The sequence below is a fragment of the Panicum virgatum genome, chromosome 9K, assembly GCF_016808335.1.
Source record: "Panicum virgatum strain AP13 chromosome 9K, P.virgatum_v5, whole genome shotgun sequence".
Classification (NCBI taxonomy): domain Eukaryota; kingdom Viridiplantae; phylum Streptophyta; class Magnoliopsida; order Poales; family Poaceae; genus Panicum; species Panicum virgatum.
The window spans coordinates 63,021,253-63,081,536 of NC_053144.1; the positions used below are offsets into that span (position 1 = coordinate 63,021,253).

The 60,284-nt window shown below is 45.2% G+C and overlaps 3 protein-coding genes and 2 long non-coding RNA genes across 8 annotated transcripts; 4 read left to right on the top strand and 1 right to left on the bottom strand.

The window, feature by feature from the left end:
- The first annotated feature begins 425 nt into the window (after positions 1 to 425).
- On the top strand, positions 426 to 6,956 carry LOC120646854 (probable methionine--tRNA ligase). The gene is made up of 17 exons (XM_039923351.1): positions 426 to 591; positions 687 to 831; positions 1,598 to 1,751; positions 1,830 to 1,982; positions 2,083 to 2,313; positions 2,392 to 2,535; positions 3,211 to 3,301; positions 4,419 to 4,525; positions 4,611 to 4,725; positions 4,820 to 4,938; positions 5,053 to 5,118; positions 5,210 to 5,338; positions 5,425 to 5,568; positions 5,640 to 5,766; positions 5,994 to 6,223; positions 6,315 to 6,416; positions 6,541 to 6,956. Exons 1-17 carry the CDS (start codon positions 474 to 476, stop codon positions 6,769 to 6,771), a joined length of 2,406 nt encoding a protein of 801 aa, XP_039779285.1. The 5' UTR covers positions 426 to 473; the 3' UTR covers positions 6,772 to 6,956.
- Positions 6,957 to 8,031: 1,075 nt separating this feature from the next.
- On the top strand, positions 8,032 to 9,842 carry LOC120646859. Its single transcript, XR_005664628.1, has 3 exons — positions 8,032 to 8,836; positions 8,920 to 9,590; positions 9,705 to 9,842. It is a non-coding gene; the product is annotated as an uncharacterized LOC120646859 (long non-coding RNA).
- Positions 9,843 to 9,854: 12 nt separating this feature from the next.
- On the top strand, positions 9,855 to 10,562 carry LOC120646860. Its single transcript, XR_005664629.1, has 2 exons — positions 9,855 to 9,964; positions 10,081 to 10,562. It is a non-coding gene; the product is annotated as an uncharacterized LOC120646860 (long non-coding RNA).
- A 3,054-nt stretch (positions 10,563 to 13,616) lies between these two features.
- Positions 13,617 to 21,566, top strand: LOC120646861 (MADS-box transcription factor 1-like). The gene is made up of 8 exons (XM_039923356.1): positions 13,617 to 13,932; positions 18,766 to 18,841; positions 20,092 to 20,153; positions 20,224 to 20,323; positions 20,405 to 20,446; positions 20,532 to 20,573; positions 20,791 to 20,909; positions 21,177 to 21,566. Exons 1-8 carry the CDS (start codon positions 13,748 to 13,750, stop codon positions 21,259 to 21,261), a joined length of 711 nt encoding a protein of 236 aa, XP_039779290.1. The 5' UTR covers positions 13,617 to 13,747; the 3' UTR covers positions 21,262 to 21,566.
- A 5,531-nt stretch (positions 21,567 to 27,097) lies between these two features.
- LOC120646862 (protein DROOPING LEAF) lies at positions 27,098 to 31,444 on the bottom strand. Of its 4 annotated transcripts, none has more exons than XM_039923360.1 (7): positions 31,133 to 31,444; positions 30,313 to 30,450; positions 29,580 to 29,673; positions 29,338 to 29,386; positions 27,774 to 27,849; positions 27,551 to 27,640; positions 27,098 to 27,421 (listed from the first exon to the last, which is right to left on the bottom strand). In XM_039923360.1, the coding sequence occupies exons 1-7, from the start codon at positions 31,199 to 31,201 to the stop codon at positions 27,356 to 27,358; spliced, it is 582 nt and encodes a 193-aa protein (XP_039779294.1). In that variant the 5' UTR covers positions 31,202 to 31,444; the 3' UTR covers positions 27,098 to 27,355. The 4 variants fall into 4 exon arrangements, with proteins under 4 accessions (XP_039779294.1, XP_039779293.1, XP_039779291.1 ...); XM_039923359.1 differs by having other exon boundaries at positions 30,313 to 30,456; XM_039923357.1 differs by having other exon boundaries at positions 29,580 to 29,679; positions 30,313 to 30,456.
- Between the last annotated feature and the right edge of the window lie 28,840 nt (positions 31,445 to 60,284).

Consider the following 60,284-nt stretch of genomic DNA (forward strand, 5'->3'; position numbering starts at 1 on the left):
TCTTCACGTCCTGAAATGCCCAATCTATTGGATGACAAACACGAAATCCAAGAACCAAAAGCCATGAGTTGGGCCAAACGAAGCGAATTCATCGAAGCACACGAGTTGGCAGCTTATTCCCAACGAAACCTAAACTAATTGTTCCTGATTCCTTAGTTCTTCTGAAGCGGTGTTGTCATGATTGGCGGAGACATGGGATCCATGGATTACGGGCTTACTGCGAGGCGTCGGAGCCGTGGAAGGCGGCGGCGAGCAGGGGAAGACGATCAACGCCGGTGGCGCCGGCGCGGCAGAGCATCAGAGGAACGCTTTACGATTCCAACTCCCGTCGAACAAGCCGTGCTTTACGATTCGAGCTGTTTCTGACAGGCGGGTCCCGCAGCCAGAGGGCCAGAGCGTTTAACGGGTGTGGACTTGAGAGAAGTGACCCACTCACGCTAAGCCGCCTCCTAGCCCTAAACCCTTCCGTTCCGATGGCTTCCTCCCCGCCGCCGCCGCCGAAGTTGCCGATCCCCGGCCGCCGCAACATACTCATCACCAGCGCGCTTCCGTATGTCAATAATGTCCCCCACCTCGGGAACATCATCGGCTGTGAGCATCCGCCTCCTCCCCAAATTTCTTCTCCGCTTCTCTCCCTTTGCTGTTTTCGGTCCGATGGGGATTCGATTCGATGGTCGTGTGCGCAGGTGTGCTCAGCGCCGATGTGTTCGCGCGGTACTGCCGGCTCCGGGGTTACAACGCCATCTACATATGCGGTACTGATGAGTACGGGACGGCCACCGAGACGAAGGCCATGGAGGAGAAGTGCACGCCCAAGGAGATCTGCGACAAGTGAGTATGCTTCCATTTCACATCAACCTTTTTTTTTCTTCCTAGTTGCTGTAGAGGAATCGGTTTGGATATGGTTGTGCCTGAGCTGTCTGATTTGTGGTTTTTAGGTTCAGGATGACATGATGAAGTGAGTAAATTTCCTAGGATATCAGATTCTTGCTGTATGTGACATGAATTCGTTAGAATCCTCATGCGCCGGTTTTGAATTTTGGTGGTATGAAAGACCAGGGTTTTCGATTATTAAGAACCAAGTTCAGTTAATGCAGTTTAGAGAACTGATAACTTGACCACGCAGGGAATTATGGCCAAATCGTTAAATTGGTTCTTGTATCAGTTTATTTGCTTGCTCAACTGATTCTATTGATGAATTTGGTTTCCTAAATCACTAACGAGAGGATTAGTGATGTAGTAGTTAGTGGATACTTTGATTTTTGCATGAGTTGATTGGTGATTTCATTTTGTGATTGTGAAATAGTTAGCTTATATCATAATCATTGATCATATGATTCTTTTCCATTTTTTGCGAGTTCAATGCGCATATGTTGAATAAATCTAAATCTGCAAATTTGTTGCTTCGAAAAATTATAATGTTTACAAAGGTTGGGCTCTAGGATACCACAGTATTTTACGTGCTGCTGTAACTTGCACATGAAAGTTTATCAACCTGTGATTTGCTATATGCATTTCTTGAAAACCTGCATATATCATATTAATGAAGGAAAGAATCACTTTCTTCATAGGAACCTTTTCCTGCTGAAAAATGTAGGTACCATGCTATTCATAGTGAAGTTTACAAGTGGTTTAACATAAAATTTGACAAGTTTGGACGCACATCCTCTCCTGAGCAAACAGAAATCTGCCATGTAATTTTCCATAAATTAATGGAAAACAATTGGCTCACAGAAAATACTATGCAGCAGGTATAGCTTATTCTTGGTGTTGTACTTGTATATTCATCTTCACATGTTGTCTATATTACAAAATTTATCCATTTGCAGCTTTACTGTGATACATGTCAAAGATTTTTGGCTGATCGGCTTGTTGAAGGAACATGCCCAAACAAAGTCTGTAATGCAGCAGCACGTGGAGATCAGTGTGAAACATGCAGCACCTTGTTGAATCCAACCGAACTGATTGACCCGAAGTGTAAAGTAAGCCTGTACATTACTTGCTGTGCGCTGCCATTAATTGATTTAAGCATTATAATTGTGAATCATGACCTGCCTTCTTGTCTTCTGACTTTGTATCTAGGTTTGTAAGAATACTCCACGTGTTCGTGACACAGATCACTTATTCTTGGAGCTTCCTCTGTTAAAAGGCAAGTTGGTAAACTACATAAATGAAACTTCAGTAGCTGGTATGTGGAGTCAAAATGCTATTCAAGCAACAAACGCATGGCTGAAGGAAGGGCTAAAGCCGCGCTGCATCACCAGAGATCTTAAATGGGGTGTTCCTGTACCTCACGAGAAGTATAAAGACAAGGTTTGGGCATAGATATTCTACGTTTATGAATTTTCTTCACTGTTCGGTTTCCTCATTTTCATTAATGATCATTTTCAGGTGTTCTATGTTTGGTTTGATGCACCTATTGGTTATGTGTCTATTACGGCATCATATACACCTGACTGGGAGAAGTGGTGGAAGGATCCTGATAATGTAGAATTGTTCCAGTTTATGGGCAAAGATAATGTGCCATTTCACACGGTAAGAGGACTATAATGTTGCAGCATTTTTTTTTCCAACTTTCAGATAGTTTTGGAATGACATGATGTCCGACTCTCATAATGCTACTATAATAGCTTCATTATTTATCAGCTTATCATCTATCAGCTCATTTCTCACTAGGGATACAGTTTGCTTGGTTTTCATCATACAACATAACATGCATTTTGAACTCTAATTTCTAGCTGAATTAGAATGATTGGCCAGTCTTTTTTTCAATTTTGTTCTATAATTGACCACATTTAATTCTCTTTACTGTTTAGGGTGTTTTATAGATTCCAGCACCCTACTCAGTTTCATTATGTTTGTCCATGGCCTTGAGAGAACTCGAATCAATGTTTGTCCATTGAGGATACCAAGAATGTAGCTATTGCAATTCTTGATGCCCCTAATTTTTTTTTTTGAAGAAGAAGAGAAGTGGTTGCATTGCATCATGTTATTTGATAGGGGTATGGATGGTTATTTCAGAATGGCTGTTTCTTGGATCTATTACTTCCTTGGTTAGTGCGCATGGTTAGTGAAAGGGAGGGAGTCTTAAGGTCTTAAGGATTTTAACAAAAAAATGCTCTTGAGTGTATAGATTATAGATTTGGCACTTACGACAATGCATGTTCTCCTTTTGTGTCAAGTTTTCATTTGATGAAATACAATTTCCAGATCATGTTCCCTTCAACACTACTTGGAACTGGGGAAAAGTGGACAATGATGAAGACAATAAGTGTTACTGAATATCTAAATTATGAAGCAGGTACATGACACAGCTGTTACATATTGCTTTACCTAATGCTAATTCATGCACAGTTCATGTGGGTTATCAGTATTTGCTAAATGCTTGCTTACTGGAACAGAAAACGTCTAAATTACTCCCCTGAAATATGGCCAAAGTCTGTATAACCCCCTTAACCATCTCTTGGTTCAATTTGGCCCCTAAACTATATCATTTGGTTCAAATTACCTCCTAATACAATTTATCTTTTTTATTTCTCCATGTAAAAGTGGAATCTTAATTTAAGATTTTGCAGGGTTATAGTGATATTATGAATTTTTTGCCATTATTTTTTCCGTAATTTTTGTTACAAGGGTTAATTTATTTATTAAATGTCATACCCTATCAAAATAATGTTGAAAAATTCTTGACATATTTTTCTAAAATGTGTTATGATGTCCGCTACCATCTTGCAAAATTTTAACTTAATACTTCGCTTGTGCATGGATAAATAAAAAAGATTAATCTTACTAAGGGGTAAACTGGATCAAATGACATAGTTTAGGGGGTAAATTGAACCAAAAAAATAGTTTAGTGGGTTATCCGGACTTCGATAATACTTGAGGGGAGTAATATGGACTTTTTTCCTACTTGAATTGGGTCCTCTGGTCTTCGGAGAGATGTTTGTTCTTTTGATAATAAAAATAAATCAAATTTCCATTGTTTGGCATGTTTGCACCAAATACTGAGCACTTTGCCGTTTGGCTGGTTACCTGTTGACCTTGTGCTGCAAGATAATAGTGGCATGGAACTTTTCTTGTGCTCATACGACAAGATTGCTTATCAGTATTCATTATCCTATTCTGGCTTTTGTCTTCAGACATGCTTCTCTTAGTCTTTGTTTGTTGCATACTTGTACTGAGCTACCAATTTAAACATTATTTCTGATAAAATATAATTGAAGTGGTTTCTATTGGATGGCCTAGGTATGTCATTCACATCCTATTATATAGGAGAATGGCTAATATATTATGATCCAATTTGCTTTTGAATTTTTCCTGTGCTTCTTTGCATGGGAATTTCACATAAGAGAAATGCATATGTTGTAACTTGTAAGCACTTAATATTCACATCTACTGCATGGAAATTATTGTAACAGGAAAATTCTCCAAGAGTAAAGGTATAGGAGTCTTTGGTAATGATGCAAAGGATACAAATATTCCTCCTGAAGTATGGCGATACTACCTGCTTATGAATCGCCCTGAGGTCAGTTAAATTTTTTGTTATATCAGTTCAAATTTGTGATAGCACTGGTTACTTTTTTTTGACATGTTTAATCTGATATATTCAGGCATCAGATACACTCTTTACTTGGGCTGATTTGCAAGCCAAATTGAACAGCGAGTTGCTGAACAACTTGGGGAACTTCATCAATCGTGTGCTAAGTTTTGTTGCAAAACCAGCTGGTTAGTCAGTCTGAACCAAGCATTTTTGTGTGTACGGGGATTATCAATTGATAGTTTAATCATATGCTCATCAATGTTCTTTTTTTTTTGGTAGGAGCTGGATATGATTCCATTGTACCTGATGCTCCTAATGCGGAATCACATCCATTGACAAAGGCATATGCAGAAAAAACCAGTAAATGGGTTGAGCAATATCTCGATGCAATGGAAAAGGTAACTTATTTCGAACTATTCACATAACAATTCCAGCACTGCATGTTTAGCATTCTGTTGTCATGTCAGTCGTCAGGTAGGTTTCACAACACCGTGTTGATCTTTTTATGGCAGGTTAAACTGAAACAAGGACTGAAGTGTGCAATGGCCGTTTCTAGTGATGGAAATGCGTATCTGCAAGTAAATCTTCTTCAGTGTTTGTTTCTGCTAAGGATTTTCCCCTGCGACTGCAATAACACCGAGTTTTCATTGCTTTGCTAAATTTATATAGGAGAGCCAGTTTTGGAAACTTTACAAGGAAGATTCAGCAGCATGTGCGATTGTGATGAAAACTTCACTTGGTCTTGTTTACCTCCTTGCCTGTCTGCTGGAGCCTTTCATGCCCTCCTTCTCTGAAGAAGTATGATCCTAGTTGTCACTGTATCTTGTCAGACTTTCTTTGAATAGCATTCTCCCTGAATCTCATTATGTGATCCTTATTGTAAGGTGTTACGTCAATTAAACTTGTCCCCTGAAGAAAACCTGTCATTCAGTGAAGAAAAAGGAGAAATCGCAAAGGCAAAATCTCCTTGGGATTTTGTACCAGCAGGGCACAAAATTGGAAAGCCTGTTCCTCTATTCAAGGAATTGGTGCGTCTTTTTCAGAAATTTGTTTACTGCTTGGCTATAGTTATACATGTTTTAACTTGTTGTGAATGCAGAAAGATGAAGAAGTAGCTCTCCATAGAGAAAAATATGCGGGTAGCCAAGCTGAGAGAAGCTCGAAAGCAGCAGCTGATGCTGAGGCCAGCAAAGTTGCTAACCAGCTCAAGGGCTCGAAATTATCTGGTAATAATTTGAGTTCTTATTTGTTTTTCTTTTTGGCTAGAATCATTAGGGGGAAGAGTTTTTTTGTTGCAAATTTGGAGATAAACAGAAAAAAGCTCTGATTTGAGCGTCTTCCATAGCAGATTGCAACCTTTCTCTTTGATGTGCTTTGAATCAGGTGTTTTGTGCCAAGCTGTTTTCAAGTTCCAGCAAGTAATTGGCTAGTCTTCCTTTCACGTCTCTTGCAGATGGAGGTCCAAAGAAGGAACAAAAGAAACAATCTGGTGGTTCAAAATCAAAGACAGCAGAGGCAGATATTACCGTTGCAAAATTGGATATTCGAGTGGGGCTTATCAGAAAAGCAGAGAAGCATCCAGATGCTGATTCCCTTTACGTAGAGGAGATCGATGTTGGGGAGGGCACGCCAAGAACAGTGGTCAGCGGTCTCGTGAAATTCATACCTCTTGAAGAAATGCAGGTTGCTCTTTCTAAGCATCTCTTTGGTCTTTCTAGATATTTTTGTGATGCAATGCGTCACTGGTTTTTTAACACCTGTTATGAATTAGCAGAATCGGAAAGTCTGTGTTCTCTGCAACCTGAAACCGGTGGCAATGCGTGGTATAAAATCACACGCCATGGTTTTGGCTGCATCAAATGAGGACCACACGAAGGTGAAGCATCTGTCTAATTACCTTCAAATCTGATGAACTCTATCTAGCCCTCAAATTGGACACTACCACTCTATGGGGGCATCAGTGACTTCGATTTCTGATTGTGATTACTCTCACTGTGAAGGTTGAGTTGGTGGAGCCACCAGAATCTGCTGCCGTGGGGGAGCGTGTCACCTTCGCTGGGTTCTCGGGGGAGCCCGAGGCTTCCCTCAGCGGCAAGAGCAAGACGTGGGAGAAGCTGGCCGCCGAGCTGCACAGCAACGGCGAGCTGGTGGCGTGCTACAAAGACGTGCCCTTCACCACCTCGGCCGGAGTCTGCAAGGTCAAGACAATAGCCAACGGGGAGATTCGCTAGGCACATGGCCGGACCACAACCCAGCTGACCGAATCTCTGTCTGGTTTCGTTGGAAGTGATGGTTCCTGATTTTTATTTTCGAAAATTTTGGCATTTCCATTTGAAAAAAAATTGTACTTGAGTAAAACCGGTACAGATGCTCCAAAGCGACCATGATTTGAAAATTGAAAGTGTTTTCTAATGCCCTTGTACCTCTTTTTTTTTCTCTTTATAATCATCGTTTCACTCCTAGGCTCCTTGCACCGTGCTCTGCTTCCCTCCCTGATCGATTCGCTGCCCCCCCCCCCCCCCCCCCCCTCCATGTAGCCCTGCCTGTTGCTCTGGATTGCTGCGTAGCTGCTGCCTCCCTGTCGATGCGTGGAAACGGGGAAGCAAGCAAGCTTGAACTGAATGCAGCGAGGGCCTGCTGTGTAAACGGAGCTTGCCTGAGGCTTGTGCTTGTCCAGTACAGCGGCAGCAGGGCCCTACTGCTACTGGGTGGTGCCGTCACGGATTCACGAGCGGCCATGATTGCCGGGTAGTTGCATGGCGTACAAATGTCATTTGTTGCGCGCCCCGCCGAAGCGGGCGCGCAGGGCATGCCCGCATGGGCGCCCAGTCCAGTGCTGCGCACTGTTCACGTATGGTCGCCAGCCGGCAGGGTCCTCCCGCGCGCTTGGTTTTTCTTTTTTACTTCTTGCCCCTCCCTCTCTTTGCTCTCCGCCTCTGCGACGGCCGGGCTGGCGCACACCATTTCTATATGCCAATGCCCCGAAGGTCTGCGGCTTGCTACGGTATCCACGTCGATAAAAAAATCGTCGCCGTAATTTCCACATCCAACGGTAAAAAAAATCTCCCGAAGAATCGATCCATCAGTCAAACCCGAGCTCCCCTCCACCCCGGCGGCGGCGCACCCTCCCCAGCCAAATCCGGCCGGCCGCCGCTCCTCCACTCCTCCCCGCTGCCGGATCCGGCGGCGGCGCCCGCAGGTCGGTCGGTGGAGTCGCAGATCGAGCGACGGCGGGCGCGACTGGGGCTGAGCGGGCGTGCGAGCACGCGGGAGGCGAGCAGCGCGGAGCAAGGCGCCCGTCGCGAGGCCGAGGCGCGCGCGTGCAGGCCAGGCCGCGACTGGAGGCAGGGCAGCACGGCTGCGCGCGACGCGGGGGACCATGGGCCCCGCGGCGGCGGCGGCGGCTCGGGTGTGCACGGGCAGGCGCGGGCGGCGCACGAGCAGGAGGCCGGAAGACGCGGCGGCGGCCACACGAAGGAGGTGCCAGCGGCGTGCAGGACGGGTTCCGCAGTCCGCACACCTCCCTATGGCCCCCCTGCTCCATTGCCCCCGTTTGCCATTTCCTCTGTAGTTGTTCCACGAACCACACGCCGCCGGCTGCCGCGCGCCGGAGTTAGAACCGCGAGCGCAGCCGCATCCGCAGCCGCGAGCGCCGCCGCCGCAGTCACGGCCGGCGCCGCCACAGCCGTCGCTCCCCGCCCTTCCCGCGCGGTCCGCCATCCGCCGCCCACCTACGCACCCCTGCTACTACTAACGCTAGCTTGCCAATGCGTGCGAGGGAGAGGATTAGCCTGCAGGGGCATCTCCGCTTCATGTCGAAAGGCCCAGCAACGGCGGCAGAGCCTAGCTCTGCTTCATATGGCTCACGTATCTCTTGTGTATTCTCTACTTTTACGTGCTGCAAGCCTTCAACTCCATGATTTACAAAATAGAGATTCCTAAATCTTCTAAACTCTACAGTCTTAGCTTGCAACTGTATTCATTAGATCTAGATTTAATTTAGTACTCTTACTATTTGAATCTTGCTAGATGTTCCTTTCATTCTTCCACTGTTTCTACCCTTCTGGCCTGCAGCGTTATGTTACTGTTATTTGTTCCTCTTTTACAATCTATAGCTTTGCAGAATAAAATTTCTATTTCTTTGTAGTGCCTTTTTCCCAATACTGAGACTTACAGTCCCCTTACTACTGGATTTAATCTTGATCTCACAAACTGATGCATTCAAATTTTTTATTCCCATAGATTCTATGCAGCCTGTCAGCTTTCATTTGTATTGATCCTTCTTCACTACACATGGTAAACAATTTTACATACATTTTTTTACTTCCTCAAATATTTATTATTACTAGGTAATTAGCTACAATGTTCCCTTTTAACAGGCAGCCCCTAGATACTTACCCATCGCACACATCGGGGCAACAGAACTAATTACAAAGGATAGGCAGAGCTTCAGAATGCCCTTGTGACCACACCAGTACCTCCTCCTGCGTCTAAACCACTGATAAAAGGCATCTATATTGCTATCCAAAATACATGTGGTTCACAACTCTAGCCAAAAAACATTTCATGCTTCCCACCAGATTTCATCCTTGAGTTCGCAATGCCGAACCAACGAGACATGGTTCTTTCTTACAGAACCATGGAACTTCAAACTTAACCTCTCACCTTGGACAAATCAATATCGATCCCAGATAATTCCATGGAATACCCCTGTGACAATTAACATGGAAGGTATTCCCCCCACATGCCTTCAGTAATGAATCTTCAGGGCCTCTGCTATTACCTTATTGTGACATACAAGCTTCTGCATTTGATCACAGCACTGGCATATGCACTGCAATTACCTTTGCACATAGCACAGACTTCATTCCTACTGCCCAACAGCTAGGCATATCATATAACCATCAGCACAGCACAACTGCACATGCATTTCCAGTAGCATTGCAAACCAGCGCCTACTATCAATCCGAGCACAGCAATGGTGCAAAGTAGGCTCCAGACCCTTCCATATGCACTGATGTACATGATTCTTCAACAAATTACGACCCAAGTAATAGCAAGCATACCTTTTGAATTTGTATTCATTTATCTTCTTTTATGTAACACATATGCTACATAATAACTATTCTTATTATGCCTTCTTATTAAAAAAACAAACAAACAGAGATCTATGAGGACCCAGACATGGTTAGAGAAGCTTTCAAGCGTATCGTTGAAGGTATGTTTCTAACTATATAAATCATTTGTTCATCAATTCTACTAATTATAACCTCTGAAATATATTATTACCTCCTACTTATTCCTTTTTATTATAGTTGAAAAAAGAGGATGAAGCTTCATTGAATCCCGCTCAGTACAACAACAGCGAATACTACAGCAACAGCTCGGATGACATCAACCCTAACGACGACTACTATATCATAGGTATAAACAAAGAACAAGCCATATTACACTTTCTTTTTTCCTTTCATTCTATTTCTACCTTAAACTAATCAAATATACAAATGCCAATTTAAATCCATTTATCTGTCCACTTGCAGATTCAGACCGTGAACCAACAGAATGAAAGCATAAATACTAGGTAACCACACCAAAAAAAAAAGCCTTTCTTCTTACATGTAAACCAATAATATACTTTTGTAGACCAAATACTCTTATGATTAATTACAGGAAGTAACTGTATCTGCCAGCAGGCGAACGACGTCTCCAAGCACATCAAATAAAGTAGAAAGAACCTCTCTGTTCCATTATGAGTAAATATATTATCAGCCGGCTCTCTTAACTAAATTTATTTAATGCAAATTAAAAAATATTGCCAAACGAAATCGATCAAACACTTTACGCGCGCGGTGGTGTGCGCAAGGAGCAATATTTAGCAGCTTCAACTGTGCAAGCTTTTCTCTTATTTTTTTTTCCAAAACACTGTGCAAGTTTTTACCTCCCTCATCCTTTTTCTACACCCCAAGTATAATATATGTACATCTCTATGTATATTAATATGTATGCACTATCTTTCCTTATATATACTATACTCTTTAAATACATTGGCTCTACCTAAATTTAGACAAATGCAAACAAAAAAATATTGCCAAACGGAATCACAGGAAAATTGCACTCGTCTGCTACTAGCCGCAGCGCAGGTAGGCCTGGGACGCTGTGATGGCTGCCTGGTGTGATGTGTGCCGCACCAGCACCACGGCACCAGTGACACCGCCACTTCACGAGCTGGTGCGTAGCTGTTGCTCGGGGATCTAGGAGGGAGGACTCAGCTGGTCTGTGGGTGACGGAGACCGATGCAACAGCAAATGCGTCCAACCGAGTAGTACTTCCCCCGCCAACGCAAAGGAAAATAAGAGAAGCAGAGGCAGAGGGATGATGATGCATGAATACTCACCCCTTTCAGTCTTTTGCCTATCGCAACCTTTTTTTCTCCACGGATTAATGAGCTCCTCCGGGGCCCGGCCGGCCGCATGCGGTGTACCGCATGCCAAATTTATCGTAGTGAGAAAACTCGATTGATTACTTGGAGAGAAGGCCTGCAGTTTTTTTCTTTGAAGACAAAGAAGGCCTCCAGTGCATGCACGGGCGTATCTTGATTGAGAGAGAGATGACCGGTATACTGGTACGCAAGGGCTAGTGGATAACCATGTTTTTTTTAAAGAAAAAAACAATAGTTGAGTAGTAACAGTATACAGGAAGGTACGTATATATTTTGCAAAAGATTAGTCGTGGGATGGTGTTCTGGATTAAGGTTCGACTTCAAATAATGCATGGATCTAAAAGAACATGTACATGTGTCACCCGAAATATGATCATGCTACTCCAGAATTTGTTTCGCTACGTATGGTTGCACTAGCTAATTTACAAGCCTGATGCCTAGCTAAGTAGTGATTACCCCAAAAGAAAATTATACTTGCTTCTTCCCCGATTTATGAAATATAGAAATCGATGTAAATGCTAAGCTTTTCGATTATGTAAAAAGAGTTGAATAAACTTTTCTTGTAAAAATTGTTGCCCAGAAAGGAAAGAGGCGTGGGAGCGAGGACATTGTATATAAAAATATAAATTGACCACTATACTTAAGCCAAGTAGTGGTGCACCACCAAATAGTGAATTGCAGCTAATCGGGGATGTATGTTCCTTAATTACTTATATTGTCTACTATGTTTTAGATTACTAAGTACATGGGTCAAACGGTACTGATATATATGATGGCACATAATTTTTGTATTCCATGAACATCCATGGGCAAAATTTGGTGCGCGACTGTGAATCGATCGGTTTACAGTGACATACTCGGTGAATACTCATGTGTCCATACTCGGTGAATGCCACAAAGGCTGATTTAGTAATGTGACAAACAAGTTGTAGGTTTGCATTGTTTGATGAGCACAAGAGAGGTTGTAATTTTCCACAACATATTCCAAAACACTTGTGCGTTTTTGGAATTTACTCAAAAGAAATCCAGCATTGAACCTTTGGCTAGAACAAACGTTTACAGGATCCAAAAGCTGACATTACATTCTACCAAAGTTGCCAAGAAGAAAATGTCATCCCACGAATCAAGCTGTTGCACGCGAACTCAAGGACTCAAACTTGAAACTCCACCAGCATTTTGAACTCGCGAGATGCCGTCCAAACCGGCGAGCGAGCTCCAATTCTTTTCCTAGATAAAACCAAGGGAAGGCACTGTAGCAGAGAGCAGCCAAAAGAAAGCCCCTGACAGGAAGGGAAGCCGAAGTCCTACGAGCCCTAGTGCCGAACACCTACGGCGCTAGGCCAGCAGGGCATGGGGTCAGGCGGTCAGTCCTGCCGGTTCCGACTCTCCAGCCGCACGCGCATCGACACGCGTCGCCCACTTCCTGACATGCTCTGCTCGGCTGCTCTCTCTTTTCCCTCTCTCACTCTCCATTGTGTTTAGTTCGCGAAAAAATTACGAAAAAATTACTGTAGCACGTTTTGATTTTATTTGGTAACTATTGTCTAATTATAGAGTAATTATTTATTTGGTAACTATTGTCTAATCATAGAGTAATTAGTTTTAAAAAATTCGTCTCGTCATTTACAACCAAATTGTACAATTAGTTATATTTTTTAATTATATTTAATACTCTATATATATTGTCAAATACGATGTGATGTGGATCAGTAAAAAATTTTGAAAACTTTTCGCGCAACAAAACACAGGCGACTCACCCGGCGTACGGCTACGGCTTCCTTTATTGCATGCCAATTACCGTCCCATCTCCCCTTGGCGAGATTATTGCAGCAGCAGCAGCAGCACGCAGCCCCGGTACGGGCGAACTGGCGGCACATCAATCGGCTATCACGCGTCGATCAGGGCATGCCCCGTCGTTTCGCCCTCGCAGGCGCGCGGCCCCCACCGTGCAGGCGGGCGAAAAGCCAGGGCCTGGTGGTGGGCGAGTGATCGGTCGCTAGCCCGGAAGATCACGGCGTATACTTGAAGGCTGTATTTAGATTCGTAAAATGGTGGTAAAAAATCATATCGGATACTGTAGCACATTATAATACTTTTTGTTTGTTTGTGGTAATTGTTGTCCTATCATGATTTAACTAGGCTCAAATGATTCGTCTCGTCGTGTACATCAAAACTATGCAATTAGTTTTTTTATTTACCTACATTTAATGCTCCATGCATGAGGTAAAAGATTTGATGCAATAGGTGAATAGTGAAGTTCGGAGAGAGAAATTTTGGAACTAAAATGGTGGTAAAAAGATCACATCGGACACTGTAGCACACTGTAGCACTTTTTGTTTGTTTGTGGTAATTGTTGTCCTACCATGACCTAACTAGGTTCAAAAGATTCGTCTCGTCGTGTACATCAAAACTATGCAATTAGTTTTTTTATTTACTTATATTTAATGCTACATATATGAGATAAAAGATTTGATATGATAGGTGAATAGTGAAGTTTGGAGAGAGAAATTTTGAAACTAAACACAGTAAAAGATGGGTGACCAAGACATCTAGAGAGAGAGCGCGAGGGCGGGGAGAAGGGTGAAAAACTCTCTCCGAAAGCACCAAAAATACCTCGCCGCCCCAAGGGTACGATCGATCGCATTACAAGCATCTCTTTGCTTAAAGCAACCCATACCCCCGGTGAGCTAGCTAGAGAGAGAACTTGCTGCTTTGCCAGAGGGAGAAATAAAGAGAGAGGAGAAGAAAGGACGAGAGTGAGGAAGAAGATGGGGCGCGGGAAGGTGGAGCTGAAGCGGATCGAGAACAAGATCAGCCGGCAGGTGACGTTCGCCAAGCGCAGGAACGGACTGCTCAAGAAGGCGTACGAGCTCTCGCTGCTGTGCGACGCCGAGGTCGCGCTCATCATCTTCTCCGGCCGCGGCCGCCTCTTCGAGTTCTCCAGCTCGTCATGGTACGCACGCGCGCGCGCCTGCCCTACATCTACTCTCCACGATGCACCATGCATCCCCAAAACGAACAATTAAATAAACGTGATCAACTGTGCTTTTGGGACGTTTTTTTGTTGATTTTTCCCTATTTTTTCCTCGAATAGTCTTGTTGGTCGGCAGACAGGTATGGCTTGTTAGATTGTTTTCTGGCTTGAAAGAATTGGGGCTTAGTTCGGCCTCATGCTTACAGATCTTGTCACTACTCTCCTTGGGAAGCTTTCTGTCTTAGTCTTTGAGGCTTTGTTTTCATGCATGGTTGCTGTTTATTATCTGTTCATCTCCGTTTAATTTGGAGTTTCATAGTCACTAAACTCGATCTCTTTGTACAATTTTCTATCTTTGTTTTGACCTTGTTGGCTGCTTCGTTTTCCTCTCCTTGCTGATTATCATTCATTTACGTCCTCGTTTGATCACAGAAGTAACCAAGATCTGGCCATATAAACCTAGATCTTCTTGTATTAATTGTGTTCTACTTCAATATAGCAGTAAGGAACACGATAATATGATCTTTTCTCTAAAAGGAATAGCTACTATATATGTCCTCACTTTTGGTCACAGTAACATAGGCATAGGTTTTTCTTTACAAATACAATGATATATACATACAGTTCTTCCACTTCCCAAGGTAGATCTCCTGAGCTTCACGGATATAGGAGCTGACCTGTACCTCATCATACAAGATTTGTGTTTACAACTTGTTCTTTTTCTAGAAGAGGCAAGAGTAAAAAAGCAGCAGCCCATTTACTGCCTTCTTCCTTCCCCTTTTAGCATTGCCGTTCCAAATCCAGTTATTCAGTCCCAAGTTCTCTTTGCTGCATGTGTTCCGTTCCTTTCCCGTTTCTGTTCGTCGTCAGATCGGCCATGCATGTCATTTATTTCATCAACACTCATATTATCTTCCATAAAACGAGTTGATCTATAGCTTGAGCCCCATGCACGGGTTCAGTCATGGCCTCATGGGCATGTGTTCACTAGAGCTGCTTCAGTGAAAGCCCTCATCTGTTGGTCTATATGCTACTGTTCCATTCGTTACTGTTCCATTGGATGAAGCGTGGTAGCAGTTGATGCTGGAGATCTCGCAATGCTATCTTATCTTTCTTGAGTCCCGTGTAGAGCCACTCGATTAACGATCTGACTAGATCCCGAACCACTGACAGAAACGCCAAGCGGTAAGCTTTTTCTTCACACGTCATATCAAAGCATCTCAGCATCGCATGCAGGAGCATTTCAAGTTTTTTTTTCAGCGTCAGTGCTTTGATCCATGTGCACAAGCTGCATTTCATTTCGATTTGCAGTGCATTTAATCGCATGCAGGAGCATTTCAAGTTTTTTTTTCTTTCTGAAGAAGATTGCCCGGTACCTGCACGGTTCTTGTCTGTCAGCTTTTCTGCAAGTTGTCGTAACTCTCGTAACTATATAGTGCCTTTCAGCCTTCTCCTCCTTGCCTTCTCTTCCAATTCTGTCCTGGTGGCACTGGTTTTCTCTGACCCTGTCCACACAGATTCTACCCCCTTCCAGTGACTCCATAGATCTATATGCGATTTTATATATGGTCTTATCCTTGCCGATATATAGGCGATTCATTTATACAGTTTTGATCCAGTAAAAAATACTTGATGTCCTGAACAAGATTCACTCGAACTTTTGAGATTTCACCTGTCAATAAATTTTAAAATAATCAGTTTGAAAACATAAAAATGCATATATGTTCTTCTCGGAAAGTAAAACCCATAATCTCATGAATTTGTTCTCTCTCCAAATATATTTTAACAGAAAATTAACAGCGGTCAAAGTCTTGACTCAAAACAGTGAAAATCAGTGACATCAAGTATTTTGAACTGAAAAAGTACTAGGTGTTTGCACCTTCTAGTCACAAATAAATGTTTTTGGTCTTACTTCTTAAACTTTGAATATCAATGTTTTTAAAATTATTTAGTTTAGAAGCATTAACAATCATATATGAGACTTGTTGTGAATACCAGTTTCATGGTACCATAAATTCAGATTTTTGTTTTCTAATATATTTTAATACTCCCTCCGTCTCATGATATAATGTGTGGTCAAACTTAACAATTAGCAAAGTCTTCAATAATAATATTTGACTATTAATATCTCCTATAATATAATGCTTGTAGCAACAAAATTATAGTTATATGAAACTACTTTTAAATATGAACACAATGATATGATTGCTATAGATAAAGTTTTATTATACAAGATTAATTATTGTAGGTCAAAGTTTTTAAAGTTTGAATCTTGAATTAAGTGTTTGACTTGTATCCGAGGACGGAGGGAGTACTGTTCTTTGTAAGGGAAGTAAGAGTGCCTAAATCTACTCCCCCCCCCAAACACCACTTTATGTTGGAGTTCTCAACATTGGGTACACCACTACTTGCTACAACAATCATGAGTGCCAAGCAGATGTCTACTATCTATCAATCAAGTTAGGATGTATACATACGTATTTCCATGGCAAACAGATGTTATTAGCTAAAAGTGTATTTTTCATATGTTTGCCATTTGCTAATCCCACTGGACATGGTGTTAGAACATTTACACTTACGCCCCAGAGCTCTAGGCTCATACTGCCCATGTCCAGTGGGATTAGCAAAGAGCCACCGCCAAAATTTAATTCTAAGAATTGATTTCAAAATCAAATTAACATATATGTTGCCTAAATATTATTTATAGAGATAGACAATGGGTATTAGACATGCAATCTTGACATAAAGAATAGTTTGGTAGGGTTTATTAGAGATACTAATAGATAATTGTACAGTTAGTAGTAAGCACTCCTTTGAAAGATTGACATTTTTGCCAGTTTGATGGGCTTAGACAAGGTTAGTATTATTTTATCAGCTTAGATTCACTCAATATGGGTTAGATACATAGTTATGTATGGTCACCGAACTATTCCTAATACAAATTTCTTTGATCAAGTTTTTTTTGGGGGGAGGGGGTGTCAGCGTTTTTATGACTTGCTCTTTTTAGGAACTACTAGGCAATTATGTCCTTGCGTTGCTACGGACAAAGTTGATATAAGTATCGGATTTGTATTGGTGTCCATGTGTTAATTTGTAAGGATCTACGTGATCAAGTCGTGGACGGAGGAGGTTGGTCCAACTCGCATACGGATTGGACTAAGGCTCACCTGTCAATAACACAGACGGACCAAATTAACATACCAAACCAAAACTTTGGGTGAAAACCTTATTCGCTTTAGTAATAGATATAGACTAGACAATTATGTCCCTGCGTTGCTACGGATAAAATTGGTATAAGTATCGGATATGTATTGGTGCTGGTATATCAATTTGTAGGGATTTACGTGATCGAGTTGTGAACGGAGGGGGTTGGTCCGACTCGCATACTGGATGGATTAAGGCCCACTTATCAATAATATAGGCGGACCAAACCAATGTACCAAACTAAAAATTTGGGTGAAAACCTTACTCGCTTTAGTAATAGGTATAGATATAGATATACTGCTAGCATGGAGTTGCTACTAAAACCTTTATAAATTGAATTTGTGTCATAGTAAACATTTCTTCTTACTGCATTTACTATTTAATTAGTGTTATGGTCTGACAGTAAAAGGTCAATTCATTGGGACACTAGAAGACCATGGTGGAGGTGAAAAATATTTAGATAATCCTTAGAGTAATGCCGTGAGGCACTGAGGTAACGAGGTCTGTTAAAGCTCCAATGGATAAATTAGGGGTAACATATTTTTCTTATAATTGCAGAAAAAATCTAAAATATGCATACCGGTTTACAATACAGTGAGCTGTCATGGCTACCTAGGGGCTATATATGCCATAGCATCAATTGCTGTGATGCGCCTGCACGCCTACTACATTGAACCCTCAATCTTGGTCGCTACGCCTAGATCTAGATGAGGTCTGCCACCATCGGCCCTAGAACACACAACACATCACATCCTCTGTTGCGTTCACACTCAAATTTGGATCACGATGGGACTCAGGGTCATGGGATCGGAGGTCGTCTCCCACTATGGCTCTATCACCATTTTTTTTTGGTCCTGACAAGGCTTGCTCAAGTATTTTCTATTGCTTTGATTGGTGAATTCAAACTAAGAGAATGGGTAAGACATGGTGAGGAGATTAAAGAGAGAACGAAGGACGGAAAAAAGCGCATGATGAGAAGCCCTGTTAATCAGTCTTAGTTCCAAATATCTCCATGTGTTAAATATTGGTAGATTTAGTATGCTCAGCTCGTGCACAAAAGCAGCAACAAATTTACATATATGTACCCTACTGTTCTACCTTTACACTAAAAATATATAAATAATAAATTTTGGAGTTAATAAGTTAACAGATTTTTATGTCGTGCTGACATTTGGAGTGGATACTGATTCTGTTTTCTTATTGAAACTAGAGATAATTAAAGTGCCCAATACAAACATGAGTTAATTATGCTTGTTGGAATATTATCTGTTGTAGAGTGTTTTATTTTTTAAACCCAACTTTATATACAGTATCTCTATCTTTTTAGTTTGCTTTAATCATGATTCGACCCTTATCATTCTATGTTTCATGTGTTTCCTTAATTTCATTCTATATGATTGTACAGCATAAACATAAAAAAGGCTTAAGACAAAGTGACGCTCATGCTGTTGTACAATAGCTCAACGACTTTTATATGTGGTTTTCTGGATGTTACTTTTCATAAAATATCTTTGTTTCTTGTGAATTGATTTCTGAATATAATTTTAAAAGGATGCTTGTTCAATAATTAACCATCCACTGATCACTTCAATTTTCTTGTGCCAACAGCATGTACAAAACACTCGAGAGATACCGCAGCTCCAATTACAGCTCACAGGAAGTAAAAACTCCATTGGATGGTGAAGTAAGCTTAATTAAGTTCCTTAGACATCCTTTTTTCACATAATGCTTTTGTACTTCATTTTTTAGAGCATGTAACAAAAAGGTTATACATACTAGAATATAATAAGCTATAGCGATTCTTTTGGTCTCTTCCAGTGATACAGATGGCTGAAATAATGAACAAAATCTACTTTCTCGTCGGTCAAATGGATTATATTCATGTCCCTTTCAAACTAATTGACATCTTATGCTTAAAGTTTCTCTTATTTGTTTCCATCATAAGGCTTCATTCACTATCAAATAAAGAATGTGCACGCATTCTTGCTCAGCATCATTGTGTATTAGGCATAGATCGAGATGTAGTAGGATTGTCCTAGGCTTGAATATACACAACCATATGATCATGTTCTATTTGATTATTATGTGCAGTGTTTCAGTGACTTGAATGTACCATCAAGAAACTATTTCCCAGAAAACTGAATACTAGCTCAGTTAGAATTAGCGAGGGATCTTGCCTTTACTCATTTTCGAGTTTGGTTAGATGCAGGCATTTATATTTTTTAGCTCAATGGAAAAGCTCATGTCCATGCTATTGTTACATGTGTGCTCTAAAAAAAAAAAGAAGTTTGTTCATAGTTGGGTTTTCACCAACGGGTGGGCTTGGCAAAAGGCCAATATTTTGACATATCCAAGTTCCCCACCACCAGATAAGTTCGAGGCCGCAAGCTGAAATGATGTAGTATATTGGGCTGTGAGTAGAGATTGGCCTGTGGCATGGTGAGCTGCTCGACATCTGGGCCATACTCGCATATCCTTAGCTGAGCCCGTCATATACAAGCCCGGCCCATGTTTCGCAAAAACTTACAAGGCCGGCATATAAGTTCGTAATTTTTTCCTTCCACCAAAAATACAAAATTGTAATCTCAAAACCATCATTATTTGATAGATATAAGATATTATATGCTAGTTTCCCAAAACAATATTATTTTACATGAATGAAAAATGCCTTTTTTTGTTAAATAGATGCTAAACTCTTAATTTCACCATTATACAACATACGCCAGGCCTGTGATTTCTTGAATGCTGCGTACATCCTGCCTGATCATTTTCGAAGAAATTCTGTTGTAGAAACAAGACGCAACTTTTTATATTGTTTGTTTGGAGAACACGATCTATATATGTACTAACCTTGAACTCTGTATCTTCACTTCCCCAAGCATGATCTCATTTTGACTTGCTCTGTTTCGTTGTGATCTTTCTTGTTGAAACTAGATCAACTACCAGGATTATTTGAAGTTGAAGACCAGAGTTGAATTTCTTCAGACTACACAAAGGTAGTACGTCTTCAGAAATTTGTTAATGGGCCTGTGATGTATGAGATCTGGCACTAATTTATTATTGTAGAAATATTCTTGGTGAGGACCTGGGCCCACTTAGCATGAAGGAGCTTGAGCAGCTTGAGAACCAAATAGAGATATCCCTGAAACATATCAGGACAAGAAAGGTAGAAAACGTAACTAGCGTCAATTTATACATCTATGTACACTGTTTGGCTTGCTTATGACGAGAGTTGATATGTTAACAGAATCAAATGTTGCTTGATCAACTCTTTGATCTGAAAAGTAAGGTAATAATGATCAGTTTCGATTATCTTCTTTCCATTGCATTCATATTAGACACTGTAATAGCGTGGTAACCATTATGTTTTGCAGGAGCAAGAATTACAGGACCTTAACAAGGACCTCAGGAAAAAGGTAACATCATCGGCCTTAAAACTTGTTATAACGATGAACTTGGATGTTTTTTTTTCCTTTGCCACGGCAATGAACTTGGGAGCTTGGATGCTAACGCTTAACACCACGTATCTTTTCCTGTCCTTGGTGAAGATCTGGCATAACACTTGAACCAAATAAACTCAATTTTTTGTGATAAGGCTAGCTGAATCCATTACTGATCTGTTGCAAGTGCCAGTTGCAAGAAACCAATGCAGAGAACGTGCTGCATGTTTCCTGGGAAGAAGGTGGGCACAGTGGCACCAGTGGGAATGCCATTGAACCTTATCAGGGATTCCTACAGCACCCAGAGATTGGGTAAGTTTCTCCAGTCCTCGAATGCAGGGTTGAGAAAAAGGAAACTCATAGAGGAACAAAAAAAGAAGAAGAGATCCCACAAACTTTTATCTGAACTTGTGCACTCACAATCACATCAGTCAAGCTCCCTTGACTCCAGCACATTTTCTCTGACGAAACAGGATCCCAGCACTTCAGATTCAGCATTTCAGATTTTAGCATGCATTGTTCCATTCTTTTACACTTCTATTTACTGACTGACTGAATGCATTTCCGTCCTCGGCGAAGGTACCATCAACAAGCCTACATGGACCAGCTGAACAACGAAGACATGGCGGACCCAAACGAGCACGGCCGATCCGGATGGATCTGAAGTGCTCCGCCGATGACTCAATAAGCCGGCGCATGGCCGGCCCAGCAGGACCTCATATCATCCTGCTGGCGCAGGACGCATGTCCCGGTCCTCTTATGTATTGAAAGTTTGAAAAAAAAAATTGAAACTGCTCTTGAGACTCCCCGAACGATGGAGAGAGAAGAGGGGAGCAATTCGAGCGCGTGTTGTACCGTGCTGGCAAACGGCAGCGCGCGCGTCGCCCGTAGCCTGGACGCACACGCACTGTGTGTGATTGTAACGGTTAGCTTTGAGACCTTGGTGTGTGAAGCTTGGAACTTTATGTATTTGTATGTCGATGGTATTTGTGTGGTGATTGACTGATTGTGCAAGTCTAGAAGAATAGCAGGTGTGCGGGAGCCCATAGCCTAACGCCGGTTCCGCCGGCGGGCGGCGGCGGCGGCGGCAGCCCCGGGGTGGCCGTGGCGTTCCCGTTCCTCTGGTCCCGCGTACCGGCACCGCTGGCAGGCACCGTGCTCCTTGGGCGCGGGAGACGGGCGCCACGGCGTCCTCGTCTTAGGCCTGCGCGAGCGCACGTCGGCTCACAGTTTGTGCCGCCATGCGTCGGCCAGCAACGACTGGTGCGCGAGCTGTGCCCTTCTCGAGTTCTGGGGCTCGCGTCTCACCCCTGTCGCGACTGCCGTCGTGTTGCGGGGAGGGGGAACCTAGTCACGAGTCCCGACTCTGTTCTGCTATGCGATGCTCTGCTCACCCCAGCCCCCAGGTTTGCCCAACGCTGACGCACGCTACCTGTGCCCAATTTGCTCTACTCGCATGGGCCGTATCTCGAGTGGGAGTCAGCCCATAAGTGCATTACCAGAGAGCCCACGGGGCCTTGCTGTGGAGGAGGGGGAGGGGGCGGTTTTTTATTTTTATATTTTTTATTTTCGTTTTTTACAAAAATATATTTTCGTTTTCAAAATTTACAGGAATATACCCCGGCTGCCCCACTGCCGGGCGGTTGGGACCTGGTCGCCCCGCTGCGGGGCGGCAGTGGCTTTTCTGCAAATATTTTGCGAAATTTTTTACAGAAAAGGCACTGGAGGACCAGCCGCCCGGCAGCGGGGTTGGCTGCCCCCCACCCCCTCATTTGCCTCACTAAAAATCCAGAAAAAAAAGAAAAGAGAGGGAGGGAGAGGAGAGGTGAGAGAGAGAGGCAAAGCGGCGAAGTTTGTATTCTATGCATACTATGGTCATACATTGTTCCCTCAATACATTCGTTATGGACACATAATTTTTATTTTTGCAAAAAACATGGGCACATGTACAGACCCGGCGGTCTTATCCTGAGTTTGTTGCGGCATTTGATCGATTGACCCCAGAAGATATTGTGTGGGAGCCATACAGACCTTCAGCCCTATGGAGGGTCAGGTGCCTCGCAAGGGGCTCCGTTTCAAGGAACCCAGTTTAACTCTATGACACCAGCTGCAGGAACTTTAGTTAAATATGTGGTGCATAATTTTATTTGCCGTCGAAGGCTCATACATTACTATTTACACTCAGGATCACAACAGTTCACCGGAGCGGGGCCTTCTTCGTATCACCCTATGACGCCACCAGGAGGATATCAAGGAGTTTATTCCTATCCACCAGCACCAGCACCTCCAACACAGGGTACACACAATCATTTGTACGGAATTGCATTCACCTATTTAACATTGCTTTAAAAAAAGTTTTTTTTGATCCGTAGGGTGGTCTCAAGACAACGACGAGGTCTCCTTCGACGACTTTACACGGTTGTTTGCTACGCCTGCCCAGGACGATGATCCCAGCTTGCATACACCTCTGGCTCGGTTATGCTGTCCTGCCAGAGACGTGAGGCCACTGGACCGTCATAGCTACCCTACAGATCACGTACACGCACAACGTAAGAGAGGTCGGCACAGTAGGGGTGGTTAGTTGTTGCCACTTGTTTCTCTATTGTTATTATGGACCTGTCGTCTTGGTGTAGTCGTTGATCTTCTAAATGCACGAGACTGCGCTGATTAGTTCGAATTATGAGTTTAGAATGCTGCAAATACGGGAACCGCCATTGTTTACAAACCAAAGACACATTCTTTTTATTGTCTTTTATACGAATAATATTACGACAAACCGAGAATTTTTTTTCTAAATTTTTGGTGAAGCAAATGAGGGTCGGCGGTATCTGGGAGGCGGCCGCCCCGTTGTCGGGCAACCGGTCCTCCAGGGGTTTTTCTGAAAAAATATTACGAATTTTTTTGCAGAAAAGCTCCTACCGCCTCGCAGCGGGCGACCAAGTCCCGGCCGCCCGGCAGCGGGCGGCCGGGCTATATTCCTGTAAATTTTGAAAATGAAAATAAAAAAATAAAAAAACTGCGGGAAGGGGGGGGGGGACACTCTCTCTGTTGGACTCTCATGGCCCGTGGGCCGCGGCATCTTCACACGGCGCCCTCCCCAGCCTCGCTGCCGGGAGGAGTCGAGCTGTCGTCCCCCCCCCGACTGCCCGAAGCCCTGAACTCCTCATCCTCTCCGCGCGTTCGCGAAACAATCCTCGCCATGCGGATCTCCTCGAGAGCGGCCGGGGCCGGCCTTGGGCGTCGTTGCACGGCACCGGGGGGCAGGGGCACGCCCGGCTGCCGGCAGCGCACTTGTCCTGAAAGCGACGGCACAGATCCTCGCAACAAGGCGCGGGCACATGATGAGTCTTTTGCCGACCTTGTCCAACCTCTTGCACGTAAATCAGCCAGGGTGCGATCTGTTGAAGAGGCAAATTCAAGGACACTAATCACTAGTGAAATACTGTGCCTTCGTCTTACTCTGTGAAACTAAAAGAGATCATCTCTAACAGCAGTACGTTTTTATATTTGGACGTAAGGGCATGGCATCGTCATCAGGCCCTATACTTCGTTCTGAACTTTGAGGGAGCGGAAGCCTAATGAGCGATCTAAAATTAAGTACCACGGACTCTAGTATAGAGAGGTATCATTGGGCACAGCAAAGAGCTTGTAACATTCTAACAATAATCATCTGAGCTGTGCCTCATTGTAAGAACGAACTATAATATTTCTAATTTTTTCGCTCCCCTCTTTTGTATCAGAATGGTGGTTCCAAGATTTTCAAGAACTAGTTCAAATTTTAGATAAAATCATTTATTGGAGTCTCAATCAATCCCAATATGTATGTACCGAGCTGACACTACTACAAAATTTTTTAGGGGGGTAAATACATATTTTCAGGGGTGGGTGCGGAACCATCTCCAGTTCTCCAGCTAAAATCCGATTTCTGAGGGTGGATCATGGCCTCACCTGCCTCTTATAAATCGATTTGTAGGAACGGGTGAGCACCTAACTTATCGGGTGAGGCCATAACCCGCCCCTACAAATTTAATTCTAGAAAATAAAAAATTTAAAAAAAACTTGAAAACAATAAAAGAAAAGATATCCTAGCTAATCGACCACCAGCACAAGCCCCTCTATTATCAAGGTACAATCTTTTTTACAAAATATCAATTATAAAATTTTAGATCTCGTCAACCTCTATAATTTTGTTATAAGTTTGTCTTCATCCGTGATCATATGAAAAACTTATGGATTTTTTTTGCATTGGATCATTTATTTGTAGGGCCGGGTCGCACGCCATCACCGTACCCACCCCTAAAAATCATTTTTAGAGGCAGGTGACACCATATCACCTGCCTCTAGAAATGCACTTTTAGGGGCAGGTGACACACTACTACAATAGCTATTTTTCGAGGCGGTCAAAAACTATTAACCGAGACGGGCAACCCCAACTGCCTCAGATCTAAGACCATGGTAAATGACCTATTTTCCAAAGCAGTTTTGATGCCCGTCTCGGTTAATCAAATAATTCTTTTTTAGAAAAAGAAAAGTCCGCCGAACTCATCATGGGTCCACCGAGCCCATCACGAGCTCATCCCCCGTGCCCGCCGGCCGTCCGCTGCAGCCACTGGCCGCCCGCCTCCGCGCCACCCGCGCGGATCTGGAAGAAATAATTTTCCTATCTCGTATTCTGAATTTTCCTATAAGGTTTTCACCCACAAAGAAAACATGGTTTTCGGTAGTGCAAATGCCAGACCATACAAACCAAATGGTAAATCTAAGGATGGAGATACTAGTACAATAATATATACTCCTAGATTATAATGTCAGATCTGTGAACAAATAGCGAACCTGCAGCAGCAGAATATTGATATTGTTCTGCTGCTAATCATTGAAATGCATGGTTGCCCTAGCATCGCACGCATGACAGACTAGGGTTAACATTTTTGGTCGAATTTCGCCGAAATTTTGGTATTTTTTTCGTTTTCGCTATACACCGGGAAAAGAAATTTTGGTACTTTTCGCCATTTTCCGTTTTCAAAATTAAAAATTCAAAAATATTTATAAAAAATTCGGAAAAAATATGATAAAAAACTAGGTGTTCTTCTGAGCAAATAGGACTAGAACACACTCAAATCTAAGATCATTTGCTAGGCTAAAATTATATTTTAGTTGAAAAACAAGGTTATTTGTAATCTAATGAGGTAGAATTTATAGTTGAAAGTTGGCATGAGAGGTAACGAAGTAGGAAAGCACACCTTTTCAGAATGCTTTAACAATTTTCTATACAAATTGAATCCAAAAAAATTCAAACACTGTCACATGAATTGATAACAAATTCAAATCATGTTTGTCCTGGATTTAAAACAACTTTCAATTGGATCAACCAATGTCCCTGAAATTTTATAGGCATATCCGCAATAACAAAAATAATAAAAGTCTAGTTGAGGCCTAAGAGAGAAAATGGAAGTTGTCACATGAAATGACAAGACTTTTAATTGGTAGTTTTTGAAATAATTAAATAACTTTCAAACCATTGCTCAAATGAAAAAGTTCCTAAAACAAAAGTTGTAGATCTCGAAAAACTGAACAAAGTTGGTATTCAAAAGTTTTTCATTTGACCTCGGAAACAGTAGGAAAATCACAACTGACATCATTTTCCGGTCGAAAATCACCGAATTTCGGTCGAAATTACCGAAATTTCGGTCGGAATTCATCGAAATTTTGTTTTTGAATTTGAATTCTCTTTCCGTTCGGAATTAGCGAAATTTGATGAAATTTCGGCCGAAATTTCGTTTCCGGCAGTTGGCGGGATTCGGTAAAAAAACGAAAAGGTAAACCCTGTGACAGACTGGTGTTCTCCCTATATATAGTACTCATGCAGTTGTGTGATAATACTATCTTGGGACCGCAAGTACTAGCACACCATTAATTATTTGCATCCCGAGTTTTCCTATATGTTATTGAATTGATAGTATTGAGGTCACTGCTCTTTTATTCCAACATGCAATATTCCACATGGATCCAACAATACATATTCCACCTCATCACGTACGATTCGGTGTCACTTTGACATTGAATTATTTATATACTCTCCCTCCATCCCATGAAAAATGCAATCCTAGGTCTGAAAAAAAAATCCCACAAAGAGTGCAATCCTAGAAATTGGATCTCTCAAACCTTAAGTGATTAGATTTAATTTGCATGATGGAATAACTGCATTTAGCCAACAAATGAGGGCATAAGAGTATTTTTACACCACCACTACTCTATCCGGAAAAAAAAACTAGAATTCCCCTCTATATGGGATGGGAGGAGTACCTTCTAAACCTAACTAAGATCATGTCTTGTACTCTTGTATGTTAATATAGTAGTATAGACCAAGAAAATTAATTCCTTGGGACCTACTACTCATATACAGAATGATCGTATGCATCATCTCTCTGTATCCGCACAAAGAATAATGGAACGCTACTACATGCATACAATAATATGAAGAATGAAGTAAACACAAATAATTAAACAGGGTAATAAATTCTTAACCATAATAGGGACTGATAGGACGGCAAATATTATATAGGGTAGCAGCTAGCTGTTCATAATTAAAGAGGTGCGTACACTCCAACAAATAACAAGAAAACGTACAGGAACAGTAATAAACACGTACGGGGTAAAAAAGTACAGGATGGGGGATGCATGCATATAACGGCGATAGGTTATCTTCTGATGACACTGCTAGCTCGATCCTGGGCTACTGCACCATCGGTCGACCTGATCTAGATGCTGCGCTCAATCTGCTTGAAGATGTCGAAGCTCTCAATGACTTGCTCCTTGGCCCTCTCCTGCAAGAGCAGCATGCATGTGTACACGTAAGATATATATAGGCATGGCATACATACATATATAGAATCTCGAAGCATAGGCTTTATTTTCATTTTACTTCCAGATCAAAGCGCCGTTCACGCAGTTACCTGAGGAGCGGGCACAACTCTAGACTCAGGAGCGCTGTTGGAAGTGGCAGTAGAGACAGTCGTCGAGCAGCGTGGATCACACTTCGCCCACTGGTGAATGAATGCAGCTGTACGTTATGGCTAGAGAAAATTTATAGCTATATGTAAATAATAAATGTTTTCAAGCTAGAATTAAGTTACAGGGAGGCAGGTAGCTAGGTTAATTAACCAGCAACAATCTTACGTTCTTGGCAGCCATGCTGAAGGCCTCCCTGTGAGGGATATCTGGCTTTGCAGCTTTGATGCGCTGAATCTCCTCCCTGCGGGCCACATGTACATGTAATGAGAAGGGTAATATGATCTAGTAGAAGAAAATTAAGCATGTGTGATTTTTGTTTTACCAAAAGAGAAATTGATTGTTCTCGGAATGTGCGTGGAAATGGAGGAAGTAGGAAACCAGACATAGATAATAATTGTGCTGATAAAATTAATAGATTGGAAAATTAACTCCATGTAGAGCAATAATTAAAGAGGTGAAACTACTTGTTTGGAAAATGCAATTGTTTTACATTTATCAAAACCACACTACATATAGAGGCATGCATAGCTTTCTTAGCAATGGAGTATTGGAACTCTGGTGAAATAATGTCATTCAGTCGCCCATTCTTTCAAAATGGTATTGTCATCATTTGTGTGCTCGTTTTGGTTTTTCTTATTTATTGTATATATATGCCCTTAGGTTTATGCAAAGCGCATTCTACATTTTTTTATTTTCTCAAAGAATCAAACAGCTACTCAAAAAATATAATATCATAAGGGAAAATGGAGAAATTCAAAACTCAAAATGCATTCTTACAATACAATGCAGCCTCTTAGGTGAAAATTTGTCATACTCTTTAGCAGTTGTTGAATACATAAAAATATGGAATGGAAAGTACAATGTGTGATTTTGTTGATTTTTATTCCCATCTAATAACGATTTTGGTGAAAATAATAAAATTTATTGAGTTAACAAGGAATAAAAAATAACAAAATCGTTTTCATGTTTGCTTACATGATATCAGTGTACCGATTATTCTAGAAAAAAATTGCCCCAATTGTATATTATATTGCTGACTCACTATGGAGTCATATCCACTTTTGTTTTGTAGATCTCAATGCATGGCTGTAATCTTGAATTGGAAAAGATTATTCTTAGTACCCCTGGCTGGACTAATATTGTAATGCTTGAGCTTAGCCAGAACTTGTCTCGAAAATAATCTGGAAAACCTAGTGTTTCTCTGGATTGAACATTTATTTTATAAAGTAAGATATCTTTGTTCAAAATGGTGCGAACAGATCGTTTCTTCAAGATTTTAGTGGGGAACAGGGATGGAAGGGGATATCTATTTAGTAGCGGCATAATAGCGATGCAAAATGGTGCACCGTGTCTAGAAGAGTAAAAAATAATGTGCGAACTATATGTGGTCTAGCTAGCTAGTTATTGTACTCAGAGTATTTGTACTTGGTTGACAGATCGAAAAGATTCAGACATGTGCACAGCAGGTTTCGTTACTGTACACACCAGGCAGCTTATATATCGTACACATTTGCAAGCCTAGCTACTACTTGGGAAAGGTGTAAGGGAGAGGTATCCATAACGAGTAAACTTAAAAGTTTTAGCAGATATTACAAAATCAGATTTAAAAATATAAGAGAGATACCGGAAACCTGACCCAAGATAATGTATGAGATCACATGTAACTATTTGAGACCATGCATCTGAACAACCTAAAAAATAATAAAAGAGAAAAATGCTTCTTCCTAACCTCATGAAGCGATTGTAGGCAGATGGAAGGCGGTGTTTCTTCTCTGGGGCTGCAATAAAAGAAAAAGAATGCATTGAACACAAGATCGAACAACATATTTATCTGTTGCATCAACAAACAGAAAGAAATACTTTGTTGAGAAGAAAGTAATAAGAAAGATCACGTAAGGACAGAAAGAAAAGCATGGAACAAACAAGAAGAGTGGAGGATGGAGTTGCATCTTGCTACTACTAGCTACTTACGCTTGACAACGAAGGGCATTCTCGGGCTGGCCTCAGTTGATGTCGGCGAGGCCAGCGGCATTGGTTGGTTCCTCCTGCAGTCGTTGCAGGGTCCCTGACACTAAGAAATGGAATTCAAGATCTCACAATGTTAGCGATGCACCATGACCAGATATGACTAAATCATGCATGTCCTAATCATTGTTGACTATAGTTCATAAAAAAATATAGTCATGAATGCCTATCTTTCCAAAATAAAATTTGCTAGGAGAACCATGCATGCAGTCACAGCAGAGCTGCTGCTGCTGCTACAGCTTCTGCCGCCTTAAAAAAGCTCAACTGCCTTTTGCAGCGACGAGGGCTTTCCCAGGCCGCAGATGAGCAAAAGAAGTCTTTTGTTGTCCAGCGTTGTTTAATCTTGCCTTGCAAACAGTACTTTTGAGTAGTTCAATAAAGCAGAGAGAGGGAGAGATGGAGTATAGATGCAACTGAAAGTAAAGCAAACCATGGCCCATATTTCATGAGAAAACCCCGTTGCTTCCTTATTTCTGTCATGAGTGCAATAATTTCTTTCTATTTCTCAAATCTTTTATATTTGTTTTTCCCTTCCCCAAAGGGGCATATTCAGAGAAGAGAAACACACAGCTAGATAGAAGAATGAGAAGTGACCCGCAGATCGATGCACGGCATGCAAATATGCTGAAGAGATGATCGGGTATACTCCATATGCTAAAGAGTTGGAACAACGATCCACCTGAAACGGCCCCAAGGGGTGATCAGTCGGGGAGAGCGGCTGCACCATCGGTGGCCGTGGGCTGAGGTAGGAGAGGTTGTTGCAGTGGCCGCACTTGACAGTCACCGTGTCCATCAGCCTCTTGCATGGAACCCCAACCTGCAGCTACCCAAGAAAAGCACAAAATTAATCACAGCATGCGATCAAACTAACCACCTATTTCTAGATCAACTTCCTCTGCATGGCACTATCTAAGCAGTAGCAGGCTAGCAGCTACTAGCTGGGAGGAAATTCAAGGAGGTGAAGAGAAAGGAAAAGGAGAAAAGAGCAGAAGTTTCTTGTCCAATTGACACTTCAGCATGCATGTAACAACAAATAAGAGGAGATATGGAAGCTTGTGAAGCACAAAACAGATGGAAGTGAAAGATGGAACATGGCATTATCAGGAGAACCAGTAAGCAGAATATTCCACAAAGAAACAACAAGAGCCAATGAAACACCACAGAGAAAGCATAGCACATCAATCACTGCACATATCCCATGCGTGGATTCTGGTAGATTTTTGCGTGCTCCTTCCAATCGCAAGACAAGAAAGAAAAACCATGGGATGATTTAATTGGACGCCTTGTGAATGAGCTTGTCGTAGTAGCCGGCCTTCATAGAAAGCAAAGGATGTATACAGAACAAAACAAAAGGAAAAAAATGGGAACCAGCAGAAAACTTGTCGAACTAGTTAAAAGAGCGAAAGAAATGGCATATCTGGCGACCATTTCTTTTGCTGTGTCATGATCTTCCCCACATATAGATGTTTCACGCGGATCCGATTTCTCGAGGAGTATACCGCGAGCACGGTGTTGCAGTAGGTGCAGCGCACGTAGCACAGGTGCTCGGACTGCGAGACCAAATCCATGCTTGCTCGGTGGCGGCCGGCCGGCGGCGGGAAGGTGGGCGGGCGCTGGTGTGTGATAACCGGAGCTCTAGCTCTAGGAGAGGAGGCGGTGGAGAGCAAGCGCCAAGCAGTAGTGTCTGTCTGATCTGCTAGCCGTGTGGGTGATGCGAGAACTAATAAAGGAGAGGCAGGCAAAGAGGAAGGGGGGAGGAGGGGAGAGGTAGGAGAAGAAGAAGCGGAGCTCGGCCCAAGCAATCAGAGAGAGAAAGAGTTGGGTTCCAAGATCGATAAGAGATGGGGTTGGGTTTCTATTCCAGCAATAATGCCTGGGCCCCACGCACACATGGCTCCGTACGCACGAGACCAACCACGGCGATCGGCCGGGCGAGAGAGCCCGAGCAGCTGGCCGCCGCAGCACACACGGCCTAACCTGCATAGTGATCCATCTCTTGCTCGCCCATGTAAGTGTACACATCAAAGGAAAGGAACAGTCCTATCTAGCTAGCATCTCGCGTGCCTGGTGGCGCCTCCACCCAATTACGCGCCCCTGATCGATCCACGACCACTGCTAGTAGCTCCCTGTGTGGTAGGGTAGTACTGGTGCCTATGATGTGATGCGTGTGTGATTGATGAACGGATACATATGATCGACTCGATCGCTCGAATAAAGGGCGATCATATCGGCCGGCCAGTCAATTTGATGCGTCCAAGTCCCATAATTTGGATATATATATATGATATTATTGGTGTTTTAATTGGTACGGAGAATAGTTGGGATGTCGTGATGACATCTGACAAGCGAGTAATCTGATTGCTTTTTATATGACGATAGATCGCATGCAATTAATTAAGTGCCTTAGATATTATGGGGGGGGGGAGTTCAGTTTTTCAATATTTAACTATAAAATTGGGTAACAAAAGCTATTAAACTATCAAAACCAGATAACTTAGGTCATTTGGGTTGTTTCAAAAGTAGTTTTTTATTTTGTGAAAAAATAAAATATTCAAGTTTAAATTAAAAAATGATAAGTAATTCACTTTAAATAAAAAATATGAAACTAGCGCCAATATTTTTTAAATTGTAATCTATCTATCAACACTCTACTTGTCAGTTATTCGAATTCAATTTGGTACTAGTTTTATATTTTTATGATTTAAAATAAATTATTTTTTTATTTTTAAGATTTAACTAGATCATTTAAAAAATTACAAAACTACCTTTGAAATCACCCAAAGGATCAAACTTGCCGGTTTCGACAATTGAATGCACCTTGTTAACCTGTTTTATATTTGAACATTGTAAATCAGACTTTTATGTTAATTCGAGGGTGTAAACTAAACTTTTCTCTAGATATTATCACGTTGGTTGATGCAAATGCTAGAGTGTATATATGCATTGGTCTTGTATATATGTGAAGTAGTGTTGTCTTATTAATAAATATGATTTATTTCAACCCCCCCCCCCCCACACACACAATGATTAGTATAAAATTCCTAATATTCCATGTGCGATTATTCTGAATATTGTACAACATGGGATGTGGGCAAAGGAAGGCATCAAAAGAAACTTGGATGGTGACCTGTCTTGAGTTTGTATCAGAGGTCCAACATGTGGTTTAGCTGTTGCTTTCAGCAATGCTGTATACTTTCGGCTTCGAGCAAAACTTAATTCATCGCTTTCCTATATTGGATAGATTGGGCGTAAGGCCAGCTGGAACCATGTACCAAAAAAGAGGATCCAACTTCTTAATTTGGTTTCGCTTGCAAAGAGAAAAAATCTTATACTGCATCTGACGGTGGTTGTGTGATTAGACTGAAGCAAAGTCCTAGCAAAAAGTTGTGTAACAATATCAACCACTCATATGTGCTTACTGGGCTGTTAATCATATATGCTCCCTGCTTTTCCCAGAAAAGACAAAATAGCATAAGACATCTCAAGCCACCGGCGATGAGCACAGACCAGTGAGAGGGTTAATGATACTCGTCACACATATATAGTAGTTCTCCAAGCTAGACCTTGTGGAACCGGGTTTAAAATCATAGCACAAATCCAGCAGATTCTGCAGGGAAACCTTCCAGCTACCTTGTTTTATATATCCGAAAGTGTTTGATACTACTGTACCATTGCAGCTATGAACAGATGATAAATCTTCTGCCTGATAATCAGCAGGTTGTAGGTCCAGTTAACATACTTCCATGATACTGATAACATGCCCTAGACTAGTGAAGAGTGAGGTTCGGCATGTCTCTTTTGACGGGTTTTGTTTGTTCCACAAGGACGTACCAATTAGCCGCAGCCTTTTGTGCCTTCTCACCGACCTGCCTTTTTATGTTTTTAATGAAGGAAGGTATCACAACCGGAGACCACGAGTTCGCCGTGTGCCTCGAGTGAAGACCCGTAGGCACACGGCGAAGACTTCACCGACAGTGGCCGACGGCAAAGCGCTGACGGCAGCCACGGAGACGGCAAATGCCTTGTTTGCCGTGTGCCAAAAGTCAGGTACACGGCAAACCTTTTCGCCGTATGTATATATAGGCGCACAACGAAAAAAAGCGGGCAGACGCCGTCACGGCCAGCTGACGGCGTCGGCGGCTGTTCGCCGTGTGCCCGGACGGCAGGCACATAGCAACGCTCCCATATTCGCCATGTGCCCGGACGGCAGGCAGACGGTAACGCTCCCAGATTCGCCGTGTGCCCGGACGGCAGGCACACGACAATGCTGCCAGATTCGCCGTGTGCCCGGATGGCAGGCACACGGCCACGCTGCCAGATTCGCCGTGTGCGGCGGAGTGTCGGGGCGGGGGCGTCAGGGCGGGGACGGCGCGTCGGGGCGGGCCAGGGCAGTAGGGGGCCGGGCCGGGGCGGGGCTGCGGCGGAGCGTCGGGGTGGGGCCGCGGTGGCGCGTCGGGGCGGGGGCGGCGGGGCGACACCGGTGAGAGTGAGAGAGAGTGAGTGAGAGAGGCACGCAGCGGTCTGAAAAGCGCTAAGTGTAGGAGACTTCGCCGTGTGCCAGATCTACGGCACACGGCGAACATGGCATTTCTATATTTCATGTGAATGAAACTTGTATTCTTTTAAAATTTTCAATGTCATTTTGAAAATTTGTTTTGAAATTGAAAACAATACCTTAAAGTTCACTGCAGAACATGAATATAATTTTTTCACTCATGTTAAATCATTATTTCATGTACTAATAGTTCAAATTCAATTTATATCAATTAAAGTTGTATAAATACAGTTAATACGTTAAAATTATCAAACAGATCCAAAAAAATGCAAAAAATTAACATGACGTCATTTATGTTCTCTATTGCCTATATAAAAAGTGTAGAAACCAAATTCAAATTTGAACGTGTTTGCCCCTACAAAGTTAACCGCGTCTTTCTCCGTTACCCGGATCTTCTTCGGGAAAGTTTGAGTTTATAAGCAGCGTACGTGACAAACACGTGCGAAACTCAATTTTTTACCATAGATTCTATGTATGATAGCATAAGAAATTGACAAATCTCATAATTTTCAGACTTCTTTTGAATTTTTTAAATTTTACAACTATTCGGTTCTACGTTCACGAGAACTTTTTGTGAACACCATTTTCGAAATGACAATGTCAACTACGACATGAGGTCTTACTGTGCACTCAGAAATATGAATATCATTTTTCCAAAAAAATTCTTCTATTATTTTATGTACTTGCAATTCAAAATTTGACTCATTCGAAAAATAACAAATACACAATTTTTATATATAGTGAACATTATGACAAAAATACCAAACTTTAATACAGAGTACCAAGCAATGTCTCTGAAGTGTAGAAAAAATTTCGAGTTTGAAAATTTAAAATTTTCAAATTGTTTGCCGTGTGCGAAGAAAAAGCACACGGCGAAGTGTCTTGTTTGCCGTGTGCCAAGCTGTAGCACACGGCGAAGTGGCCTGTTTGCCATGTGCCCCATGCGGCACACGGCAAAGTTCAGCGCCGTCAACCTTCGTCGCCCCTCCGTCCACCTCCGTTCGCCACCTCCGCACGTGAGTGGCACGTGCACGAGGTTTGCCGTGTGTTTTGAGTACGGCACACGGCAAAGATAGTAATATGCCGTGTGTTTGGTTTTTGCTGTGTGTTCCTGGAGATGGCACACGGCAAAGAGGCAATTTTGCCGTGTGCATGGGGTTTGCCGTGTGTTTTATTTTGGGTACACGACAAAGTGGTTGTTTGCCGTGTGCCCATCTTTTAACACACGACAAACTATTTGGCACATGGCATATTAGCCGTTTCCGGTAGTACTGTATCAGAGAAAAGGAGGAGAGCAAGTGCGTCTACGTGGTTACTGCCATGATTGAGGTCATCAGAGAGCATGCACGACCTGATCGATGGGATTATCATTAGGTGTGTGTAACACTATTCATGACGCATCCAAGACGAGGGCGAAGGATTTTCTTTCTAGACATGCATGCGGGAAAAAGACGACGCACGCATGCCCTTGGATGTTCCAGAAATATTTTCCGGGATGCCTATTTGCCCGTCGCGCTGAGCCAGAGACGATTGCTAGTAAATGGACTGTTAGTTTATAATTGTAATCATGGGACAACCTTGTACTACTTCCTGGATTCAGGCAGCAGCAGCGGACGGCCATTGTTGCGAGACAGTGATTGCATCATGCATAACACAAGGTATCATCACCACCGGTCGGCTTATCTCTGCCGACACATATCTGTGATGCGGCGGAAGCGAGGCTCATTCCCTTCAATCCATGTGATAAGGAAAGGCAGGCTGCTGATTCGCTCTCGATACAAGTACTCGCGGCCGCCGGCCGGTAGTAGGCACAGATTCATACATCGTCGTCACAGCATCTGTGTTTCCATGGATGGGAAGAATCGACTGATGGATTGATTTGATGTGGAAGGAGCGGCTCGATCGCATGCATGAGCGGATCGCGCCGCATGAACTTAAAACCATGCTAGCCGCTCCCGATCGCAGCTAGAAATCTCGTATCACGGCAGCATGAATGGGACCATCCGGCCGGCCGGCCGTGCCCCCCGTTCCATCAGTCGATTCGAAATCACCCGGATGCGGCTCATGCATGCCGCTGGGGGCGGCGCGCAGCGAGATGCCCAGCAGTCCGTCGTCGAACTCGATCGATCGCTAGCCAGTTTGAACCAGCAGCACGCAGGGCCAGGTCAGGCCAGGCCAGCATCGATCATCGCAGCTCGATCGATTAATGGAGCGGACAGGGCTCACGGCCACCGCGCATCATAGAGGCCAGGCCATGCCCATGCATGCATGCCGGCACAGGGGGGCGGCCAGGCTTGACTGACAGGGCCGGCCGGGGGATCGATCGAGCTAGCGAGCGGCCGGGGTGCGGCGCGCTCGTGCCTGCGCGCACGGCGCTATTAGCGAAAGAATCTGGGCTGGGATCGCTGGGGCGCCATTTACGCCGCGAAAGCTTCAGCCGGAATGGGACACCCAGTGCGCGACGACGGCCACCGCGCGGCTGCTCCCCGCGCGCGCCCGGCCCGCTCATCAGTCATCAGTAGTAGCAGTCAGTCAGTACCTGCCCCTGCCCGGGCCCTGGCGATCCCAGGCGGTGAATGCGCATCCTGCCGCTCCGGACCCACGTGTTTGACGCACAAACGCATTCAATCAGAGCGCGATGTGTGTGTGTGTTTGTAGAGAGAGAGAGAGAGAGAGAGAGAGAGAGAGAGAGAGAGAGAGCGCTGGCTGCTTGGATCGTCGTCGCAGAGTGAAATAGGATGGATGAGAGAGAGTATTGTAGACTGTAGAACCGACACTGTTAATTGGAACGAGGAGATAGGCTGGGTAAAGGCGACCAAATGATCGTACGTGGGAGTGAGAACTCTCAGATCACAAGGAGGCTACTAGCTCGATCGCTAGGTCATTTTCCCCCCGGGCGGCTTCATCAAGTGCGCTCGAGGGAAAGAGACGCATGGACGGAGATAGAGCGGGGGAGTGGGGACTGGTGCGGAGAGAGAAAGAGAGATGGCCCGCCGCCCGCCGGGACGGGATGATAAGCCATAAAGAGAGAGGCCTTGGTCTGGTGGAGGTTGGCGACTGCGACCCCGCGTGGTGATGTGACGAATCCTCAGTTTCCTTTCCAGGAAAAAGCGCCCCACCCCACCGCCTCGCCCCAGCTTACTCCCGTGGTATAAGCAGCAAGCCACCGGCGGGCAGGCCGATCGACCACAGCACAGGCCATCACTTTTCACTCCGATCACCCACCACGTACAGCTAGCTGCTACGGCTAAGCCGCTCTACCACCATCTACGGCGACCAATACAATTAACCTGCCTCAAAGCCGGCCTTGTGGTGGCGCCCTTGCCCTAGTAGGCTAGCGCTGCACTGATCAGTGATCACCACCGTACCCCTACCGATCATATCATCCCCGGCCGGAGCGGCGGGCAGCGCTGTGCTGGCCGCGGCCGGCCGGGCTTTAAAGCGATCGCATGCATGCCGGTTTAGGGTAGGAGGGGAGGAAGATTCTAGGATATCTTGTCACCTCACGCACCACCTTTGGTTTGGTCGCTAGCTGCGTGCTCTGCCCTCTCGCTGCGGCTCGCCATCGCATGCAGCATCCTGCGCTGAGAGCGGCCGCGGCCAGGGCATGTTTTTTTCCGGGATGTGTAGCCATCTGCGTGCCCGTCTGCTGCCTGCCCCTGCCCCTGCCCGGCCGGCCGACGCGGAGCGCAGCATCGCATGCCCTAGCTAGCTAGCTAGCTACTGCCGCGCGCCCTAGCGGCTAGCCGGCCGGCCGGACACCACCACCCTTGCTCGATCGATCACGCAGCGGCAGCGGCCAGCGGGTACGCTCGCCCAACAGTGCCGCCACTGTGGGGAGAGCATGCCGACACGATCGACCGCTCGTCATCGGCCGCATGTGTCGATGTGAGCAGGCCATTGATTTGGATGCCAGGGATCCGTGGCTCTGGCTCTCTGGCTGGAGGGAAAGATGTGTGTGTATGGAGCTAGCTGACAACGGAGCTGGGGCAAGGCAGCAGCAGCAGAGGCAGCGCGCGCGCATCGATCACACGCCCTCCCTCGATCCCGCCGTAGCTTCACACATCACGGTTTTGTGAGCTCTCAAGTCCTAACGACAGTGATCCCCACTCTGCCGGGGGGTGTCAGTCGCAAACCGGGCATAGTGATTGATCCATCAAGTCGCTTGGATTATTTTGAACAATCGGATCGCATGATACCGATGGTCCCAGCGGAACAAGCTCGTCACTATGTTTGCTTTGCTTGCTGCTGCATACATTAATAGCTGCATGGCCAATATGGCTATAGCTAGATTCAGAATAATAAATTAAGAGCTTTTTTACAGTGATTGTAAAGTACAAATTGGTACTTTCATATACTTATTCTCTTGAATTTTTCTTAGCTGTTGATCTATAGAAATTAAATGAAACCAGTACTTGATCCCACTATTTTTGGTATTTAATCCCACATTTTGGAAATATCATGAACTTCACCCTAGGTACTTTCCACTTTCACCACCACTGGATTTTATCATATAGACGGCTCCTATTTTTTTCAATCAATTTAAAATTTCTCATAAATTAAACAACGGTCGTTTCATAGTATGCTCGCCTCGATTGTAATACATTTATTATGAAATGCAATGGAAGAGCTAGTGTTTGCATGCAAACACATAAAACATTGTCGCGGGCTTTTGGGGGTACCCACAGCCGGGTGGCGGAACGCACCCGCCTATTCCCCGAGGGGGAGTACTCGGGGAAGTGCTAAGCTATTAGGCCGATCTAGCTTCGGGGCAAGAACGCAAGAACGCACGGATTTAGAGTGGTTCGGGCCGCCGGAGCGTAATACCCTACATCCACTGTGTGGTGTATTGCACTAGGAATGAATGACTCTATCCTCTGCCCCCCCCCCCCCAAGTCTCTCTTTCGACTTGACCTTTCTCTAACGGGCGTCTCCCTTTTATAGAGCAAGGAGGACGCGTACACAGGCGTCGGACCCCGACAAGTGGGCCCAACAAGGATGTATATTTTACTAGACAGTAGTGGAGCTACAGTGATGGAGAATCTCTTGCCGGATACACTTCATCGTCCTGCAGACACTCTGACCGAGGGGGGTCTTCTCCTGTCTCATCGGCGAGGCGCCCGATGAGGCAGTGTAGGTTGCGGCGTAGACTGTTGGGTCTACCGTGTAGGCGTTATGATACTCCGTCGCCGAGTTGTCGTGTCTAACTGGTGTAGCAGACTGACGTGCATGGCGTGAGTGGCGCCAGCAGCTGTACAGTGTACCTTGGTAACGCGCGGTCGATAGTACAGCCTGGCGAAAGTTTCCTCGGGCTCTGCTGTGGCAGAGCGCTCTTAACGCCTCCCGCATTGAACGCGGTATGTGGCCAAGTCTTCCCGAGGAAGCTTGGCAGCCGCGTGCGTATCTGCGTATGCGGACACGTGGCGGCTCCGGACTCCCCAGGCGGGGTATCTGTTCCCTCCCTGCCGAGGGGTCCGGATAGTATATGGGGGTCCGGGACCCCGAGGGAGGTCCGGGGCCCCCGGCTGTTTCGTCTGAGTGCTTCCTTCTCCGGGACACGTGGTGACCCCGGACCCGACCCCGAGCGGGATGCGGGTCCGAGACCGTTGGTCCGGTGAGATGGAGTCGGACCCCAGGGGTCTGGTTGCTCAGCTCCTTTGGGCGTAGTTACGGATAACTACGAGTCTTGACATAGCAAGAGGGGGTACCCTAGTCCAGAGGTACCGACAGTGGCCCCCGGGCCCACCTCGGGAGAGGTACGAACCTGCGGGTGGGGCCATTATTGTGACGCAATACTGATTGCGTTGGCGTGCTCATGTTGAGAGTGAGTGCCCCGGACCCCTTCAAGGTCGTAGCACTTGTTGCCAGGTTCAGGTACTAGAGCGCTCTCCGCATGGTGGCGAAGGTGCAGGCTTAGGGTACAGAACCGAGCTAAGCGGCTGCTCGGACCTTGAACAGCCCAGGGAGCCAGCACTACTTCCCCGGACCCGGCTCCAGGCGACCGTGGCGAGCGGTCTCCACCGGAGCGGGCCACCGGAGTGGACTTGGAGCGACCGTGGCGAGCGGTCTCCGCCGGAGCGGGCCACCGGAGTGGACTTGGAGCGACCGTGGCGAGCGGTCTCCGCCGGAGCGGGCCACCGGAGTGGATTTGATTTGGAGCGACCGTGGCGAGCGGTCTCCGCCGGAGCGGGCCACCGGAGTGGACTTGGAGCGTTGCTGACAATCCCATGAATTACGTCACCGGGTCTTGCAGCAAGGTGTAGGAAACCAGGCCTTATACTAGAAAGGAGCCCGGGACCTCTAGGGACAGCAGACTCGGATACTAGGGAACTCGTAACAGGGCAGTGAAGTACGTAGGCTTAGGGTACATTACCAGGCTAAGCTACGTAGAACTTCTCTACCCCAGGATACGGGCACCACTTCTCCTGAGCAGGTCCCTAGGGGTCCGAACTGCCATCCTGCTAGAAGGAGTGTCCCAACCTGACCACAAGCTAGCAACTCAATTTGGATTGTTAGCAACTAAAGAAAAAACTCTGTGCGGGAGAAAGAAACATGCAGGTTGAACGAACAAGTGCTATTAGGTAAAAGTATAGATAAGACTGAGAAAGCAAATCTCCTTTATTGCTTGACTCGTGGTGTACATCAGAGGTAGGGATTACGAGGGCGGACCTCTACCGTTCTGGACCACTTGCTGGTGTCGCCTGTTTGTGCGATGAAGCCAGAGATCGGGTTTACAAGGGCGGACCTTTACCGCTCTGGACCACACGTAGGCACCAAATCATTACAAAGGAGAAGCACACTCAATCCTATCTAGTGATAACCTACAGCCGTCGCCCCGTAAGGCGTGCACGCTGCTGGCCGTAGTGGAGCTGCCATCTTTGGGGCTCTTCTGAGTCGTTGGGGCGATGGCGCCCTGGACGTGCTTGTACAGCATCATCCAGCATCACCTCGGGAGCTTGCGGGGCTCCTCCCAGCACAAGAATTGTCCTATGCTCAGATAGCATGGGAACAAATTCTTTGGCTTTGAATGGGAGTGGCCCTGCCGTTGCCAGCTGCCGCCGTCTGCCGTCGGAAGCCGGCCCGATGACCGCTCGTCACGAGCTGGGTGCTCGTTTGAATGAGCACGGAGCGTGTAGAAGGCCGGCTCGACCTTGGTGCTGGCGTTGGGCCCCCGCGCCTGGTGGCGGAGTCCTGTCTGCAGCAGCACCGAGAGACTCGGTCCTGGGGAGGGAGGAGTCGACGGTCAACTTCCCCCGGGCGACAGTGGTTGGCTCCAGGCTTCGTGTTGAGAGAAAGCCTTGAGCCGACATCATGCCACCGCCGGGGAACCCCGGCGGTTGCTTGAGAGAAAATCTTGAGCCGATGCAGAGGTGTTGTAGGGTGACGCACAGCGGGTATCTCCACTGCGCGCCACCGCGCCGGCCTTGAGGTGTCGCAGTGGCGATGCATAGCAGGCGCCGCTGCCGCGCGCCGCCGCACCGAGGGCATCGTCGTCTCGGTGTCGTGGCATGCGGCGTGGGTGCCGCCATGCCTCTCTTCATCTTCTCGTCACTGTTGCAGAGGATGAGCTCAGCCTTAGAAGCCTGGAGATCTAGCCAACGCCTGAATCCTCCCCACGGACGACGCCAAATGTCGCGGGCTTTTGGGGGTACCCACAGCCGGGTGGCGGAACGCACCCGTCTTTTCCCCGAGGGGGAGTACTCGGCGAAGTGCTAAGCTATTAGGCCGATCTAGCTTCGGGGCAAGAACACAAGAACGCACGGATTTAGAGTGGTTCGGGCCGCTGGAGCGTAATACCCTACATCCACTGTGTGGTGTATTGCACTAGGAATGAATGAGTCTATCCTCTGCCCCCCAAGTCTCTCTTTCGACTTGACCTTTCTCTAACGGGCGTCTCCCTTTTATAGAGCAAGGAGGACGTGTACACAGGCGTCGGACCCCGACAAGTGGGCCCAACAAGGATGTATATTTTACTAGACAGTAGTGGTGCTACAGTGATGGAGAATCTCTTGCCGGATACACTTCATCGTCCTGCAGACTCTCTGACCGAGGGGGGGTCTTCTCCTGTCTCATCGGCGAGGCGCCCGTTGAGGCAGTGTAGGTTGCGGCGTAGACTGTTGGGTCTACCGTGTAGGCGTTATGATACTCCGTCGCCGAGTTGTCGTGTCTAACTGGTGTAGCAGACTGACGTGCGTGGTGTGAGTGTCGCCAGCGGCTGTACAGTGTACCTTGGTAATGCGCGGTCGACAGTACAGCCTGGCGAAAGTTTTCTCGGGCTCTGCTGTGGCAGAGCGCTCTTAACGCCTCCCGCATTGAATGCGGTAGGTGGCCAAGTCTTCCCGAGGAAGCTTGGCAGCCGCGCGCGTATCTGCGTCTGCGGACATGTGGCGGCTCCGGACCCCCCAGGCGGGGTATCTGTTCCCTCCCTGCCGAGGGGTCCGGATAGTATATGGGGGTCCGGGACCCCGAGGGAGGTCCGGGGCCCCCCGGCTGTTTCGTCTGAGTGCTTCCTTCTCCGGGACACGTGGTGACCCCGGACCCGACCCCGAGCGGGATGCGGGTCCGAGACCGTTGGTCCGGTGAGATGTAGTCGGACCCTAGGGGTCCGGTTGCTCAGCTCCTTTGGGCGTAGTTACGGATAACTACGAGTCTTGACATAGCAAGAGGGGGTACCCTAGTCCAGAGGTACCGACAAACATAAAGATAAAAAAAGTAAATGAAAGTTTTATCTTGATTCACAAACTCAGGAGAGGTGTTTGAATGGGCTAAAACAAGGGTCTCCGGAAGTTTTATCTTTATTCACAAACTCAGAAAAGATTATCAAAGCTAAACTATGAAGACCGTATATATATATTGTCGTTCAAAGTTTCAAAAATTTGTAACTGGTTCGGAGAAAATGGTGATCAAATGTATCAGTGGCCTCTTACATCTCTTGATATCTAAATTTTGACCATTTTGACTATTTCATGATTATTGGATGGCATATATAGAGTACGTAATAAAAACTATTTATTCAAAAATCATAACAGTAATTTGCTACTGAAAAATACTAAAAATTTCCCTGGGATTGGTAAGAATAAATTAAAATTAAGAATCTGACCAATAGAATCCAATTAATTCATTTTAATCATTGCTTGTTTGAATCGTGCTAGAAGTGTTCTCTGGACACTTGTCTTGATGCACTGGTTGTCGGTCAAAACCCACCGGCGAGTCGCGACAGGCAACACGAAGAGCCGGGAGGTCGCCGGGGCGCTGCCAGGCACTGCTCCCTCGTCAACGCCCCGCAATCCTGGCACACGCCGCAACTTTCTAAGACGCAGGGCGTGCCACCTGACCTATATCTGATCAGGAAGGTGCAGACGTGCTTGCAACGATTTGCCTGCATACACAAACACGTGTAAACATTAATCCGAGCCGTGGTCGGCTCCCCGGTCAGGGCAGCATGACGCTTACTTGGATGAAACCCTAAAATTAGGGGTGGCGATGCGCCGAGAGTTGTTTGCGAAAACGCGATGACGTTCCTTCTTTACAAATATCATAGGGTACATATTTATAGTCCGGAGACTTGGAAAACTAACATGTCTATATCGGACTCTATCTCTAACTCAAACTGAACTAAATCTAAGGATACACGGCCCACACGGCCCAAATGCTCACGCATGAGCCGATTCGCAAGCCTCCTTCAATTTCTTCATTAAGCCCAACTCACTTGCGGCCCATTAATTAACCTGTTAATTTATGGCGATAACATCACTATAGCTAATTGAAGTTGTTGTTTGCGAATATTTTCGGGTGGTCACGTACCCTAGATCTCATTTGCCTACTTCTCGTTGCTCCTAAGAGCAACGCTTATGGTTGCGCCAGCAAGCGGGCGAGAAAAGGAGCCAGGTCAGCTCGGACGGGTGAGGCAGTGGAGTGGGACCCGCTGTCTTTATTACTTTCCGTGCAATCGGAGCAAAACTAACCAATCGGAGCCCAGCGTTCCTGCGGAGTAAATGAACTCGCCCGCTTTTCGCTAGCGTATGCTGAACCTCCCGCTCTGCTCTTTTCCTATTTCCTCTCTCATCCACGTAGGAACTCGCCCGCTTCTCGCTCGCCGTAATACTTGCTCTAATGTTTGTGGAGCCGGCAAAGTGAACATGAACAGTCACATCGGACTGTAGATGCACAGTATATACAGTCACACATCGTGAATAACTAAAGTCAGGCCCTTTTTGACTTGTACTGGATGCCTACCACACATGAACACCGTACACAGTATAAAGTACACTGGGGAACTTAATTAATTGCTGCTTGACGTGTTCATTATCGCATCTTGCTATCACAGACTGCAGGCTTATTTTAGCCTTTATGTTAACCTTGTGAGACAATATTGAGAAATAAAAAATTCTACAAATTCTCATAAAAAAAACATGTCATCCTATACCATCCCTTTTGTTTAAGTTCTAAATTTACCACCTTTACCTTATGAAGAATAACATAAAGAAACATATATATGCCGACATCGAAATTGCCCACTTCTCTCATACATAAAAAAACTAAAGCAACCACGTAATTCACTCCTAATTTAGTAATTAACTGCCTATATGTAGTCATAAAAATTGAATAACCTAGTGCAATCCTCCAATTTTTCATTTAAAATGTGAGCCTCTACGATTACGAAAAAAACAACCCAACAAGTACTACCTATATATATGCATGCTTCCAAACTACCACTAATGCAGAGAGCATGCATATCGATGTTCATGGTTTAGCAACTGTGAAAGATGTTTCATATCCCTAATAAAGGGTCAATATATAGTTAATAAATCTTCTGAATACTCAATGACAAAGAATGCAAGTTGCATCAATCCAGTGGACCCTATGTCAACACGTTTTTCACATCCTAGGGGTGAAAGTTGGATCCAAGTGCTAATACTCAAAAGTGCCAAAGTTTAGCGCTGCTGCACCATCCAAATGGAAGTGCTAATAGGGTGGATTAAACTTGAGCCTTGACTCAAAAACTTTAAACCTATGAGTGTGCTAATAGATGCTAAGTTTAGCACTCAACTCTAGTCCATCCAAACAAACGCGCTAAGGCAGAAAGGGAGCGCGTTATACAGCGAGAGTAGTTCATGACTTGACACTTACTCGTTGTCAATAGCCGTGACACGTCCACCCTCGAAGTCTTCTCGCTGCTTCTCTCTCTTTCTCGCTGCTGCAGGAAAAAAGGGAGAAAAGCAGGCGACCGTCGTTTCCGGCAGCGATTCCTTCGATCCCCTTCCTCTCCGGTGGCCGGACCGGAACCGAAGATGGAGGTGGATCTGGGAATCGTAGTGCGGATGTGTATAGTCTAGGTTTCTATTGTTCTAGGTCTAGGGTTTGCTCGCCATTAGTAGATGGTGGAGCTAGGGTTTGCCAAGGGGGCGGTGGTCCTCTGCGGTTTGTGTTTCCGGGCGTTGTCAGCGAGGCGGAGGCGGCGGCGCTGTCGTGGAATAATGCTCCAACTCCTTGCCCCGGTGGTGCTTCTCTCCGGTGCCGCCGGCGAGTTTGGGAGCTTTTGTTCAGGAGTCCGGGCTGGAGCTGCGTTGTCCTTCAGGTGATGTTGTTCCTGGCCCTTTTCGTCAAGGATGCGGGGTGTGCTGTGGGTGTTGCGGATGGTGGCCGGCTAGTTTCGACTCGTGTTTCCGGTGGCGACGGCGGTCGTCAACGGCGAGCCAAGATCCAGGAGCTGGAGGCTTTGGGGCGCAGCCCCGGTCGATTGCGACCGCCGAGGGCTTCTTCTATTTCGACTCCAACAAAAGCCGATGTGCGATGGGATTTTTTCAGCTCACGGGGGCGCTCGTCTTCTTCGACGGCGGTGGTGACCGGCAACGAGAAGCTCCACCGCTGGTGGTTCGTGAGGGATCCAGGGGTGTGGTTGTATTTTTTTTTTGTTTTTCAGGGTCGTTTGTGTTGTTTGGCTTGGACAGCTGTCCCTGTATCCTCTACGTGCGTATCTGTACCCGTATATTTTCCTTACCCAGTAATACAGATACGTATTATAAAAAAAAGCCGAGACACGCACACACTTGAAGGCAGAGGCAATGATGGTGCAATGAGCCACGTTGGTACAGTACGAGCGAGCGTGTGGGCCCGCGGCCTTCTGCTGCGGCGGTTCGTACGTACGTACATGTACAACTGCGACACAACCCCTCTCCTCCTAGTCCTAGCCCCAGCTACCATAGCAGCTCCGCCCTCTAGCTTGCCTTCCCCCTTTCCGCTCTCGTCTAATCACGCCTCCCCCTGCCAGCCGCGCGTCATTTTACCATCTCCGTCTCTCCGGCGTTAAGGCGGTTGGCTCGGTGGCTGCGGTGGCTCCGACGACTCCCGGCGCTGCCGCAGGCCGCAGCTGCGGCGCGGCAGGGGCAGCCACGGGCACGACGCCACCGCCAGGCGCCAGCCAGCCTCCATCGCTACACCAAATATAATTATTAACCCCGGCCGCCCAGGCCATGGCAGCGCGGATCAAAACGGAAAAAAGAAAATTGGAAAAACAAGGTTTGCCCCTGGGATCCAAGAAACGGCGCGGCAGGGCCAGGGGCCGGCCGGCAGGGCCAGGGGCCGGCCGGCAGGGCGCAGCAAAAGGCGGGAGCATCTCTGGAGGCGCATGCCCAACGCCACACGCATCCATCAGATCTGTCCCCCATTCATGGGCGGATCGGGTCAGAGCACGCAAGTTACTTCACCGTACTGGCCGCCCGAGGTCGGGAGCAAAGCTATCTAGCTAGATGCTCTCCCAGCCATGCCGCCTCTGCAGATCTCCACCTCTCCGATCCACTGGGCGAGATGGGCCACGCGGCGTAGGGCGTTTGCTTAAAGAAGCAAAGGGACGGGACGGGCGGCAGGCGGTAGAGGTAGACTTGGGAAGGTGTATGGCGCCTGCGGTCGAGCTAGCGCTGCCGCCCGCCGGCCGGGTTGCGTGCGTGGACCGGGGGAGGGGTAGCAGGCGAGGCGCAGGCGCAGGCGCGCGGCCGGGTGGCAGGGGCCTTTGACGGATTTGGCACAATCATTAGAAACGAGGGCGCACTCACTCCCTGCCATTCTGGGTAAAAGCTCTAGCTAGCTACTCCCTCGAACTCCATCCATTGGTCTCTCGCTCGCTCGACGCTAGGTGAGGTCTAGTAGGAGTAGTAGCTAGTGCTAGATGCTTAGAGCTCCACCTCCACAAGGCCGGCCAGGCCGATCGGTCAGTCAGCGCGCGGCGCCACGGCCCGGCCGGCCGGTGGACGGACGCGCGCGTCGAGCTACCCCCGCGCGGCTAGTAACGGGGTAGCTAGCATCTAGCCCCCCGCGATCAGCTTTCGCGGATCCCGAGCGGTGCGCCGCTGCGCGCGCGCCGGTGGCGGCCGGCCGGCCGGCTTGGCGCACGGCATGCGCTCGCTGCCGCGGACGGCGGCGTGGGGAGTCGGGCTCGCTGGGGATGGGGATAGGTTTGACCGGCGTCAACTGGTTCAAGGACGATCGACGACGTGTGTCTGCTTGCATTGTTGACCTGGTCTGGTCGCGGTCGGGGGTAGTGTACGCTGCGTGCTTGCATTTACGTCTACTACTACTTTGCTGCGCCATGGGATTAAAGCAATAATGCTGCTTGGCATGTTTCGTGCCCTAGGCTATAATTAAGCTAAAGTTCGAGTGCCATACGTGCTCAGACTCTCGAAAGGGAGGTGCCGGGTTCGAATCCCGGGTGGCGCTCTCGCTAGGAGCGAGGGGCATCACCATCCAGGCGTATCATAGAGAAAACCTGCCAACCAGACCCCCTAAATTAGGTTTTCATGAAGTCGGAGGGTACCTGCGGGTCTCGCTAGTTTACGGTTGACCGTAGGGAGGGGCTCCCTACGGTCGATCTGCCGACCGTTCTGTTTTTTTCTTTTTCGGATAAATTTTTGTCTTTTTTTGATAAAAAAAATCAGAAAAAAAATTCAAAGAAAAATTTTGAAGGGCGAAAAGTCAGAAAAAATTTTGAAGGGCGGAAAAATTTTCTTGACAGAGATAAAAAATTGAAAGAGAAATATTTACAAAATCAATTGAAAATAATTTGAAGAGAAAAAAACTTTTACATCCAAAATAAAAATTTTTGTTATTTTTTTATCAAACAAAAAAAGAGAAAAAATACCGGCCCCTCCGTTCCCCGCCGCCGGCCCCCATCCGCCGCGTCGCCTCGTCGCCGGCCCCGCCGCGTCTAGGCCATGCATCCCCGCCCGCCGTGTGGAGTTCCAGACGTTGGCCTGCCACCCTCCTTGCTCGCCGCTATAGCTCGGCACCTCCTCTCCGTGCATGCTGCAGGCTGCCAGCAAGAAGATGGTCGCAGGAAAAGAATCCAGCAAAGAGAAGAGAGAGGAAGCGGAAAGGAGAAAAGAAAAGGAGAAGACTAGACACTGGATGAAGATGCGAGAAGATGGCGACGTGGGCGTGGGACCCTCCACGTGAATTGGTTTGCGCTTTGCGAACTGGAAAGGTGCAGGTCGGAATGACCGTGAGGTGGACTGTAGAATTAGTACTGGACTGTGGGACCTACCCACGTGAGCGGTCAAATCGACCGTGAGAAGCCGAACACCCGGTCACCCGTAGAACCAGCTTTGCGGGTACCTGCACAGCTAGAAAATGAGCTATTATTAGTATCGGTCATATGGCTTGATTTGTACCGGTTGCTTCAACTTGTACCAGTTGGCCTGTACTGTAGAAGAAAAAAATGAATGGATTCGAACCCACAATCTCAGACCCACGCGTAACATCCTTTGTCATCCCAACTATGCATCACATGTGACTATATGCGAGATGCTTTTTTTTTTTGAAATTAGCCGGGAGGTCTATTTAGTACCGGATCAAGAGACTGACCGGTACTAAATGTCATCCTTTAGCACTGATTGCCGGGCCAAAACACCGACTAGTACTAAAAGGTGATGTTTAGTACCAGATGGTGTTATGACTCGGTACTAAAATGGTTCCGAGGGCTCTCAAATTTGGACTCGGTACTAAAATGGCTTCATGCCAAACTTTAGTATCGAACCTATTATGACCGGTGCTAACGTGCAGGGATGAAAGATCATTTTTCTTGTAGTGCTTCCCTCTAGAGAATACTTGCTACAGACTTAACCTGCAGATTGCGTTGAAATAAGGTTGATTAAGAGTAATCTCCTACCCCATCTTGACCAAGATGGGGCTGGAGAGATAGAATAGAAAGTACTAACATGTATCATGTAGAAATAAGTAAACTATGAAAATGGTTTTCATAGTTTTCCTAGATAGCTAGTGACAATCATTTAATATTACATAAACATCATAGCTGTTTTCTAATATAAGTCAAATCAGAATATTTTTAGAAATGTTTTGATTTATGGAAAAATTAGAAGTGCTTATATTTATGGGCCAAGGACGAAGTGCTAGCTAGGTGATACAAGGAGAACACTTGATTTTCCCTTACCTCCTATCCTCAGTTAAGAACTATTCTAAGAATACCAGAATTAAGGTGTTGGAGCCTTCAAAGGGAACATATCAGGTGCAAACCAATCTCTCTGTACAAATTATAGAAACTTCAAACTGAGCCATCAAATTAACATCCAAGGGGAGGATGTAGAGGTGGGAGGTGGGATTTACAAAAATGTGAGTACCCAATCCAAGGGCGGGTCCAGATTATAAAATTATCCAATTTCCCATGCCCCTTGGATGTTAATACAATGACTCAGATTGAAGTTTTAATAGTTTGCACGGAGATGTTGTTTTGTACCTGATATGTTCCCGCCTTCAAAATGCTCGATGGTTCAAATTTTAGCCTAGATAATCTAAGAGCCGGACTCTTATCCTATACCATTTTGAGATAAAAATATGTAAGAGTTTCAATTGAATTGTGAAGAGAGCATTAAGACCTGATGTTACTATACTAGTCACCAAGGGATGTCATTTACTATACTGTAGTCACCAACACGCTAAGGCAGGCAGTAAACATGCAGATCAGGAATCCCCTGCCATGCTGCCCCCACGCTAATTGGCGTGATCAGTGGGCGCACTGCTGGCGAGAGCGTACGGCGACTAGGTTTTCCGCTATTCCCGACGACACATGACATGGCGCCTGGGCGCGCAGCTAGCCTCGTGCGCCCGGCGGGCCGGCCCCGGCTGGCATGCATAGCCAGCGCCGATCAGCTCCGCCGTCCTCGCTCTAGCGCCTCCACCCACCAGCTCGAGACGGAAGTACAGACACATCATATGTAGCTCGCTGCCTAGCGCGCATGCATGGGCGGATCGGATCGGATCGGATCGGGATCGATCGGTCGGCCGGGCCGGGGCGGCGCACGCGACGCGCAGCAGCCGCGTACGCGCCGATGCGAACCCTGCGTCCTGCCGCCGACCCGCCGTCGGTTCGCCTGCGCTCCCCCATCGCTGACCTGTCGATCGACCTGCGCGCCCACAAGCTGCGCGTACTCCCTCGGCCGGCCGGCGACGAACCCCTCCTCCGGCACTGCACCTGACGGCGGGGTCGATCCGGCCGCTGCGCCTCTCCCTGCCCTTGCTCGTTCTTGATCTCATGTGTGGCTCTAGCCCTTGCTTCATTTGATTGCCGAGGAAAAACACTAGTGAGACACTGAGACGTATACAGTAATCCGGACGGGATTTATTTAGAAGCTTGTGAACGGTGAAAGCGCAAAGATGGGAGCGAGACGCCTTTTAATTTCTTCCGATCGATCGACCTCGCTATCAGCCGCGCTGCCTGCGGGGGCCATGAAGTGTACGCTCGGCATCTGATCAGATCAGATCAGCTGGTTCTATTTGCCCTAAACATGCATGTGTGAGTGTCGGGCCTGCTGGCCATGGCCATGGCCATGTGTCTATGTTCTCTTGGTGTCTTTTCCCTGGGCAAAAGTACGCCTGCTCATTTCTCCTTTTGCTCTCCCCTGCGCGTGCGTCCACGCACAAGGCTACGAACTCTTGGCGGGAGAGAGGGGCCAAGGAAAAAGAGGGGGCGCTGACAGGCGCTTGCCCCTGCCCATGACCTAATTGATGGACCGAGAAGAGAGACTAGCTGGACACAATTACCGCATACGTACTAGCCTAATGCATGCATGCTCCAGCAGCAAATTAAATCGGATCATCAGTTCGATCATCACAAAAGACGTACGACTGCTTTGTAATTCTTCGCGTCCTGGCATATATACTTGCACTGATCATATAAATTAGTCTCCAAATATGGTAGTGATAGATAAAAAATTAAATGATACCAACCGGCCGGGGTTGCAAAACTACCTCTTCGGCTCTTCTCTGTCATGGTGGGTGCAAGGTCAAGCAGTGTTCAACGTTGGTCAGGAGTACTAGCTAGCTAGCTCGCTCGCTCGCTCGCTCGCTTCTATCTCACTCCAACCTGTCGAGAGACAAGAGAGCGCATCGGCCTTTTAGAGAGGGATGGTGACCTTTTCCTTTTATATAAATATATATAAGGAGAGTCTCATATTGCTACTCATCCGACCCAATTATTAGTTATTTTTACACAGATTTTGTTATGCACGTAGACTTAACATATATCTAGATAATAATAAAAATTATGTATATGCATCTAGAAAAGCTAAAATGACTAATAATTTGGTATGAAGGGAGCAATGATGCTTAACACCTAGCTAGCAGAGCCTTCTTATTACTAGTAATATCTGAACATCAAGCTTTATTATTTCAAAATAAAGTACTGTTTTCTGAAAAGTGAAACACAGAGCATGCATGCAACCTGAAGTAAATCCCGTGAGCTTGCAATGCTGAAGGTGGCTTCTAATAGTATACGGTAAGATCCCTTTGAAGGAGAAGCCGACGCACGGAAAGTGTCATATTTATGTAGGACATTTGCGTGGAATTGCATGCATGCATGGTCCCTGCGACAACATCATCAAGTGACGATCTTTTTGGTTATTGGATTTAGCAGAAGTTGTACCAGGCAGATGAAGTTGTACTGCTCGAGGGGAGCAACCGGACGGAACCACCTGAGTAGAATTTTACTGTTACTAATTGGAGACTCCTTTGAAACCGTAAGTGAAGTCATCTAGGATTCTAGATGGACATTTAAAAAAAATAGAGAAGTTCGGACATCACTATGACAACTTTAATCATAATAGTCATTGGGTCTGTTATTTTTCCTAATAAATTACCCATCTCTGTCATCATGAAAATACACTACCTCTGAACATGTATCTAAATTACCCACCTCTAATTTTTTTTAAAGTAATCCCCTAATTTTCTTGTAAATTATCCAACCATGCCATTATAAAAATAATACAAATAACTCCCTAAATTTGCATATAAATTATCCAATTATGTTATTATTAAAAATTAAATTAACCCATAAATCTGAATCTAAATTACATAACTATGATAAAATATTAAGGTGTACCAATATAAAATTATAAATTATTATTTCTATCATTATTAATATATTATTTATATTATTATTTCTATAAAATTATTATCTATGATATATGTCACCATGTATTCATGTATGATGAAAGAGATAAGAATGTCAATTCACAAATAAATCATTCAAATAAAATCTCTTGCAACTAGATAACGATAAATATGTATTTTAAAGTTTGTATTAGAATATTTAATTGATGAAACATGATGTGAGATAGATAATTATGATTATTAGTCATAAGCTTTGTTTTTATCTTAATTGTAATTAGCTCGCACTGAAGCACGTGTTGATAGGCTAGTAAGGATAATTAAGGTGAGGTCCGGCTCGGGCGCCCTCGTGCTTTAATTAAGCACCACCTATGATCTCTACCGCCCATGTCTGACTGTGTGTTGTACTGGATCATCAAGGATTATCTGAAATTTAATTTTTTATTGATGGTTATTTAAATCATAAATTGTTAGATCGTCTTCTTATTAAGAGTCAAATAAAAAAAATGTGATGTATTGATTGTGGGCGTACACACGTAAGGGGAAAGAAGAAAAATGTCTCCGAAAAAATATTTCATGATCAGCTGTTGATTATAATTGGCTGATTGCCATTCAAGTGGTGTTGACAAATGCATTTATCATTGTCTAAATGGCTTGGGTCAACAAATGAATCTGCTAGTGCCATGAACAGTCCTTTTTTATTGCCATCCTATCGGTTTTTGAAAGAAAAAGGAAAAAAAGTGCATCAAACACACGTCCTAGCAGAAGTTATTCCCATGAGATAGACTGTATGCAAGTACTAGCTAGTAGGGGACCAAATTTATGATCAACTTGACACTTACGAGCATGGGATGTCCACGAAAAGCTTGAATAATTCTGACTAGCTCCAGCCTTAACTTTACACCTGGAACTGTACTTGTTGTTCAATTAAATGTCAAAAAAAACTTTTTAGACATAGGAGAAACTAAAAATTTCACTGCCCATTTTTTATTTATAGTACCTGATAGAGTGTATATATATACCGTATGCCTGTACATACGTACAAACACAGTATTACTGAACCTAAGAAAAAGACAGCCCTGAATAATATATATAAACCTACGAAGTTAATTCAACAAAAATACCATGCTTCATCAGATGAAATAGTATGATAACCTTTACACTAAAGAGGAGTACTGTAAAGTAAAATAAAATATGGTAACAACAATTACACTCTTGAGCTTTCCATCATCATATACAGATAACCACAAAAAATAAAACAGCTCAAGAAAATGAGCAGGAGTTGCCCTGCAGATATTTTTCTTCTTAATAACAACTATTTCCTTTATTGTGTATACGAGTATTTCAAGTAAGAATATTTTGATGATGCTGCAAAAACATCTTTTTTTTCCGAAACGGACTACAAAAACATCTGAAGTTATTACTTACATACACATTATGGCTATTATTTACTGGTTGAAGGTAATATGCAATAATGTCTTGAAAATAAAACGCATGAATCTATTAGCTTAGGCCAGTCTCAGTGGGGTTTCATGGAGAATTTCATGACATTAAATATCATCAATTTTGCTAATGTGGCAAGGAGAAAGAAGGATGGAGTTTCATGGGATGTGAGAATTTCATCACCATGAAACTCATCTGACACGGTTACCTAGTTCCCAGTCTAAGTATCTGTGTCCATGAAACTCCCACTAAGATTGGCCTACAAATGCCAGTCGTAAAATCATTATAATGCCATACGTTGCATCCCCGGCCTACAAATGCATGACGACGCACATCTACTATACAAAGTACGTTTCAACTGGGTGTTCCTCAGCGCTGCAAATTTTTACGTTTCAACTATGCATTTTCTACTGTGTGTTCCCTGCTGACTGAGTCCAATCCATGAGCTGAATCAGACAGATATACAGATACATCTACGCGCAAAGTCGGATATCGAGGACCACACATATATTCTTCAGAGACAAAACTCAAGACAGCCCAATCCTCGTAGGGTCTCACTGCGCATATGCAGCAATGTCAGTACATCACACCGGCTAGACACGTTTGGATCTCTGTTGCTAAATTTCTCGCTTTCCTTTTCGCGAGATCTGAGGGTGCAGCAGAGCCATCTCCTTTTTATCTGTTCCGATCCCCACATGGAAACTAATGTTCAACAGCGTCAGGTTTGGACGGTATTTGACCACTCATTTGCATTGTTTTGGTAGTAGATTATTCAACAACATGGGGGCTGGGACGACAATCCAAGGGCAAAGTGCCACACATCTTTCATGGCAGCAATAGGCAACTGGGCAAGAGGTACTACTTCCACTATGCAAATCTTGGAGCCATGCTTATCAACCGGAGTGATGTCACACTCGGTTTTAAGAACAAAACCGAATGCATAACTATATATATGGCAGGATCAAGTTTCATACATATAATGACATTATAAGTGAATAATCAGCAACAGTATCACGAAAAAGAGAAACACAACAAATAAAAGTCTATCAGAGTTGTCGGTACACCGGGACCGGGGTACCCCCTCCTACTGCGCCTGGACAAGGACTCGCGTGGTTATCCTAAACTACGCGCTGAAGAGCAGAGCAGCCGGACCCCTGCGGTCCGGAGTCCAACTCGCTGGGCCAGCGGCCCCGGACCTGCTCTCTGCTCGGGGGAGGGTCCGGTGACGCCACGTGTCCCAGAAAAGGCAGCGCCCGGCGCAGATAGCCGGGGGTCCCCGGACCCCCATGCCATCTGGACCCCCCGGCGCGCGGGGAATTAGCATTTCACCCAGGAGAGGTCCAAAGCCGCCACGTGTCCGCGGGCGCGGGCATGAGTCTTCCGCCGGAAGACTCGCCCACCCACCGCATTTAATGCGGGAGACTGAGGCGTGCTCTGTCGCCGCAGAGCACGGGGCAGCCTTTGCCAGACTCCACTGTTGGTCGCGTATTACCAAGGAGCACAGTGCAGCCGCAGGCGCCGCACGCGCGGTGCACGTTAGTCTGCCGCATTAAATGGATGCGACGGCACGGCCCTTTCTATCATGCCGCCTACACAACAAGCTACGCGGCATGAACAGCATGCGTGGCGCAGCCTACCCGGCTAGCTGCAAACGCCGCACCAACATGACAGGGCAAGACCACGCCGGTCAGAGGGTCTGTGCCCGTCAGTACATCCATGCAGACGAGGCAGCGAAATCCCGGAATAAGATCTTCCCCAGGCGTAGCACCATAATAGCGCTAGGCATTATGTTATTTAAATACATCCACGTTGGGTCCACCTGTCGGGGTCCCAACGGCTATGTACGTGCCTCTCTTTGACTATGAAAGGGGAGCACACGCTAGTCTCAGGACAAGTTGACACACACTCTCTCCCTGACACTCTCAGCTCACCAGCTAGAACCACTCTCGAGCAATCTCTAGTGAGCACAGGCAATACAACACACAGTGGATGTAGGGTATTACGCTCCGGAAGTCCGAACCACTCTAAACCTTCTGTGTTCATCGTGTTCTTGCATCTAGATCGGACTAATCCCAGCTACCCCCCGAGTTCCACTACAAAAAATCTGTTGATCCATGACGTTTGGATTTCATCACAGATCACTGAAAAACTGTCATAAAACAGTATCTATGACGATCTCAAATAACGTCATGTACTGAGCGTCACATATCACACCTCGTGACGTTTCTTAAATTTTCGTCATAGATTGCTCGATCCATGACGTTTTGAAATCGTCATGGTATGTCTCCGGGCCCCCGGAAACCCAGCCCAAGCCCGTTTTCTATGACGAAAATTAACGTCACGAACAGTATAATTTTCGTCACAGATTCAATTGCCATTTCACACATTGATGACATGGAGGATGACATGGCTGCTGACATGGTGATGACATGGATGGCAGTGATAACATGTAAATTGACGTGGACGGTGACATGGCTGGTGACATGGAAAGTTAGGCTGACGTGGCAATCGACGTGGCAGATGACGTGGCTGCTGACATCAGCTACACAGCCCATGAGTTGATGGGCTGAATTCAAAGTGGGCTACCAAGTTGGGCCTGATTTCAGGCCTAAATTAATTATCAGCTCACAAAATTTCAGCCCAATATTAATAATCAACTAATAAGATTTCAACCCAAAATTATTAATCAAAACAAGATTAATCCAAAATTCACATCACAGCCATAATAACAAGATTTATCCAGAATTCACATGACAACTTAGCAAAACAATAACATTCCAGAATCCACATGCTCAACAAAAAATAGTTCCATTTGTCCAGAATCTAGAGTTCAAGTCATACAGTTCTCCAAGGCGTTTCAGCCTATTCGGCCAACCGAACGGGGCCAAAAATAACCAGCAACAACAAAATATAGTATTCATCAAGATAACTCAGCAAAATATGAAGGCCACCCAAAAGCTACCAGATCAGACCACCATATGCTCAGCTTTGTCCATTTTGGCTTAGCAGCAGCTCAATTTTCTTCTCCAACTCAGCTTTCTTCTTCCAGTTCTCTTGGTCTTTGATCCTTGCTTGTTCTGTTCCCTGGACTTGATTTTTCAAACCATCCATTTCTTCACGCTGGTTGTTGACGATCGACTGAAGCTCAGAATTGGTTCTTTTCTCCACCTCCAATTCTGCTAGAACATTTTGTAGTGTAGTCCTTCGCTTTGCAACCTGGATGCCCACATTCCGAAGGAAGTGATTGGTTTTTGTGTTTTGATGAAGCACAACACCTACAACTTGGGTTGCAGACTTGGGTTGTCCATCTTCTATTGTTGCAGCCAACTGATTTTCCATTTGAGTCTAGCAAAGATGAAAGCAGCAAACAATAGAAAATTGGTTTATGATCACAAGATATTAGAAAATAAGCATCTCTGAAAAGCACAATTAGATGTTGTCTTACAATAGCAGATTGTATAGTGGGCGTGTATCCTTTCTTTTTGTTGCTTGTAGTGGCACATCTTAAACAAATCAACAGCATCAAGTTCTTTATCCTTGTACTCATCTTCTCTCTGCAAACAACATTTACATGGTGGTATACTTGGTTACACCTAGAACATTATTTTGAAGCAATATAGCAACAAATTGAAGAACAACAAGTAGAAATTTATATTGGTGCAGCAAGAACTAATGGTCCTAGCATCTTATGGAACTAGAAATCTGTAAGCTTAGACATGACTAACTTTTTAGATGAGACAGCAGCATAATAAATAAAGTGCATATTAAACTAACTTGATACAGCAGCTAGCCTATAAGTAGACATGACTTGGTACAGTAACTACAAGTAGACTTGGTACAGCAGCTACAAGTACACATGACTTGGTACAGCAGCTATATATGAGACAGCAGCATAATAAATAAAGTGCATATTAACATAGCTAACTTACCAAATTTTTTTCTACATAAACTGGGTAGCTACAGGAGCCAGTTGTTTGGTGGAACTTTACATCATCTCGATTCTCTTTGTTCTTTCGACTTGCCTCCTACATCAAAAGACAATACATGTAATAAATGTGAAAGATTAGCATGTACAAGCATAGAGTTTTGGGGGACATCCATGAGTCCACAAGGTCAACCCACTGTTCATTACTCATCACTTTTACAGGAGAAGTTTTTCCTAACCAGATGTAGAGGAACATAATCAAAGAAATCTTTTTTCAGCTTGTATCGCTGTTGGCGAACTGCAGATTGCATCATCTCCAAGCAACCCTTTCTGACTACTTCATTACTTGTGTCGATGTCAAACTTTGCCTATCCATATGTTGAAACATGTATAAGAAATTTTGCAACTAACACAAGGAATGAACAGCTTGCAATAAGAAATTACAGTAACTAAAATTCATTTCTAAAATCCAGCAGCTAAAAATGTACAGTCACATTTACATTTCCAGATTTTAGTGAAAAATAATTGTATAAGGTGCAATTACTATTTGCCCACATCTAGGAGTATAATGCCAATATAATTGTAGTCCAGAAAGGCAATTGCAATTAATTTAGGGTAAGGTACTTACACGTAGTCTTCCCAAAAACAGCTCAAACAGCGCAGGGTGCTTCTTGTATTCCTTCCGGTGCTTGAACACAGGAATATGATTCCTGACTGCAATGTTGCATTCAGTGGCATACATTGCAGCAATAGTGCTAATATTAGATGGTTTTGTATTGATATTATTGCATTCTTTCACAGCAACCCCCAAAAATGATCAAATGGTGCTGGGGGGGGACAACATATATTTGTAGACACATTATCTAAGTGAAAATGAGCGCAAATAAGGCGGCGACTATGTAATCGATCCTCATTACTATGTGTAAACTAATCCGGCATGTGATTGAAATTCACTTACGAGGAAAATGATAAATTAAACATGCAAATGCTCGAGGTAATAATTAATTAAATACCTAGCCTTTTGGTTCCGAAATACCGATGTAGTGAAAGCTCATGATCATTTGGCCCACTTGCTAGGCCCAATCAAGAATACTTGGCCTTCATCATGCATGTCGCCATGTGGGTAGTTTTCCCCACCACGCAGATCAGCCAAATGGCAAACAAAAGATACTTACATATCCAATATGTTTGCCTCCAATGTACGGCTTATCCTACGTTTGACATGAGCACATTACAGTCTACTTCATCATCTCATCTTTGTCTAGTTCCGAGCATCTTTATCACTTTATTATCTTGTTCCACACACATCGTATCGGGCAGGCTAGCCCTCGCTTAAACTCTTTTCGTGCATCTCAGGATATCTTGGTCAATAAGAAATTCCGAGAACATAATGCTAGCAGTTCTCTCTGATACTCCACATATTTGAGAGAGAGAGAGACAGAGATCCCAATGCAATGCAAGTCCCAAATTATTGCATTGAACATGGGCAGATCATTTTTGAAGCAATATAATGCAGACAGCTCGCTTGTTCTGACCAAGCTCTAGACAGTAGTTGAGTGTACAGGTAGCAAAGGCGCACAACTTTAGAGGAGTTGACCGAGCCTAGCAACCTAAGATGTCCATTCATGTCTTTCTGACTGTCTCAATTGGCGCGTGCAACATGGGGTATTCTTTTTTTGAAGAAAACAACATGGAGTAGTTGGAGCACACCACTGACTACTGCGTGCAGCTGCCGCACCGCTCAGCTCAGGGCTCAGGCCTCAGGCGGCCTGCGCACGTCGGCGCCGGTCAAATCACGGCGCCGCTCCCGCTCGGCCGTCTCCTGCCGCCCTGCGGCGGCGGCGCCGCCGGGCGGGTCAGGACGCTGCCGCGGCAGGCCGGCAAGGGCTGACACGCGCCACCTGCCCACCTTGCGTTCTCGAAAAGGGTCCATCAGCCTGGCAGCAACGGCGGTGCAGAATCTGGGCCTGCCGTCAAGCGTTCGATCCGGGCTATAGAATTTTTTTTTTTTGAATCGAGGCAGCCCTCATTTCCATTAACCATAACGGAAAGGGAAAAGTTCTTTCCGCCTCACTTTGCACCGAATCCGTTTTTTTTAGACCACAAAACCGGTTATTTAGACTCCTCGAACTTCCGAAACCGTTTGCGCGACCTCCTTTGAGCGGTTTCAGGGTGACGTGACAACGGTTTTCTTTTTTCTTTTATATTTATTTTGATTGAACCTTTGAAAAAATATATTAAATTATAAAAAATCATAAAATAGAAAATCCAATTTTGTTGGACTCCACATGAGTAGATCTATGCAGTGAACATATTATATAGTATACTTTAGTAT

Coding starts and splice junctions, on each gene's coding strand:
- LOC120646854 (XM_039923351.1), top strand. CDS start 474: ATGGCTTCCTCCCCGCCGCCGCCGCCGAAGTTGCCGATCCCCGGCCGC. Junction 4,726..4,819: donor TTTTGTTGCAAAACCAGCTG/GTTAGTCAGTCT, acceptor TTTTTTTGGTAG/GAGCTGGATATGATTCCATT. Junction 5,767..5,993: donor CAAGGGCTCGAAATTATCTG/GTAATAATTTGA, acceptor CGTCTCTTGCAG/ATGGAGGTCCAAAGAAGGAA.
- LOC120646861 (XM_039923356.1), top strand. CDS start 13,748: ATGGGGCGCGGGAAGGTGGAGCTGAAGCGGATCGAGAACAAGATCAGC. Junction 13,933..18,765: donor GAGTTCTCCAGCTCGTCATG/GTACGCACGCGC, acceptor TTGTGCCAACAG/CATGTACAAAACACTCGAGA. Junction 20,154..20,223: donor TTTCTTCAGACTACACAAAG/GTAGTACGTCTT, acceptor TTATTATTGTAG/AAATATTCTTGGTGAGGACC.
- LOC120646862 (XM_039923357.1), bottom strand. CDS start 31,201: ATGGATTTGGTCTCGCAGTCCGAGCACCTGTGCTACGTGCGCTGCACC. Junction 29,680..30,312: donor ACCCCTTGGGGCCGTTTCAG/GTGGATCGTTGT, acceptor TCCATTTCTTAG/TGTCAGGGACCCTGCAACGA. Junction 27,850..29,337: donor GCCTACAATCGCTTCATGAG/GTTAGGAAGAAG, acceptor TGTGGCCCGCAG/GGAGGAGATTCAGCGCATCA.